Source organism: Cannabis sativa, chromosome 5 (assembly GCF_029168945.1).
Source record: "Cannabis sativa cultivar Pink pepper isolate KNU-18-1 chromosome 5, ASM2916894v1, whole genome shotgun sequence".
NCBI lineage: Eukaryota > Viridiplantae > Streptophyta > Magnoliopsida > Rosales > Cannabaceae > Cannabis > Cannabis sativa.
This window is the reverse complement of record NC_083605.1, coordinates 69,082,073-69,154,161: the sequence shown is the minus strand read 5'-3', so window position 1 is coordinate 69,154,161 and position 72,089 is coordinate 69,082,073. Positions and strand designations below refer to the sequence as shown.

General features: G+C 32.6%; 3 protein-coding genes across 3 annotated transcripts; all 3 read left to right on the top strand.

The window, feature by feature from the left end:
- The first annotated feature begins 23,123 nt into the window (after positions 1 to 23,123).
- On the top strand, positions 23,124 to 25,596 carry LOC115716369 (transcription factor MYBS3). Its single transcript, XM_030645151.2, has 3 exons — positions 23,124 to 23,703; positions 24,331 to 24,539; positions 24,639 to 25,596. Exons 1-3 carry the CDS (start codon positions 23,415 to 23,417, stop codon positions 25,149 to 25,151), a joined length of 1,011 nt encoding a protein of 336 aa, XP_030501011.1. The 5' UTR covers positions 23,124 to 23,414; the 3' UTR covers positions 25,152 to 25,596.
- Positions 25,597 to 27,275: 1,679 nt separating this feature from the next.
- On the top strand, positions 27,276 to 29,379 carry LOC115717138 (O-fucosyltransferase 30). Its single transcript, XM_030646088.2, has 2 exons — positions 27,276 to 27,758; positions 28,006 to 29,379. Exons 1-2 carry the CDS (start codon positions 27,316 to 27,318, stop codon positions 29,057 to 29,059), a joined length of 1,497 nt encoding a protein of 498 aa, XP_030501948.1. The 5' UTR covers positions 27,276 to 27,315; the 3' UTR covers positions 29,060 to 29,379.
- Positions 29,380 to 43,241: 13,862 nt separating this feature from the next.
- Positions 43,242 to 50,449, top strand: LOC115715988 (peroxisomal acyl-coenzyme A oxidase 1). The gene is made up of 14 exons (XM_030644674.2): positions 43,242 to 43,674; positions 43,936 to 44,044; positions 44,155 to 44,216; positions 44,696 to 44,905; positions 45,022 to 45,109; positions 45,194 to 45,356; positions 45,932 to 46,130; positions 47,148 to 47,345; positions 47,749 to 47,880; positions 48,530 to 48,650; positions 48,869 to 48,979; positions 49,252 to 49,321; positions 49,753 to 49,936; positions 50,061 to 50,449. The coding sequence occupies exons 1-14, from the start codon at positions 43,537 to 43,539 to the stop codon at positions 50,268 to 50,270; spliced, it is 1,995 nt and encodes a 664-aa protein (XP_030500534.1). The 5' UTR covers positions 43,242 to 43,536; the 3' UTR covers positions 50,271 to 50,449.
- Positions 50,450 to 72,089: the final 21,640 nt, after the last annotated feature.

Genomic DNA, 72,089 nt, shown 5'->3' with positions numbered 1-72,089 from the left:
GATGAATCACTGTCAATGAGTAGTGCGGAAAAATCTCGTTTTGAGAAATTTTTGCTTTTTGGGAGTTTTGAAAAAAAAGCAACCTTTTAGTTGTTTTTTTTTATGTGAATAAGATATGAATTGATTATTTTTTCATTAAAAAATTAATTTTAGAATTTTACACATATATAAATAATAAAATAACTATTTTAATATGTGAGAAAAATATATTTTTCAGTTTCCAAAAGAAGACGACTAATAGTAAAAGAAACTTTTTTTTATATATATTTTTAGGCTATATTATTATGTTATTTTATTGTTTAAAATACCTTTATGTTATTTTTTTTTAATGTAACTCATATGATGTTCAAAACCTATTAAAATACCTTTAGATTATTTTTTTTTTAATGTAACTCATAACATACTATTCAATTTATTTACAAATTATTTTATAAAACCTATTAAAATAGTTTTATTTGAAAATACATTTATTTTATTTAATCTTGTAATATCTAAATATAAAAATAAAAAATATATATATTTTTTAGTAACTTCTTAAATTGTTTGATACATTAAATTTTATTAAAATTTAAATACTGTTTATTAATGTATTAAAAAATATAAATAGAAAAACTAAAATATTATAAAAAAAAAATATGTATCAGAAAAAATATCATATTTTCAAAAAAAAAAAATGAGGAGAGAACTTTTAATATTATAATTGTCTTTTTTTAATAAATATTCAATATTTATTACATGTGTAAAGAAAAAAGAGTGAAAGAATTTGTTGCACAAGAAAAATAAGAGAACGTGATGTATTGAGAGAGATAAAAAAAAATAATTACTTCAAGAAATGGGACTATGGTATACCGCCTAATAAACAAGATAAAAAATCAACGTTAATCTAAATGCTAATTAGGGTTTTTATTCCTTAAACTTTAACATGTACTAAATCATGTTTATTGAACTTTTTTGGCTGTTAAAATTTTTTCCTGAACTATTGAGATTATTAGATTTAAGGACTTGTGTTTAATTTTATTCAATTTTACTATTTTAATGATTGTCTATGTACTAAACCATGCTCCCTAAACTTTGATATCTACCAAACATGCCCCTCGGACTTTGACATATACTAGATCATGCCCCCTGAACTTTCATTCATGTTAGACTTTTTTTACTAAAATTAGACAAAAGTCCTTAAATCCAACAATCTCAATAGTTCATGAGGCATTTTTAACGACCTTAAAAGTTAAGAAGGCATGATTTGATACATGTCAAAGTTCGGAAGTAAAAATCTTAATTAACCTAATCTAAATAATAAATTATATAACAATATTTTAGTAATAAAATTGAGATTGACGTGACTGCATGTAAATTTTTCTTTTTTTTTAAGTGGTTGAAAAAAAAATCCAAAGCTAAAACCTAATATTGTAGTAATGTACAACAAACTGGCCATAGGGAAGAGAAAAGCTCAATCGTCCATCACACACGACTATCGAAGCTCTAGCTACGACACGAGATACGTTTGACCTCTGACCTAAGCCAACCACATATTTTAGATCCCCGGGCACCACTTGCACAGATCTAGCTGATGACACCCAAGGAAATGGAGGAAAATTCCTAGTCTCTCGCGTTTAGTTGGAAGTAATGAAATGGAATGGAAAAGAAATAAAATAATTTTCATTCAATTCCTTTGTTTTGTTGCATATTAAAGTGTTGGAATGTCATACCAATCGAATGGTCTTTCTACCATTTTGGTGGAATGACAATTCCATTTTGAAATGGAAGGAAAAACCATTTCAATGCATTATGAGAAAAAATTTAATAATTTTTTTATTAATTTTTTTTGTATATTTTAAATTTTATTTTATTTCATTCCTATTCTCATTTCTATGTTTTCATTCCTCCCAACCAAACGACACTTAAAGGTGTATCGAGAGAGAGAGAAGAGAGAAAACCCCTATGCTATCCTGATGAAGAACTTTGCCACATTTTCTTTAAAGTATTGGCTGTTGAGTACATTCGGGCTCAACTTAAAGAATTCGATAATAAGAGTGATCATTATTCAATTATGTATAGTTTTTTTTTTCTTTTTTAATCTTGTCACGAGAAGCTGTTTGTAACGTAAAATGAATTATAATTTATATTGGATTAGTTGTAAACTATAACCATCTGAGATATGTTTATTTATTTAATATATAACATTCACAGAGTTAGCATATTTATTCATTTTTTTAGCGACATTTATTTGTTATTATATGTTTTTATTAGGATAAGATAAAAATTAGAATAATTTCTCAAAAGTTAAGATGCTTCAAATCTTGAAATCCTAACTCAAATAATTTCAACTTACATGATTAGCTATTAAACAAAACCTTACATGATTAGTTTATTAATTCCAAAATGAAAAAGAAAAAAACATAAAAGTGAAGTTGACATATTTAATTAGCAACTTGACAAGTTGGAGAGACTCTCAAAGTAAAGATTATGGAATAGTCCTCCCATATTTAAGAAGGAAAAGATCAATTAAAATAAAACCAAAAGAGCTTATTTGCATTCATGTCTTTTGGAAAGAGCTGTTAAATCAAGCTCTAGTTTAGGTGAAGAAAGTGTAACTGCTCTACTAATAATTGGAAGATGTTTCAGCTTATATTTCTACTAATGTAATTTTAATTATAGATGATAAATGCTAGAATCCACACCTTGTTATTAATGTGAGCATTTCGATCCGTAGTTCAAATTAAAGCCATGAAATAAGTAGTCGGAAAATTAAAAGTCTTCGCAGAATTAGAAGTCTTTGCATAATTTGCCTCTGATCTTGATAAAGTTACTCAGAATCAATTAGCAAGAGGTCAACGATTACGTGAATTACTCAAAAAATCTCAATCGGCCCATCTTTCGATAAAAGAACATATTATCACTATTTATACGGAACGAACGATTATCTTGATTCATTAGAAATCAGTGAGGAAATTTCTGCTTGAGTTACAAAATTATTTGAAAACGAATAAACCTCAATTCCAAAAAATCATATAAAAAATTATTAGTGTCTAATATTTTGAGATAGTGTTTTACAAATAGTAGTAACTTTTTGGAGAAATTTACACAAAATATTATTTTTGGTAAAAAGGAATCGCACTTTTACGTTCAAATATTTTTTTAAATATATATTTTTACAGTGTTTTATAAAAATAATACGAAAACAATAAAAAAAAACTACATGAAAAATAATAGAAAAACATCAAATAATATAAAAATAAAAAAAAAATCAACAACAAAATAATAAGACTACAATAAAAAAAAATAACATAAAAACATAGAAAGACAGTATTTTCTTTAAATAAGATTTTAAAAATTGTAAAAATATTTAAAATTATATATAATTATATTTTTATGATTTTTTTTTTATGTATTTTTAAAATAATTCTATTTTCGTTATATAATAATTATTAAATAAATTTTTTACAATATATTATAGTAGTATACACAAACAAAAGGAATTGCATTTATTATTATGTTTGGTGAGAAAAGATAAAATAAACCTTGAAAGAGTAGCTTTATAGTTTATAGGGCGGATGAATAGATAAATATGGAGAATGCTGATCTCTCAACTATCTTTAAAACTTATCCATTCCATCTACTATTGATTGACACATTAGCTCAAGCTCTATCTTAAATCATCATTTTTAATGCACCTAATTTATGCAAAGCAAATTATTTCTCAAATAATTTATGCAAAGCAAATAGATAAAGTGAACAAAACTAATTAAACTAAATTCATAGTATATTTATATATATTATATATATATATTATATATATATATTATTTTTAGGTCAAAGCTACAATGTGATAGAGTAGTTTCTTTTTTCTTTTTTTTTTGAACCAAAGTTCGAATGTGATAGAGTACTTAATGAGTAGTAAAAGAGGCTTTTCCTTTTTCCAATAAGGTAAGAAGCAAAGTCACAAGCAATCAATGAAGCAAATAGCGATGCTCTAAAAGCTATTATATTAAATTATATGGGACCCTTAAAGAATATCATAATTGGAAATGCTCTAAAAGATGCTTAAAATGTCCACATAATCTCAAAATATATTTTATTTTCTCTTTCATCCCGTATCATTTTTAGCAACCTTTATTTTAAAATATTCTAATCGTAAGCATTTCTAAAAATTATTAAAAAAATATTATAATTTTAATTGTTATTCGCGTTTTCGCCAAGGGATACGTGGAATCCAGGTCAGCATCAAAGGCCCACAAGTGGGTTCCAAAGAAGATAATTTAGGCTAAGCCCAAGTTATATAGGACCTTCCAAGAACGTACCTTGGGTCTGTGATCAGAGGATCTATTGTCGGTGACAGCTCGTATCTAGAAGGAGCTCTACTATCGTGAGTTTGGAAGAGTTAGAGCTCTTGGAAGACAAGTCCAGTTTCTCTTTTTATTCCCGCGCATAAATAAGAAAATAAATACTTCCCAAATCTTGACAGAAGATTGTATCAAGCTAAAAGGAAAAACTTCTTGAACAAAGATTAAACAATTAATTCATGATTAATTGCCACAATTATATGACATAATTTTGACTAATTCAATCATATCTAATTTGCCTAGTCAGCATATCCTCTCATTCGTGGGCTGGACTTCACAAGACAGCCTAAGTTATGTAATTTAGTGTGAATTCCCAACAGAAGGAAAATGGAAACTAAGTGTAATTCTCTAAATACTAAAAATACCCAATGAATCCTTCACATGAAGGGTTGAACTCTCTTACAATATTTGCTTATGCAAACTTGAGAATTTATGCTCACTGTATTCTCAAAGGCTTTTCTAGCTTAAAGTTACATAATAACATCAACTCATGGACTAAGGTTTGTTAGCGCCCCAACCACGTAAAAATTGTTTATGTTGTTCATACTCTTTCTCTTTTAATTATTTATTTATTCAGTTCTAATTATTTATAATTCATTTTCTGAAAATCTTAGTAAATATTTTGGTACTTTTATTGAGAGCTGAAGAAAGCAGTGATACCATCTAGAGATTACGTTCAGTAATCATGGTACTCACTCATAACAAATTTGGTGTTCATTTTAATGATCCTAATGTCAAAGCAGGGGATAAAGAAGATCAGAATGAGGTAACTAGCCATCACAAAGATCAAGTTGGCAAAGATACATACCTAGACGCTCATGTATTTGAAGATGACGAATCAGAAGAGAATAATTTTGATGATGTTGAAGATGATCTACAAGCCAACTCAAAGGATGATCCTCAAGATGCAACGGGGGATGATCGCCAGGACAAGGCCACTAACAATGTTGTTGGAGGAAAAGACAAACCTGATGAGACAGATCCCATGGTTATCATGGCCCAAAAGTTCCAACTAACTAAAAATAGACTATCTCGGCAAGTCAGTTCAATGAGATACTACTCGGAAAGATGACAAGAATAGAGACTGTGATGACAGCCGTGTTGGAAATTATTTTACCAGGATCTTAGATCTACTCACAAGTATGTTTATTAACATCCTAAATATGAACTTTCTAAAACGATAAAATAAACACATATAAAGTTAAGAAAACCTTACATTGATGCATCGGAATAAATGTCTCCTTCCACTCAGATCTCTAACCCTTGATTCCTTTCTGTAGCAGAGTATAATCAAGATCTGAGCCCGAATCTCCTTCTTCTTCAAGCTTTGATCCTTCACAGTCTTCCAATCTATGATTGAGTTACTGCTTGCTGTGTGTGGGCACTTACTCTTTCACTAGGGTCACGAAAAAGATGAAGGGAAAAGAGAGAGAGGTATTTCGGCCAAGGTAGAGAGTGAGGAAGGCTCAGTTTTCTGAAGAGAGAAATTTCTGTCAGAAAGCTAATCTGAAAACTTGTTGTGAGAGTGAGCCATCACTTTCTATTTATAGGCAACTACTAGGTTTAGGTTAGGATTTATTTGGCATTAAAATAATGAAAATATTAATTTGAAAAAGCCTTTTAAGTGGCCGGCCATATGGTGTTAATGGGCCTCACTTAATTTTGCAATTTTATCAAATTTTATCTCTATTTTCTCAAAAATGCCAATTTTCCAATTCTAACCTTTTAAATGCCAAAACTAATTATTTAATAACTAAAATAGATTATTAAATAATATTGTCATTTAATTTAATTATTAATTAGACATATAAAGTCCATTAATAAATAAATAAACCTAGAAAACTCTTTTCCTTACAATTTCACCCCTAATTAGTGAAAATTCATAAAATAATACATAGTCTAACTTTAGAATTATAATTGATCAATCACGAATCAATTAATGAGTCTTACAAGCAGAATGTTCTCAACTAGAATGGGGACCATGGATCTATATGCTGAGCTTCCAATAAGTGAACCAAATTTACCAAGTAAATTCCTACTTATTAATTCTTCGTTGAATCCACTCTTAGAACTTAGAATTGCACTCTCAGACTTATATAGAGCATATTGTATGTTTCACGATACCAATATACTATCTCATTTAACCATTGTTATAATCTTATTGTGATTTAAAGATCCTCTATATAGATGATTTACATCGAGATGGGATTTCTTTACCGTTCTCACCCCTCAATGTATTTTGCCCCTTAAAACACTTAGCTACCTGTAAATGGTGTTTAGTGATCTAATAATTAGTCAGTTAAACAAGAGCTCATCCATTTACTTCTATTTGCTAAGCTCGAAGGGAATCATCACTTAACTTCTATACACCAAGTAGAAGGCTTATAGATTCCATATTTATGTTCAGCACTCCCACTCAATCATACTATCATGTTCCCAAAATATACGTATCACCCTGACCCAAAAGTAGGCTTAACTAATAAATCAAAGAACATGAATAGCACTCCTGAGTTGAGCCCAAGCATATCAGGATTTAGATTCTTTTTAATCTTAAGATCAACTACTGATAGTGACTTGGAAAGATATGTATAACGGTAAGTTTGTAATATCTTAACTTAGTTACAATATCGGTCCAGTCCAATGTATACTCCATACATTCGAAACTAGTATACTTTACTAATGTCCTGGAAAGAACATAACACTTACTCCAAGTGTAAGTACACATCATCGCTGATTATCACATTAGTGTAAATCCAATAACACTGATGAAACAGGGACCAAAACTTTTGATTCATATGATCACAATCACATTCCACTGTGTTGACGATACTGTAATTGTGAATAAACATATGATCTGGATTTAACTGATTTTGTGTGTATGAACATATTAAACATGTTAAACATATTAAACCATTAGCATGTAAAATTCATGCAAACATCAATCACTTCAAATTTCTTATATTGATAACTAATGAGATTGTAAAGAGTTTTATTTAGGGCATAAAACCCAACAAACTCTCACTTGCACTAATATAAAACAAACTGTGCAAATAGGTCAATCTGATGTCTTGATCTTCAGATCAAGTGTAGTATATTTGAATCCACCCAAACTTTTGGAAACTAGTTCATAAATACACTTATGAAACATCCTTTACTATATGCTTTACTCATCAAGGGATACTGAAATCTTTACTGTTTTAAATGTACATCTGAATTAACAGAAGACATATCTCTCATATTTTAAAATATGTAATTGAGATAATACAGTGTAGACTTTTCTTCAGTGATATAACTTTCTGGTATTTTCGAATAGACCAAGTTATAATTCTTCTCTGGTAGAGCTTGAATTATTATACAATAATTCCTCCACCCCCAAAGTAAGCACCATCACATAGAAATCGAAATTAGATGGTGAGATACAAGGATAACTGATACACAGTTCCTTAATATCTGACATATAGATCACTTTCATAAATCTTTCTTGAATATCTTCTAATGTTCCCTATTTGATTACATCTCAGATAGCTCTCTCTCAATAGCAGATGTCTGGTTAAATAATACTTTTAACCTCTGATTGTTTGGAGAGTTACCTAGTTGTGACTTTTGTATTAGTCTGATACTTTAAGTCAAGACTAAGTCATCAACATAGCAGACTAGTATTTTGAAGTGAAAAATACATGCCAGAGATAAAGTAATCAAAATTAAGATACCATCAAATTTTATGAGGATTAAGAATTCTTGGTTCAAGTCATTCGAATGGACTGAACTAGAGTTCTTTATCTTATTCTCATAATTCTGATAAGCTATACCTATCCATGTGAATGGTTAGATTTGCTTTTCAGTAGTGTTCTTAAGTACCTATCACAAGTATCAACCTAATGAAGATGGGTATAGAACTTTAAAATTCTCCCACTCAATTAAGGTAGTGTGAAACTTTAACAAAGAACTTTCAAAGGTATCAAACTTTTACTTACAACAGTAAAATCGAAATGGAACATACAATCAAGATCAAGAATTTATATTGATAATAGCTGACTCATTATATTACTTCTATGTTTAAACAAGATATGTGTTTCATAGGGAATTGTGGAATAGACTCCACCCCTAAGAATATACATATAGGGTACTATGGATAACTTCCACCCCTAAGTATATAGAGATTATGATCCACCCCTAAAGGTTGTAAAGATCATGATTATCTAAGTGTGATAGAGTTTATGTGGAGTTGAATACTATCCAGAGTTCATTAGATATTAAAGATCGTTGAACTGCATAGTTTTCTTAACTTTTCTCCACCCCTATCAGATTATAAGATCCTTTTATTAAACAAATTCTTAATAATTGTATGAGAATTAACAATTATTGATAAACATAGAAATAATTTCTAATGTTTATATAATATAACTCTATAAAGAGTTGTAAATATTATAGAATTTGCATCAATAATAAAAACACTTACACATTCAAACATATAAATATAATGTGGTAATAATTGATGAAGATAAAATAAATGAAGCTCAATCTCATAAATTGCAATAGGGAATTTCGAAAATAAAACTTTATTAAAAATAAAAAAAATGTATTGCAACAATATGAGAGAAACAGGGATAAATATCCCTAACTAAAATTTGAAATCCAAATTGTCTCTAAACTAAAACAATTAATTCAAAAATTGAAGAGCTTCATCTTCATCTGGACGATTTCACCCTTTGGTCCAGCTTTCTGATCCAACTCAATTGAGTTCAAGTAGCTTGGCCTATAAGAAGAAGAAAAAAAATAAACAAAGTTAGTTCAGAATCATAAATCCAATTGGATAATAATTCACTAAAACTCTTAAAGTTTATAAATGAAAATACCTTGTTTCTTTGCAAGAAGTTTAGGACACTGGGGTTTCCAATGACCTTTTTCATTGCAGTGGAAACACTTTCCTTTAAGTGTAGCATCACCAGAAGGAGCAGCCTTTTTCATGGCTTTTGCTCGCTTCTTGGTGTTCTTCCACTTCTTCTTCAATTTGGGCTTTGAAGCAGAGGCAACATTTGCTTCAGGTTTCATCGTCCCATTACCATTACCAGGATTGTGAGGTTTACTCCCTTTCTTCTTGGGTCCTCCAATCAAATTTTCATAAGTTTGAAGGTCATTGACTAATTCATGAAAGTCAATTTCCTTCTTATTCATGACATAATTTGATGTGTATGGTAGAAATGCTGGAGTCAGGCTATTCAAGATAAGACTAACTTGAGTAGCACTTGTCCATTTCAAAGACCATGATCCTAGGCTTCTTGGAAATAACTGGACATGAGGAGAACATGATCACGCACGTTTTGATGAGGTTCCATCCGTGCGTTAATGTACTTCTTAGTCGCGTCAAAGCGTGACTGAAGCGATGCCTTACCGAATAGCTCATTTAACTTCGTCATAACTTCAGCAGCCTTCTCAGTTTTAGAAAACCGAGTTTTGAGGGTGTCAACCATGCTAGAAAGCATAAAGTATAGAGCTTTGTCATTTGCTTTCTGCCAACACTCATACTTTTCTTTCACAGCTTTGGATGCATTATCCCTGTGCACTTCGTGTGACGGCTCGCTTAAAACAAACAAGGCACTTTCTCCTATGAGAGCAATATTAATGTTCTCATTCCATTTATTAAAGTTAGATCCATTCGGCTTATTTTCGAGTAACAACGGTGATAACATGGGATTCATTTTGACAAAACAGGATACTACAAAATAATAGAAATCAACAAATAGAAATTAAATAATGGTTTAACACAAAATCTATTCAGAAATTATAAGCACATAGCAAGTAGGAATGATATGAGAAAATACTTAAAAATTCAATCCTAAATAATTTCCAAGGTTTTCAACAAACTGATATCAGTGTCCCGTTTAGGCGAGAGTCAAAGCTATCATCCATTGAATAGAGTTGTCAGCTCATCTAAAATGTTAAACATTCTAGCAACCTTTTATTCGATCAAGATCATAATCCAGCGTTGTCCCGTTTAGGCGAGAGTCAAGGCTATTCTATCTTATGAGCTTCTACCATTGTTTCGCAATTTGCAAGTCAAATATGGTCGCCACCATTAGGGTGATCTATACCATATAAAACACTTACAAACCACTTATCATGCGAGATTAAACGGTGCGAAATTGCTAATGAACGTTCCTCCATTAGGGAGGATTACTCACTAAAACAAACGCGGTGTAAAACCCACAATGGAGATCGAATATCTTAATAATAATAAAGCTCATTGTTTAAAATGTATTTTCTTTATTATTCTAATAAATAAATCTCATTAAATTCTAAATTAAGAATTAAAATTCAAAAATAAGAATTTAATATAATATTTATAAAATTATACTTAGATGGTGATTGAAATAAAATAAATTATTTCCATCTTAGTAATAATCTTAAATATAAATATTAAGGAAATTTATTTAAGTTGAATTAAATAAATAATTAGCAACTTAAAAATTTCCTTTGAGAATATATTTATTGGGTTCGAAAATTTAAAGTATATAAAAAATATACAATTTTTGAAAAATAATAAAAAATAGAAAAGAAATACTTCAAGCAAAAATATCACCTATCTAGATATTCTTTTGACTAGTTAATTCAATTTCTAATAATATATATATATATATTTTAAATTCATTTATTTTAAATTAATCAATTAAATGAAAAAAATCATTGATTGTAGTTGGTCCAAGAATTAATTAAAATAAATAATTAATTTACAACTCAATCTATTTTTCAAAAATTCGAAAATATTGCATAAATAAAATGCAAATTTCGAAATCGATTAATAAAATAAAGAAAAATATATATATATTGAAAATTATTTAAATTTAAGTTGAAAAATTAAATTTCAACCTAAAAATAATTTTCTATTTAATTAAGTGTCATGAAAAATCAATAAATATTTAAGTATCATGATGAAAATCAACTTAGATATTTAGATTTTTCAACTTAATTAAATGTATTAAATTCAAGAAATAATAATTAAGTGTAGAGAAGGCTTAATTATTAATTTCTATTTAATACTAGGAAAAATATACTTAATAAAATTGTACCAAAATTAATTATTTAAATAATTAATTTCACAAAGTATGATTTTCCTATTTAAATATTAGAAATAATAAGTAGTCTAGAAATTACTATCTAGAAAATATCTTATTTGACTAAGTATCTTTTCAAAATTTGAAAAATATCTAATTTAAGTTATATAGAAAAAATCTAAAAATTAAATAATTTCAAATCTAGATTTAATTAAATATCACAAATTAAGTTGTAACCACTTAATTTGAAGATATCTTTTTAAAGTTAATATTTGAGAAGATATTAACCAAAAAATATCTAAAATATTCCATTTCAAGTTAATATTTGAAAAGATATTAACTTAAAAAATATCTTAAGAATCTTTAATAACTAATGCCTAAGATTCCTCAACTTGATTTAAAATTTAAATCAAATATTCAAATTTAAGTTAGATAAGAAAAATCAGTTGATACAACTAATTTATAACTTAAATAGGAATATTTAATTAAATAAGCTTCAGAAAGAATCTTAGTTAGTTAAAATTCTATATTTAATTAAATACAAGAAAAATACAAATAGTTTATCTAGAAATAATATCTAAACTAAAAGTGTTTTTCTTAAAATTAACTTTAAAATATTAAAATGAAAATAAATTTCATATATTTTAAAAGTTAATTATGTTGCTAATTCAATTTTATTAGGTCAAACTAATATAATTAACCTAGTACAGTTATTCAAATCAGGCAAATGGGCCTTCACAATTGGGGTAGTTCATGTGAGGGGGTGCTGGGTTCAGTATGTCGTACCCACTTCTATGGCTCCCAACTCTCACACGAGGCCCAAAAGAGAGGAATTTAACCTTAAAATGAATAACTGTTATTAATTGAATAGGTCCAATAACTAAATGGACCTAAATAAAATCTATCATGGTGTGACATTTTATTTAGCAACAACCTATATGCATCTATATAATAAAATAAACATATAGGCTCACACAGGCACACTTTGGATGGATCCTATCATGTTGCTAGGTCATACACAGATGAAAGAAGATTGTAAAATTTACCTGTTACAAATTATTAACTTGACCAAGGGAGCCATCAGATTATTAGATCTCGCAAAAAGTAACCATGGCTATTTGCAATCAAGTAATAATAGGTTTTTTAAAACTTACACACAAGCTAAAAACACATATTCCTGCAACAAGGTTAGCTGGATAGTTGGAAGTAGGATTTATTTAATTTTAAATAAATAATTTCGAAAAATAAATAATTAAATAATAAAAAAATATTTTAATTAATTTCGAAAAAAAATAAAATTTAAAAAAATTTAATTAATTTCGAAAATAAAATAAATAAAATAAATTTAAACTTCGAATTTATTAAAAAATAAATATTTAAAATTAAACCTACTATTTTGAAAAATTAGGTTTCAACCAACCTAAATATCATTTCAAAAATAGACTAACTACTTTTAAATATTAAATGTTATTTTAAAAATAAAAAATTAAATAAAAAATAGAAAAGATAAAAGAAATATCTTTTCAGATTTTAAATTTAATTTGAATAAATAAAATAACAAAATTTAAAAGTTAGTAAAATATCTTATATCTATTTAAAATTACATGATTATAAATATCTTATTTAAATTTAAATAAGGTCAAAATATCTAAAAAGATTTGATTTTTAAAAAAAAAAATCTTAAAAGATAAGATATTATTAAAAAAATATCTTAAAAGATAAGATATTTTAAAATATCTTAAAAGATATTATAAATATCTTATAAAATCTGACCTTAAATTTAAAAAAAATATAATCAAATTTAAAAATAAGATAGATTTTTAAGCAAAAAGATAAATACTAATTCTATTTAAATTCAAATTACACTAATATCTTGAATTAAATTAAAAGAATTAAATTAATTCAAAATGATAATTAGAATTGAATTAGGAATAGTAATAGTATATATACAAAACCATACAAAAAATTGGAAGTTAATTCCATGAAAAAGTATGAAAAATTGAAGAAAAAAGAAAAAATTCGAAACTGTACGGACAGTTCTGCGATCGCAGGAAAATATCGATTTTGTCAAATCTTCAAAAAATCATAACTAATTCAAATAAAATCCAAATTGAGTTCTGTAAAAGGCTAACTTGCTTAATTTTTTCCATACTATCCAATAAAAATAATTCCAGAAACGAAATCAAAATTATTTTTCACGAAAATTTCACAAACATCAATCAATCATCAAATAACACTCAATACAACATGATACCATCCAAAGAACATACAAACAATCGTTTTAAAGTCCAAATTACATGTAAGTAAATCAATTACCATGGCTCTGAGGCCAGTTGTTGGGAATTATTTTACCAGGATCTTAGATCTACTCACAAGTATGTTTATTAACATCCTAAATATGAACTTTCTAAAACGATAAAATAAACACATATAAAGTTAAGAAAACCTTACATTGATGCAGCGGAATAAATGTCTCCTTCCACTCAGATCTCTAACCCTTGATTCCTTTCTGTAGCAGAGTATAATCAAGATCTGAGCCCGAATCTCCTTCTTCTTCAAGCTTTGATCCTTCACAGTCTTCCAATCTATGATTGAGTTACTGCTTGCTGTGTGTGGGCACTTACTCTTTCACTAGGGTCACGAAAAAGATGAAGGGAAAAGAGAGAGAGGTATTTCGGCCAAGGTAGAGAGTGAGGAAGGCTCAGTTTTCTGAAGAGAGAAATTTCTGTCAGAAAGCTAATCTGAAAACTTGTTGTGAGAGTGAGCCATCACTTTCTATTTATAGGCAACTACTAGGTTTAGGTTAGGATTTATTTGGCATTAAAATAATGAAAATATTAATTTGAAAAAGCCTTTTAAGTGGCCGGGCCATATGGTGTTAATGGGCCTCACTTAATTTTGCAATTTTATCAAATTTTATCTCTATTTTCTCAAAAATGCCAATTTTCCAATTCTAACCTTTTAAATGCCAAAACTAATTATTTAATAACTAAAATAGATTATTAAATAATATTGTCATTTAATTTAATTATTAATTAGACATATAAAGTCCATTAATAAATAAATAAACCTAGAAAACTCTTTTCCTTACAATTTCACCCCTAATTAGTGAAAATTCATAAAATTAGACATAGTCTAACTTTAGAATTATAATTGATCAATCACGAATCAATTAATGAGTCTTACAAGCAGAATGTTCTCAACTAGAATGGGGACCATGGATCTATATGCTGAGCTTCCAATAAGTGAACCAAATTTACCAAGTAAATTCCTACTTATTAATTCTTCGTTGAATCCACTCTTAGAACTTAGAATTGCACTCTCAGACTTATATAGAGCATATTGTATGTTTCACGATACCAATATACTATCTCATTTAACCATTGTTATAATCTTATTGTGATTTAAAGATCCTCTATATAGATGATTTACATCGAGATGGGATTTCTTTACCGTTCTCACCCCTCAATGTATTTTGCCCCTTAAAACACTTAGCTACCTGTAAATGGTGTTTAGTGATCTAATAATTAGTCAGTTAAACAAGAGCTCATCCATTTACTTCTATTTGCTAAGCTCGAAGGGAATCATCACTTAACTTCTATACACCAGTAGAAGCTATAGATTCCATATTTATGTTCAGCACTCCCACTCAATCATACTATCATGTTTCCAAAATATACGTATCACCCTGACCCAAAAGTAGGCTTGACTAATAAATCAAAGAACATGAATAACACTCCTGAGTTGAGCCCAAGCATATCAGGATTTAGATTCTTTTAATCTTAAGATCAACTACTGATATTGACTTGGAAAGATATGTATAACGGTAAGTTTGTAATATCTTAACTTAGTTGCAATATCGGTCCAGTCCAATGTATACTCCATACATTCGAAACTAGTATACTTTACTAATGTCCTGGAAAGAACATAACACTTACTCCAAGTGTAAGTACACATCATCGCTGATTATCACATTAGTGTAAATCCAATAACACTGATGAAACAGGGACCAAAACTTTTGATTCATATGATCACAATCACATTCCACTGTGTTGACGATACTGTAATTGTGAATAAACATATGATCTGGATTTAACTGATTTTGTGTGTATGAACATATTAAACATGTTAAACATATTAAACCATTAGCATGTAAAATTCATGCAAACATCAATCACTTCAAATTTCTTATATTGATAACTAATCAGATTGTAAAGAGTTTTATTTAGGGCATAAAACCCAACAAGCCCTAACCAAAGGAATCCCTAATGTGCAAACACCTCCAACAACTGATGATCCCAGAAGAGTGGATCCAAATGATCCTAGAACCTCAAACCCTTACAAGAATAAAGGGAAAGAAATAATGGGTGACACTTCGCAGAAGACTCCCACGACTAAGCAACAAAAGAAGTCTAAAACTGTTGACCAACCTCAACAAAAAATGAAAGGGAACCATGCTCTAGGGTAGGGTGACTAGATTAATTCTAGAGGCAGAGTCGTACAAAAAGATAAGGCTGATGCCGGAGTCAAGAAGTTTGCTTCCAGGAAGGACAAGCATCATCAAAATAACTCTACAAGTCAAAGCAAGGATGTTGATGAGGTGTATCCATCTCAGACGGCAACAGTGGAAGTCTCTCCACGATTGATCTTTGAAGAAGACTAAACAAGAAAAAAGAGAAAGCAAGAATGGAAAAAGCCAGACCCCGCATGGACGATTTGAGAAACCACATCAATGATCCTGTTCATGGAAGAGAATCTTCGAGTGACAAAACTCAACGCTTAGAGAAAAAAGTCAAAGAGTTTATGAAGCTACAGAGAAGATCTCCAGAAAACAAAATACTGTATCAAATTTTGACGAAGAAGACATAGAGCCATGTGTGGAAAGAATCATAGATGCACCACTATCGGAGCGCTCTAGAATGCCACAAATGAAATTATATGGAGGTAGGACAGATTCCAGAGACCAATTGTCCAAGTATAATTGCATGATGCAAGTCTCCAAGGCAATTGATAATGCAAAATACCTTTGCTTTCATTAAATTTAAGCAAGTCTGCGGAAGACTCGTGGTAGAGATTGTTTTCGAGATCGGTCCACAACTAGAAGGATCTACAAGCAATGTTCAGAAAATAGTTTGTAGCGAATGACTTTGATCTGGAAGCCAGTTCTCTGACTAGTGTCAAACATTAACCAGAGGAAAGTTTGAAGAAATAAATTCAATGCATGATGGATGTTTTTGCTAAAAGTAAGGTTACTGATGATATGAAAATGGTGGCTTTGACATCAGGATTAACCATAGGATCCTTGCTATGGGGAGATCTCCAACGCAAAATGGCATATACTTTAACTGATTTCTTGACGAGAGCTCAAGGATTCATAAACTTAGAAGAAGCTTATGCTCAAGCTTATGGAGTACTTCCAACACCTTCCACAAACATAGCAGTAGCCCAAACTTTACAGATGACTACTCCATCAATTTTTCTTCCAGCAACTGCCTTTAACACTCCTACCGTTTACAGACTAAGTGCTTCCACTCAGCCAACTTCATAGGCTAGTTTTTCTAGATTTGGAGCAATACAAACTACATTTAGTACTGCTCCCAGACAAATGAACCAAAAAGTGGAAACTCTAGAGTCCAATGTAAGCCAGTCACAGAGCAAGAGGATTTCCAAGGCTCCAAGTCAAAACGATTCTGCGAAGAAAAGAAAGACTCAAGAGTATAGATATTTTGGGTATGCATGCCTTGTAGATACTCGAGAGAATGTTTATAAGGCAACTTGTAATATGGTCTATTGCAAGAAAGCTCCGCCGATGTACAAGGGTGAAAGACAAAAGAGAGATTCAAACAAGAGGTGCGACTACCACATTGATATAGGGCACACCACCAGTGAGTGTGACTATCTGAAGGATGAAATCTAAGGATTGGTACGAAATAGGCATTTGTCTAATTGGGTAAGAATTCCAGTCATTTATCCTAGGTAGGAGGTTGCACATGAACAACTTTTTATTTCTGGACAACATGGAGCCATTAATCCTCCTCAGGGAGTAGTCCATCCACAGGCTCCTGGAATTCAAGCTCCTAATGCACAAACCCTTCAAGGGACACAAAATGCTCCAACAGAGAGAATTGATGTAGCTCCTAGTCTTGGAAACCCAATCCTCCTTGAGCAGCCTAGCCTGCATTACATGGTCAAGTGGCAACCATTTTTGGTGGACCACACATTGCCAGAAGCATCTAAAATGCACAGAAGAGGTACTTGAATGAGTTGGATCAAGATGAGACTTGCAATTTGGTACAATCACCTACTCAACATCCTCAAATGATGAATTTACCAATGACTTTTATAGAAGATGACGCCAAGCATATGCATTTTCCCTATAATGACCATTGGTGATAGAAGCTCACATAGCGAATAAAAGAGTTTCCAAGATTCTTGTAGATGATGCAAGCTCTATCAATATTAAACCTAGGACGAAGTCTCTCTGTCATCTCTGCTCTATTTAAGATGTTAGGAAAAGGCTCGTCCCACTTATCGTAATTAGCAAACTCGACACTACGCTTGGTAGAAATATTGATGGCAAATTTTGTCATCTCATCATACTCGCTGCCACGCCTTTTCAGATAAAATTGCTCAATGGCCTCCATGTGCGCCCTTGCTTCTTCTAACAGTGACATAGGCCTGATTGGAAGGTTGAAGTGCGGAGGAGGTAATGGAGGCAAGGTCGTCTTTTCCCTAAACAGTTGTGTGGTAGTGGCAGGAATGCGTTTGGGTGTTAGGGGTGGTAGAGGCGCATCTTGATTGTCCTTGGTTGTGCGAGTGCTCCTTCTGATTGGCTTTCCACCCTCGGAGACATCAGATCCCTTTCAGAAGTGAGATTTAGTAGCTTCTCTCCTTGTGGCAGCCAACTGTTGGACTTTTTCTTTAGTCTCCACCCTTGCCTTTTTATTGGCCCCTCCATCTGTAGTACTGGACTACTTCTTGAGAACCAAGACTTGTCCGTCACAATTCGAGCTGTCTTCCTCAATGTTCCCTATAGGAACTTGTTGCAATGCTGCCATATTAAGAACAACTTTTATCAGGTCAATGACAGAAGTAGACAAGTCTTTCGAGGCTAAAGCCTTTGGAGTAGCCTCCTGGCTCGATGCCGAAGGTATTGGCTTATGAGATCCACTCCTAGAGGTTTGTCTCTTCTTGTCTTTACTTTTGCCTTCCTTGGTCACCTCACAGACTTCATCAGATCTAGAGTTGATAGCATCTAGGATGTTGTTGAGCAGACTCATTTAGAATATAGCAGGTTACTCTGTAAGGAACAAATAAAAATACACATCATGTTAAATTATATCAAATATAATTACAACTACAAGCTATTAGATAATATTCCAGATGGATCCAAACCGTTTATCTTAGTATAATTGACTTTCCCTCTACCAAAAAGGGCATATCCTCTCGGTCTAAGTTAGTCTTGTGCTGGAAGAATCCTAGGAAGTAAATTTTACTAAATTCGCCCACCCTAACGTGATGATGCACTGGTGGAACGAAATGGTTGAGACTCCTTATAATGCAATCTACTTTATTTATGAAATCATTGCAAGAATATCTATTTTGATCAAAATTTAAAAAATATAGGTCAAAGCCCCCTTGGTCAGTATTATCTAAGTTTGTTAAGGAAGGAGCCCTAATTATATGAAAGGGTGTCTCACCACTACCGGAATTACTTGCTCCCGGTGCACCCTCATTTGGGACTACGTCCGTGAAGCGAATAGTGAGCTCTTCAACCTCGCTTAAATCTTCTAAAAATATTTACTCCTCTAGTCAGCTAGCTAGTATTCATCATCCTTCGCAGCTTTTAAGGCCTCTTCAGCAGTAATGACTGCAACAACCTCCTTCACCACCTCTGGATCCCCTTTGAGGACTCCTAAACGGTTTCCTTCACCAAAATGTGGTTAAATTTTTGATGAGGCGCAATAAGTCCCACCTTCTAGAGATTCTCAGTAGTCACAAGCTAGCCCACTTGTAATTCCTTAGGTAGTAAAGACTTGTAAAAATATATTTTTCCTCCAGTTCCAAAGTCAAGGGCAATTGGGGAAGGAAATCTAGAAGAAACAGAACAATCATTAAAAAATAAAAATAAAAGGAAGAAAACAGGAAGTGAAATTAAGGAAAAGAAAAAACACTTAATGGTTGTGTTAAAGTCCAGGCTGAGTGTAGGGACTCTCTTCAGTGGGAAGCCAGAGGTATAGAACTAGTAGTCCCAGCAATTAGGGTTGTACATAAATTTTTGTAAACTGTCCAACCTAAATATCTTGCCTAAACCAAACCGAGATAACCCACTAAACAATACAAATCGAAAAACCTAACCAAAATATAACCCACCCAATCTTTATATTGGGCGGGTTGAAAATAATACCAACTAGTCTAATCAACCCGAACTAACTCGACCAACTCGATTAAGAGGGGTTTTTTTTTATATATATTTATATGTTTTTATAATATATTTTTATATATCACATAATTTATATGACTATTTAAAAAATATAAAGTTGAAACTAATGTATTTTTTATGGTGATTGATTTGAACTTTAAATTCAATCTATATATATTTGTCTCATTATAACAAGTAACTAAAATATAACAATTGAATGTAAAAATAAAAAAAATTTAAAAACAAATATTAGTGGTCAGTTTGGACGGGTTAACCTGACCAAACTGACCAATTTCATTGGGCAAGTTACTATTTTTTTTTCTTAATTGGGCATGTTGCACTTAAATTTTTGTAACCCGATCTTTATATTGGGTTGAAAAAATTATAGCATAAACCGACCGACATACACCCCTACCAAAAATCATGAGTGTACTTCATGGAACTCACGGGACAAGCTATAATCTTAGAATGGCGTTCCAATCGATGGAAGCTCACTTTTTCCTTGTGACCCCTAATGGGTTGGGATTTAATCTTCTAAAAATACAAGATCTCCTCCAATGTTGGCGTAGTTTTGTTGTGATGAGCACAAAGGATATACTATCCTGACAAGAGTTCATATACCTAGAGGATGAACTGGAAGGGCACCACTCTGACTACAACGCATAAATTAGCAAAATAGCACTTTAAAATAAGGTGCGCACCCGTTTTCACGTGAGCCTAACTCCAAATGTCGAAGCCCCTATCTGTGCGCTTACTAGGCTTCTCTCCATGAATAGAAAGCTTATTCCATAATAATCCCAAAACACTTTGAAGACCTCGATGGGTCTCGTACTTCCTTAAATTATTATATATTTTGAATTTATTTACGTGTTGGTCCATCTCCCATAGTCTATCATTCAAAACCAATCTCGGAGCATCCTTCTGCTCCAGAATCTCCTCTGCCATCTCAACCTCATCTTGTTGAATCTTCTTAGGCATAATTTCTATGAAAAGAAGAAAAACCAAACAGTTAGCTACCCAAACTACCTAATATAGAAAGGGAGAAGTTAACCAATTAATACATTACAAATTTACAAACCTAATAATCGTGGTCCAAGTATAAGCAAAAATATAATTGCTATATAAAACATAAGAGAATGTCTAGTAAGAGCTAGGGTTGAACATTTAGGCTCAAAATCTCGGCCCACACCCAGTGCACCCACCTAGCTTGAACTCGTTAAACTCGGTACTAAAAAAATAATTAAAACAATTAGGTTCGGGTGCCACTCGAATGATATTCCAGGCGGGTATTGGATTGGCATTTTTAAATATTGAGTTTCAGGTGAAACCTTCACCCGATACATTATGTTTTTTCTTATTATATATATAAGTTAAACTAAATCCAACCCTAAATGTAACACTCACGATCCACGACATCCCGTTCCCCCTTCCTCTCCTCACGCAACTTCTTCTTCTTATTCTTCTCTTATGCATCTTCTTTTTCTATTTTGCTTCTTCTTCTTCCCTTCTCTTCTGTATCTTCTTCTTCTCTTCTGCTTCTTCTTACAGTGTATGTATCGTATATATATTATATGTTGTGTATATATTTATATATATATGAGGGAGAGAGGGGAGGTTAGATCTATTTTTTTTTTGTCTGATGATGGGAGTGAGTGCTGAGGAGATTAGATCTAAATTTATAATTATTTTAAAAAAATATATATTTTTTTAAAAAAATTTAGGTATATTGGGTAGAACCTACTAAACCCGATCGAAACCCAAAAAATTCAAAACCCGACCTACCTGCTCAATGTGCAACCCTAGTAAAGCATTGGTGATGCATTGCTAAAATATAATTTATTTTGTAAAAATTATGCTCCAATAATGTGTCAAATATTGTACTTGTGTCAAATTTGATACATAATTTAACATAATTCAAAAATTACATCACAATACACAGTTTACTTTTATATTTAGTTTTATGTCATTTTTATTATGCTATAATTATTTAGCTATAATATAAAATAATAAACTTTTTATATTTATAAAAAAAAAAGCATTATTATTTTATATTTTCAATAAAATATTTAAAGAGTATCAATCAAATATTAATTTTTGTATAATTTTATAATTGTGCATTGAAGTAAAATGCTAAATATTGTTGTAAATATATTAGGAATTTTTACACCACTGAAATTTCAAACTTTTTTTACTTTTTTTAATATGGGGCAGAATTTTTTTAAAAAAATACTGTGTAAGTTTTATACTGTGTACTACATTAAGTTTACACTGTTGTTCTTCGATTATTTTTTAGTTGTTTCACTTTTTAATTGTTCTTTTTTGTTGTTTTACGATTGTTTTATAAAAAAACAATATTTTGTAAAAAATTCCGTGTGACAGTAAAATTGTAAATTTTTACTCAAAATTTAATATTTTTATAAAAACTTTAATATATAATAAAATTATTTTTTATATCAAATACAACACAATGAATATATCTCCCATTGATGATAGTCTAAAGGAGTTATTTTATGATTTACCAACATCTTATACTAGATTTTTCTAAAAAAAAAATAAATAAATTATATTATTATATATTATAGCTATTTAGAATTTTTTTTTAAGTAATTAAAAATAATCTATTATATCAAAAATATGTATTTTCTTAAAGCAAGTCGAAAACATGTATTAAATAGTGTGCATTACACATATACAATTTTACAAGCTTGAAATATAATTTAATTTTTTTTTATAATATAAGTTCATTAGAATTTTTTAAAATTTCATAGCATATTCAATATAAGTACAATATACACTATGCAAAATAAATTAAATTAATAATATATGGAAAATAAGTATTAATATAGATCTATATATTTTTTGCCCACTTGTTTTATTTTTTGAAAAGTTCATAAACTCTTCTATATATACTTAGATATTACTTGAAACTTTATTTTAAAAAATTATAAATTATTGATAAAATTTATGTATCTCGAGTACTAATAATTTGATAATGAAAAACAAATAAAAAAAGCATATATATATTAGGGTAAATATAATTTATGAATTGGAAAAAAGACATCATTATTAATAAAAAAAAAAATAATGTCTTAAAAACCAAAAAAAAAAAAAAAAAAAAGCGATTTTGTCTTAATGGAAAGGTAAACGATTTATTAGGATAATGTTTGGAAAATGACAAAAACAATTGCGTAGTCGTCGAGAAAGACTTTATAATTAAACGTGTCAGAATACTGAACGGTGATGATTGAAGGGTCCACTATTGGAAACGGTGAAATGAGATGTAGCGAATCATTTTCCCTTTATCCTTATATGGATATAGAGTTTCATCTTCCATTTCTTCTTTCTCTTCCCAACTGCGAAAGCTGAGGAGATCGACAATCATACTTTAGCTAAAGCCCTAACCCGAATAATCGTATCGGATCACGTGAATTCGGATATTTGGATCCGGATCCGAATTGTTTCCATAACCTAGAAAGAAAGATTTGTAGGAGGAAAAAAGAAAGCCTGACCAGACCAAACCAAACCAAACCAAACCCTAACATTTGCCGATCTGAATCTTGAATTTGTTGGTGGAACTCTGATTTGAGTTCCCAAGCCATGACTCGACGGTGCTCCTATTGCTGCCACAATGGACACAACTCGAGGACGTGCCCGAATCGTGGAGTTAAGCTTTTCGGAGTCCGATTGACTGACGGGTCGATCCGAAAGAGTGCTAGTATGGGAAATCTCAGCCACTATGCTGGGTCGGGTTCGGGTGCTTTACAGGGTGGACCTAATGTTCCGGGTTCTCCCGGTGACACACCGGACCACGGTGCTGCTGCTGATGGTTACGCTTCCGAGGATTTCGTTCCCGGGTCGTCTTCCAGTTGTCGTGAAAGGAAAAAAGGTTCGGTTCATATGTATTTACACACACTCACACGCTTACAGGCTGAAATTATTGTTTTTTCAGTAAAGTTGTTTAGTTGAGATTTTCATTTTGGAAATTTTGACTATGTGTTGGTACATCTTTGGAACTTAGAGTAGAAGCAACCAAGTTAATATTTTTTTTTAACTAGTTTTAATCGGATTTTGTTTGTCATATCATAAATCCTGGGATTTTGTTGTTATTTTCTTATGAATAATTTGACTGGAACAGTAAATTTGTTTATGAACAGTTTTCTTTGGATAATACAAGTTGAAGTTAAATGTAGAGTTTCAAGTGCTTTGAGTTGTGATTTTAAATGTATATATTGTCTCTTTAGTGAAGTGGATTTTTTTTACTGGAAGTACAAGATGTCCTTGAGCTTTGGCTGGTGTGATAACTGGGTAAAAGTAAGCATGGAAGAAGATTTTGTCTTGTATAAATGTCTTATGTTGTGCTTCTTGTAGCTGTAGTATAATATTGTTTTATTTTTTTGCCAAGAAATTTCAAGATAAGGATTATAACAGGAGATAAAGCTAATAATTACTTTTGTTGGCTGTACCATACACGTCAATTTGTCTTTGGAATATCTATTAATTTCTAAGTTTGCAGGTGTTCCTTGGACTGAGGAGGAACATAGGATGTTTCTACTTGGATTGCAGAAGCTTGGGAAAGGTGATTGGCGTGGAATTGCCCGGAACTATGTTATCTCAAGGACACCTACCCAAGTGGCAAGCCATGCCCAGAAATATTTCATTAGGCAAACTAATGTCTCCAGGAGAAAAAGACGATCGAGCTTGTTTGATATTATAGCAGATGAAGTCAGTACCTTCTTTCATGTCATTTTTTCTTATGTCTAATTTTTTAGTTGATCTTCAAAGATGACGTATATTAATATGCTATCATTGCCCTTTTTACAGGCAGCTGATGCTTCGATGGTGCCTCGAGACTTCTTGTCTGTTAACCATCCACAACAAGAAGTTCAAAGCGATAACACCTTGCCTGATCCCCCTGCTCTTGATGAAGAATGTGAATCAATGGATTCAACCAACTCAAATGATGGAGAACCTGCACCTCCAAAGCTTGATAATAGCCCTCAGTCTTGCTATCCGGTGATATATCCTGCATATATTTCTCCATTTTTTCCATATCCAGTTCCAGTTTGGTCACATTATGATAACGACACAGACGTAAACAAAGAGACTCACGAGGTGCTGAAGCCAACAGCAGTTCATTCAAAGAGCCCAATCAATGTTGATGAGCTTGTAGGCATGTCCAAACTGAGTTTAGGAGAGTCTATCGGTGATGATGGTCCCTCACCTCTCTCTCTGAAGCTGCTTGATGGCTCTTCTAGGCAGTCAGCATTCCATGCAAATCCTGGCTCTAGCAGTTCAAACATGAATTCTAGTGGCAGCCCAATCCATGCACTTTAAATGGAAATGATCCCTAAAACTAGGATTGTAGATCAGCCAAGTGGTGATAAGCACTACAGGTTACTGTTAATACAAGACTAATAATATGTGCAGTCTGGTTTGGCTTTCCATCTTAATTTTTCTTTGTGGGATCGAACTAATAAATCTAGCTTCTTTTTCTTATTTTTAAACTTTGTTTAGGTGTTGGGCTTTAGGCTATGTAGTATAGTTATATATCCTGAAAAGAAAGAAGAAAAAGGGTATTTGAATCTGTCCTTGGCGTCTGCTCCTTCAGTTATTTGTTTATAGTTCTTCATTCAGATTTCAGACCCATAAGTGTTTGCTTATGTAGGGTGATAGTAGGCCATTCACTTGGTTATATTTCCCTATTTCACATTCTCCATGAACTCGTGTATATTTTCCTATCTTATATACAACAAGTAGTACTAAGGGCAGTCGCAATCAATTTTGTCTGTTGAGTGAGTTTTTTGAGTTATGTTATTATGAAGTTTTGTTTATCTTAAGGAATTCATATTGAAATTGAGTTATATATGGAAACGTTTTTTGTTGTTTTTTTTCATATGTGGTCGTGTTTTTTCTCAACTGCAATTTTCTTTCCCCCCTTTTGCTCGAATGAAAATTTTTGTTTTGAGTTTTCATTTATTTGTTCTTATTACATCTGGAAACATGTTTTTAAGTGTTTAAATCTTTATATTTTCTATTAAAAAAATATGTACATTTTTGCATGAGTAATTTTAATCGTAAAAGAAATGGATGTGAAAAAAAGAAAGAAAATAAAAACGTTTGACCACATGTAATGAAATTGGGGGCCATATGAATTTGAGAATGGAGGTTCGATTAATAATAAAAACATGTGATTTTCGTAAGAGAAACAAATTCAATAATTTTTTTTCCCTCTTCTAATGTTTCTTGAATGGATTATCATAATTTAAAAATGCTAACTAATAGCAATAGCTAGGTGCTTTTTTTTTTTTTTTTTTTTTTTAAATACAATGCTACTTTTTTAATTAAAAGATTCATAATACAAAGACATTGGAGAAGGTGTAAATTCCTCCAACCATATATATTCAGTGTCCAAAGAAAAAAGATATTTAGCTAATTAGCAACAATATTCATATAAATTAATAAACATGAACGATCATTTGACTACCATAAAAGAATTGTATTGAACTTGACACTAAAATATGAACAACAATATTCACATATGACTAAAATATGAACACTCCTGAAAAACTTGACACTAAAAGAGAAATGTCTGCTGAAAAACAATAAAAATCAGAAACATTAATTTGAGTAGATTGCAATTCTATAACCACCATAAAAAAATTAATCTCTATAAAGTGAACCGAAGTATAAAATATAAAAATTATTTGACTATTACAAACCATACTTTTAAATCATTGTCTACATCATTTCCAATTTTAAGCATCTCTCAAAAAAAAATTGATATATCAACAACAATCTCACCTTTAAAATTTCTTAATGTAGCACCAAAAACATATAGATGAATCACAGTATTAACTTCTAAATATATATTAAACTATATCGAATTAACATCATATAATTAATATTGTAACAAAAATATTTTTAAAAAAAGAGTTTAAGAGGGTTTTTTTTTTTTTTTGAACAATCAAGAGGGTTATAATTTGGAAAAAAGAAATCCTATTTGTTCTAATTTGTATGTATTAATGGTAAATATATATTAAAATCTAATGAAAAAAAAAACATTTCATCAAATATAAGTGAGAAATACAAGTGTTGTATTGTGTATAATAACTTGGTAGCCTACTCTACATTATCTCATCAATTAGTTGTGTAAACTAATACTTGAGGGTGCATTATGATTGTGTTTTTTTGAAATAAGGTGCATTATGAACTTGTTTGATTGAATTTGTTTCATTTTTTTTTACATTTTTTTATAAATATTTAATTTTAATTTATTATAAATAAATACTTAAATTTAATTTTTAACAGTAATAATACCTTAATTATAATTTTAAAACTTTTATAAATATCTGATTAGTACAAGTTATTAAATTTTTATTTTTTTAAAAAAATAAATTTAAATATACCAATCAAAAAATAACATATAGTTATTATTTAATTTAAATAAAATAAAATAAGTTGGTAGCCTAATTGGGTAAGAGAGCAATGAAAGAGAAAAATGAGAGCGATGATGAATGTTTTGAACCCAAACAGAGCTATGGCCACCAGACCATCACCATGGCCATCCAACTCCAAGAGACCTTCTTCACTCAGATCCCCACTACTCTCCCTCACCTTTCTCTTCTGCCTCTTCCTCTTCTTTCTTTCTTACTACTTTCTCACCCCTAAATCCCTTCTCTCCAAATCTTCTTCCCCTTGCAACTCATTCCATGGACAAAAGTTCCTCTGGTACGCCCCCCACAGTGGTTTCAGCAACCAGCTCTCCGAGTTCAAGAACGCCCTTCTAATCTCTGCCATTTTGAACAGAACCTTACTTATTCCTCCCATTTTGGATCACCATGCCGTTGCTCTCGGTAGTTGCCCCAAGTTCAGAGTTTTGGAACCGAATCAGATTCGCTTCACGGTTTGGGATCATGTCGTTGACCTTATTCGCACCAAGAGGTATGTCATTTCGATTTGAACCTTTGTTTGTTGAGATTAGGGTGACAGTTCAATTGGGTTTTGTTTAATTTTTCATGTTTATAACACCAATGCGAGAAATTCACTTAACCCCTTGTTCGGTCGGATTGATTTCTGTGATCGAAATCGAATTTAATGGTGTTAGGATCCTTTTTTTAAATTGCTTGTTTGTGGTGATTGTGATTTATATAAATGTTATTCGTAATCATGTATCTCCCTTTTCTTGTAGGTATGTCTCCATGGCTGACATCATTGACATTTCATCTTTAGTTTCTTCATCCTTAGTTAGAGTCATAGATTTTAGGATCTTTGCTTCATTGTGGTGCAATTTGGATATAGATAGTACTTGTTTCCATGAATTGGATTGGCAATATTCTTTGTTTGATAGCCTAAAACAATGTGGATCTTTTTTATCTGGGCTTGATGGTAGTGTAGCTAAGTGTTTATATGCTGTGGATGAAGACTGCAGAACTACAGTTTGGACATATCAAAATGGAAATGAGGATGGAGCATTGGATTCTTTTCAACCTGATGATCAGCTCAAAAGGAAAAAGAAAATTTCCTATGTTAGGAGACGGCGAGATGTGTATAAGCATCTCGGACCTGGTTCTGAAGCTGACTCTGCCACTGTGTTGGCTTTTGGTAGTCTTTTTACTGCTCCTTACAAAGGTTCAGAGTCATACATTGATATACATGAATCCCCAAGAGATCAAAGAGTACAAAATCTGATTGATAAGATTGAATTTCTCCCATTTGTCCCTGAAATTGTAAGTGCAGGAAAGAAGTTTGCTCGTGAGACCATTCAAGCTCCTTTCCTTTGTGCACAGCTTAGATTACTAGATGGACAGTTCAAGAACCATTGGAAGACTACTTTTATGGGATTAAAACAGAAAATAGAATCTCTTGGAGAGAGTCTTCATCCTATTCATATTTTTGTGATGACTGATCTTCCTGAAGCTAATTGGACTGGAAGTTACTTGGGTGATTTGGCTGAAGATTCACGCCGGTTTAAACTGTTTTTTCTCAAAGAGAGTGATCAGTTGGTTGTACAAACATCAAAAAGACTTGTGGAAGGAAATCACGGGATGAGTTATGGGTTTCTTCCAGAAATTCGTGATGTTGATAGTAAGGTGACCAAGCATTGTGGCCCTTCAAACTTACCCGATGTGCTTCTATACGTGGAGGAAACCATTTGCAGCTGTGCTTCGCTTGGATTTGTTGGAACTTCAGGTTCAACTATTGCAGAGAGCATAGAGTTGATGAGAAAGTTTGGGGTATGTTAAACTCCAACTGGGACCGCTTTGGGAAAACTGGCCTTTGATTCCTAAATTCTTGTTGAGATTGTATTTATCAGACCCTCCAAAACAAAATTGGATTGGTTAGACAGGTTTACTGAATGCTGATCAAAAGAGCAAATTTCAACCCTGTAAAACAGTTTGCCAAGATCATATGGTCAGTTATCCTCACTTGAGTTTCTCTCCAATAATCTTGAAGTGGAACTGGTTAAACCTGTTTTTATATACAATTTTGATGATGCTATCAGCATATTCATGTATACTCATTCATCACTTATAAACAGTTATTCAATAGAAAACTTTTTCTATCTTGGTTGGTACTGAAATATTTCAGATCACTGTCTTTTACTTTTAAACTGTTTCCTTTCTCGTACGAATTTGATTACCAAGTCTTGGATTGTGGAGAAGTTACAGTAGAAAAATCTCATTACATAGTCTATAAGCATCGTTAAGCTATTAGGTACCAGTGGTGCTAACACCACTTAGAGGCGGCATTTTGTGATTGATTAGCTATGTTCCATAAAAATTATTGTATTAAATTGTATGAGATCCATACTTAATTGCACAAATAACAATTTGACACTTTGGAGGGTGTTAGACACCACTAGTGCTTTTAGCATTTTATTGCTTAATGGAGGAAGGTGGCGTTCGCGATAGATTGCTTAGTCGTTGTCCAGGCTATTTGCAGTCAACTTTTATTGACTTAACACATACAAGTTTAAAGAAAAGTGGTGTTTCCAGTGGCAGACGGATGAGTAACACGTAAGAACCTGCCCTTGGGAGGGAAACAATAGCTGGAAACAACTACTAATACCCTGTAAAGAGCGATGATCGATAGTTGGTTTGAGAGGATGATCAGCCACACTGGGACTGAGACACGACCTAGACTCTTACGGGAAGCAGCAGTAGCAATTTTTCGCAATGGGAGAAAGCTTGACGGAGCAATGCTATGTGGAGGTAGAAGGCCTACGGGTCATGAACTTTTTTTCCCGGGGAAGAAGCAATGACGGTACATGGGGAATAAGCATCAACTAACTTTGTGCCAATAGCCGTGATAATACAAAGGATGCAAGCGTTATTTAAAATGATTGGGCGTAAAGTGTCTGTAGGTGGCTTTTCAAGTCTGCCGTCAAATCCCAAGGCTCAACCCTAGATAGGCGGTGGAAACTACCAAGCTAGAGTACGGTAGGGGCATAAGGAATTTCTGGTGGAGCAGTGAAATGCGTAAAGATCGAAAAGAAAACCAACGACAGTAGTATTTTTAGGTACTATTGCATGTAATGTATGTTTAACGGTTTTAGAACCATCAATGATTAGTGATCCTGCAGATCCATTTGCAACTTCTTAGAGATATTGCTTTAATGGTATTTTTTTTTTCTCGTATTTCAAATACTTAATAAAGTACTAAATAAATTATTGGGTGTTTTTTTAATAGTTTCAGTACATGTGGAATTATTAACAATACATTCCTTCACAATCATTAATAACGCATTTTTGTTTTCCAAAAATAAAATTTTTAAAAACAAAAATCTTACGTTTATTTTCTGATTAAAAAATTAGAAAACAAAAGTGTTCCTAAAATGCACCTATTTATTTTACTAGAAAAAAAAAACCCCAATTCATATAACACTAAATTCTTATTTCCTTCACCATCTACCTTTAGCCTCCCTTACCCTTTTTCTCTTCGCCATCTCTACCATTCTAGTTCGACAACCACCCACCAGCCACCATTGATGGAGACAAGACTCACTCCTTATCACCAACCATCACGACTACAGAACCCCCTCCTCTCTTGACTCACCCGCGACTCAAACTGAGTCTATTCGCTTTATGCCAAGCTCGGTCTAAAACCCTCGACTCGCCATCTGATATCTGACTGGTGGAAGTGGCCTGGCTCCGTTACACTCTCCTTCTCTTTGAAATTCTCTCCACCCCCACCCTAAGAAATCCACCCCGATTGAGAGAATGAGAATGGTTCCAGGCCGTGAGCTTTGGCGGAAAAGGGGTTGGGAACGACCGAAGTTGGATCGGGCTATGGCTTTGGCGGGAAAAGGGTCAGGGACGATGGAAAAAGGGTCCTAGATTTGATCTGTTGGATCTAATATTTTTTTTCTTTTGGATTTGATTTTGGTTTTTGTTTGATTTTGTGAGATTTAGATTTGATATGGTGACATGTGTGGTGTGTATAAAATTATGTGGCATTTGGTAGTATTTTTTTTTTAAAATCTTCCTATTTTTAAAATTGAAAAAGTGAAAATATTTTTCAAAAACATGTTTTATAAAACTGTTTTCATTTTTCAATTTTTTAATTAAGACGATTTTTTTTTTTTTTAAAAAAAAAAAATCACTTTCAATATTTTAAACAATTTTTTTTAATCAATATTTTGGACTCTGACCAGACCTGGACCCTAATCCCCTCACGACCCGGACCTAGACTCGACTTAAATAAAATAATAAAAAAAAAAAAGAACTTTACAGAACACACTTTTATTTTCTGTTTTTAAAATTAAAAAACAAAAGTTATTTTGGACTCTGACCAGACCCGGACCCTAATCCCCCCACGACCCGGTCCTAGACTCGACTTAAATAAAATAAAAAAAAAAAGAACTTTACAGAACACACTTTTATTTTCTATTTTTAAAATTAAAAAACAAAAGTGGTTACAAAACACATTTTTATTTTTCAAAAACAAAAATTTTGTGATTAAAAAATTAAAAAATAAAAGTGTTACCAAACGTCACTTTAGTTTTTAACTTTTCAAATTTGGTTTGTGATGTTTTTTTTTTTTTTTGGTTTATTTGTTTTGTATTTTAACAGTATTGATTTGGATTTAAAAAATTATAACAGTAGTAGTGGTTGTTGCAGTGGTTGGGATGGTGGTGGTGTGGTTGCGGTGAGGGTGGTTTCAGTGTTGGTGGTATAATGGTGGTTGTGTAATGGTGGGGTTGTTTCAGTGGTGGAATGGTGGTCATTAAGTTAAGGGTTTCAAAAAGAAAGAAGAAAGAAAAAGGGAAAATTAAAAAAAGAAAACAAAATAAGAAAACAAAATGTTTTTATATTTTAAAATAATTTATAATTTTGTTTTAAATTAATTTATTTTTAATCTTTAATTTTATTTTTAAATATTTATTTACGTGAGCTAATAATATTGTGTCATATGTTCATTGTGTTCACGTAGACAATACTCTATGTATATATAGACAACCAAGATGATAGTTAAATGTCAAAAATAGATGGAACTGACTAAATGCTAACTGAATGTGGGTTTCGAGGGGTTTTATCGATAAAATTTGAATTTTGTGAGTTAATTGCTAGTGAAGTGAAAATATTTGGTGTTATGCTATAATTTATTCTTAATTATAATGATTTATAAAGAAAAGATATATTAATTCTTGTTTTTGGGGGGTGGGGAGAGAAAATGGGAATTTTTATGAAAAATCAAAGAAAGTCCATTACATGAAGATATGGCTCATAGAACAAAATCAACAATAATAGACATACCAAGCCGTTTACAATAATCTAGAAGAAAATTTTAACATCAATCTCAACTAAGGATCCAATAAGTCACCATCAATCAAACATAAAACATTATGTGAAGAATATTAAGTCTTCAAACTAAATGAATATTTGATGAAATTCACCTACCAATGGATATCTTCCAATGACTTCCAATAAAAATTAGGATATAACAATTATATTATTTAGATCATAAATAAGAAAAATAAACAAATGGCAACTATGATTTGGCATTCAACCAAAAAGAACATGAAGTACCACAAAACACAACGTCAATAGTCAGATCTGAAAAACTATGAGAGAAAGAAATAAGGACATCCCAGAAAATAATCGACAAAAACCCGACTATCCAAAAGAAAACAAATTCCTCTCTAATTTTCAGAATAATAACAATCCATGCTAATCTAGTTAGGTGGTGAAAAATACCATTATTAAAACAAAGGCAAAATAAATCAAAGACAAGTATCAAAGAACCACCACCATTAAACCACTATTTTCCTTATGAGGTCAACCACATAATTCTGTACCAAAGTGATCGTCTCTCGACAACCCATCCCGCAGCAATCCATAAAATGTTGAATACCACACGTGACAATAATTATGCGGTTCTATCTCGAAACTAATTAATTAGTGATGAGTGGAGTAGCACATGTTCTAATACATGACTCAGTATTTTTATATTTAATCCAAGTGAGACAATATTCTCCAATATCTCTTCTCAAAATAGTGGATATTTTTTCTCACCAATCTTGAATCACCTTATCACAAGGTGTGTTATTTGCTCGCTTTATTTTTTTTTAGATCTCAAGCGTCTTTGCACCATTTAAATCTCGTAGGATTGGCTAACCATCTGGTTAGGCATGGATCGAAAGCCCGTTGGAGATATGGCTATGATACCACGACAATAATCATGCGATTTCATCTCAAAACAAATTGGTGATGAGTGGAGTAGCCTAAGGGGTGAGCAACGGTCGGTTTGGTCAGTTTTTACACAAAAAAAAATCTAAAATTCGATTTTCATGGTTATAATCCGAAAACCGACTGACCATTATACAAATCTAAAATAACTGACCTTTTTAATCTACGGTTTGGTCGGTTTCAACTGACCAAACCGAACTTCGTTTTTAAATTTTTTATAATTATTTGAAAACTAAAAAAAAATTAGAGTATTGTATCAAATATCATATAATTTAAGAATAAATCTTTCTTACTTAAATAAATAATGTAAAATAATTTTTTTTAAATTTGTTCAAATTATTTGTGCTACTAATATGGTAATGAGTTATATTAAAAAATTTGTATTATTTTATAAATGTGTGTATATAATACGTAAATGCATCAAATTATAATAAAATAAAGTAATTAATAATTGAGACTTTAAATAAAAAAAATATGAGTAAAACTAGTTTAATAAAATTGCATATTAAATATGTACAAAAATAATATATTATATATAATATATATGTTCGGTCGGTTCTCGGTTTAGTCGATCGGTTTGCCATTGACACTAAAACTGACCATGTTAAGGCGGTTTTAACCGAAGGCGGTTTTTTCGGTGTCGGTTTTTTTGGTGTTCGGACGGTCGGTGTATTCAGTTTGGTCGGTTTCTTGAATTTTTTGCTCACCCCTAGAGTAGCCCATGTTCTTATATATGACTCAATATTTTTTACATTTAATCCATGTGAGACAATATTCTCCAATAACCTCTAACCCAAACTCCTGCCTGCAACCCACCACTATTTCTTCGAGTTGTAGTGACCGGAGGCCACCCCATTGACATTTGAAACGAAAATCACCACACACCATCTCAGAATAAGCAATGACATGTCGCGCCTCTGCCACTAACCACCAAACCAGTCAAGTGGGATTCATTAAACAACACCCATGACCGTCCCAAAAGAGATCAAACAAAAAAGGAAAAGGAAAGGTACTTCAATAGAAACTCACATAGGATACCGAGTCTGACTGAGATCCCCATGCCATAACAATTACTCCCGACCAAAGCCCTACCCAAGTCCATAGAAGAGTCGGCCAGATTGACCAGATGCAATCAAGGTTCTCTGACGGCTAGGTTATAAAGAGAGGAAAATCCTACCACGGATTAATTCTAATATATACTTCTACACAAGGCCAGCCGTAGGCATAGGCGGATTCGGGGGCCCAAAATAAAAATAATAAATTTCATTAGGCTTTTATTAAAGTAAAATTAAGTGTACTATAAATAATAAATATTCATAACTTAGTTGGTTGAGGTGTATGACATATTATAGAATGTTAAGGGTTTGAATCCCATAATATTTTTTTACAATATTTTTTGGGGCTCCATATTTAATTCATCTTGGACACATATATTCATAGGACCGGTCCTACTTCAACATATATAAATATTTGTATGTATAGATATATTTCTTTTTTAACTTCTAAGATTTATTTATTTATTTTTATTTTGAAATAGCTTATAAAATTACAAATATAAGTTTTAAAATGTTTTTTAGCAAATTTAAAATTATCAAAATTTAAATATTAATATTAATTTAAAATAAGGACATTACTAATTCAAAATTAATTATTTTATATTTGAACTAATAATTACGAAAACTACTAGGAAATGAGTAATATATATTTTACAATTACATATATTTTTTCAAAATAAATAATAAATATAAAATATATTTCTCCAATAATTTTGTAATTACATATTTATCCAAACATTAACTTTTATAATTAGTAAATATACCTTTACATTTTTACATGTTCTATTATTTTCACTTTACATTTCCTTAGTTAAAGCTGAGGTTGAGGTTAGGTACCTTCTTAAATTTGTCGGTTAACAAACAAAAGAGTAAGAATATTTATAATGTATTAGCATTAAACCCCAAAATTGATTTGACAGCAACCTTGTTGTTGGTTCATATTTTTTTTTTTTAGAAAAAGCGTTTATATTATAAATTCAAATAGTTATACCTCGTGGTCGTTACACAATATATTATTAGGTAAAACCGAAATCGGGATAGACTTAAACACTTGATGAGCAAACACCCATTTAACTACATTATGAGCGACAAAGTTACAAGTTCTACTTATATAAGTAAAATTACAATATATTGTTAGGTTGTCGTTGGTTCACATAAATAAATATGCTATTGGATTTTGGAAGTAATAAATACGATCTGATAATGAATAAATGATGATTGATGAGTCCACTATCTTCATGACCCACCTACACTACACTAACACTACTCAGTGCATTTCATCTCATGGGTCGGTGTATTTTTATTTTATTTTTGACCCTCAATTAAAACATTCATAAAATAAAGCTAATAATAACAAAATTATAGTTTTTTTAATGTTAAACGATGCGTATAATAGCATAAGTTTAGCTTATTTAATAGAATGTTATTTTTATTATTTTTTTTTTGAACTCAATTATTTTTTCTTTATATTTTAAAGAATGAGCTATAATAACTCAAATTTAATTACTTATTTGATGAAAAATTTAACTCCTTTGATAGGAATGCTCACCATCCATGATGTCAGCCATTGGAATATGTAAAATTTGTGATACATTTGAATCAATTTTTTTTTTTTTAAAAAAGAATACTATATTTAGCACCTTCTTTTATAATTGTGATAAAAAAAATTAACTTCAAGAAATCTACAAAATAGAGTCATTAAATTTTATTAATTTTATTTTGAATGGAAACTTTTTATTAATTAAAAAATTATATATAAAGTTATTTTTTAACTTTATATATATAAAGTTATTTAAATAACTAAATAAAAGGTAAAAAAAAATTAATTATAAAATACATTAATTGATAACAAATAATTAAATAATTAAACCGAAAACAAATAATTAAATAAAAAATGTGAAATATATTGTGTAAATTTGTTCTGCATACTAGTTTTCAAGTTGGCAGGGATTTAGGAATAAAAAAAATATCATTTTTACTCTGTGTTTTGCAAAAGTTACCAATTAAAATTTGTTTTTTGTTAAATAATAAAATGGACCTTGTATTTCTAAAATGGCATAAATAGGACCATGAACTGATTTTTTGTCAGACTAAAATTTAATAAAAATCCGATCTAAATGTGTTATGACAAAATTGTTTACATTTTTTTTTTTGTATATGTTTGAGTTATGAATTGTCTTCAAGTTAGTTATATTAAAAAAAAATTGTTGAAAATTAAGCTTAGGGTTCTATTTTTACCATTTTAGAAAATATATGGTCCATTAAATATCATTTAACAAAAAATAATACATATATTCATATATAGTAGAACCTCTATTTAAGAATACTCTATTCAAGAATAACCTTTATAAATAAGAATAACCTCTAAATTGTAATTAGTTATATATTTTTTAAGTTCTGTATTAACAAAGTATACCTCTATATAAGAATAATTATATCTTAATAAAATATATACATGTATTTTGTAAATTTATTTATGTAAAATTAATAATTTTATTTTAAATTATAATACATGTATGAAATTATATTTACTCTAAAATATTTCTATTATGATATAGTATTAATGATTATTTATTGTTATTATTGTTACATTGATATTTTTTGGTTTTTTATTTTTTTTTTCTAGTGTAACTCTATTTAGTTATAACCTCCCAATTAGAATATAATTTACTTGGTCCCAAGTTTATTCTTGGATAGAGATTCTACTGTGTATATATATATACATATGCAGTAATTTACCTCCAACGAGACTGCATTTGTTGCACCATGCATATATCCGTGTACTGTAGTCACGACATATATATTTTTTTTTGTATTTAATTAATATTTATATATATTTATATTAGTGTATTTATAAAATTAAGAAATTTAGAAAAATTTAACACGTTGAAAATAATGCACTTCTTTAAAAGTGGCACACTGATATACTCCTACATGTTTCGACATTCGAGAGACTTGTTTAGTCTCTTTTTTTTTCATGGTCGTGTACATTATAGTTATTTAAAACATTCTATAAAATTTAAAAAAATTTAACACGCCGAAAATAAAATTCAAACTTTCTGTCGCGTGAATCTTTTATTTAGAGGAGTGCATTGTAAAAGTACATTATAATATTTTTTATGTAAATTTAAATATGAATACTATAAATTATTTTTATTTTTAATATTATGATTTAAGTAAAAATTTATTATGTATTTTTTAAAAAAATTACACAGTAAAAATAATACAAATTTAAACACACATTAAAATTAAAATTAGACGCACTAGATATCATATTCTTATTTACCAAGAGTACGCATGCTTTATATTACACAATAGAACATTATAAAATTAAAGCATAGTCAATGCTACATAATAAAAGTATTACAAACTTAAACATACATTTAAAAATTAAAATTAAACACACCAAACACATTAAATGAAAAAAATAATAACATAGATATGAACCTTCAAAGATAAAATAAGATACAACAATTCAATAATGTGGAAGACTATTTCCTGATCTATCGAGATAGTCATAATATGGACTATAAACTTGTGAGTCATTTTTAGTTCTTTCACCTTGATCTTGAGGTCGTTGGCCTTCATCTTCAATGTCGTGTCTCGAATATTGAGATGCTCAATATTGTGATCCTTGATATTGTGACCCCTGATATTGTGATCCCTGATATTGAGATCCCTAACATTGTGATCCCTGATATTGAGATCCCTGGTATAGATATCCCTGATATTGAGATCCCTCATATTGAGATCCTTCTCATTGTTCTCCAACTTCGGATATTTGTGCTCTTTCATGTAAATTCATCTTTTTTTTTACTTTGAATGTACTGACGAACCTCTAGATCGGATATAGAATTCAAATCCGTGAATAAAATTTTTTGGTCAGCCTTTTTTCTATGACGTTCATTTATATTCTTCTTACTCTTTTCAAAAACTTGAGTGAGTTCTTTATTTTGTTCCATTAGTTTGTTGAATTAACCATTACCTAATTGTTTTTCCTTTAATTTTTTCACACCACATGGTCTTTTGTTGGATAAGTATTGATTTCCTCATTGTTCATGTTTGGATCAAATGAACTCATATTGGTGGATGTCGATGTTGGAGACTCAAAATTGTGAGATGATAATTTGGATGAAGTGAAATTAGGACCTTCGTGTTAGAATCTACGTGGTGCATTGATGTTGTCATCATTGAGAACTTTTGAATACCTTTGATGATGTGTCACAAATGATCAAATTTAAAACTTTTGTCGTGTTTTTTATCTTGGGTTAATAACATTTTTGCTTGAATTAACTGTTACAATATAAATTAAATAATAGCGTCAATAAAAGGTAAAAGAATAAGATAATAACAATTACTAAATTATAATCACAAACACTTACAATGTCTCTTGCTGAAGCACCACTTGGATTTTTATTTTCAATTTGGTTGGTACATCTCCTTAATTTTGCATCTGCACTATTAATAGTAGACATTTGAGTTTGCAAAGATCTTACTGGTTGAGGTTTATTACTAAATTTTCTATCTTTGTGGTACTCTGATTCATCTCTTGCTAAAAAATTATTACCTGTTTGGTTTCTTCCTATAATTGGTTCTTGAGAAATGTTAACATAGACACGACGCAAGTGCACATCTTCCTCTACTGAGTAAGAAGAACCACGAATGATTTTTTTTTTTTTTTGAAGAAAATGTAGCTATTTAGAATATGTTGAAGAGATCTGATCAAATGGAATGAGAAGTGTGAGATTATATAGGGAAGGAAAATACACTGTAACAGTTGAGATCGTGGTCAAATAATTTCAGCGGCCAAGATTAAACCGCGAGATTTCTTATCTTCTAATTTTAGATTCAGAAGATAAGGATGTGATGTGACAACACACTACAACAGTTGAGATCGTGGTAAAATAATTTCAGCAACCAAGATTAAACTGCTAGATTTCTTATCTTTTAATTTTGAATTCAAAAGATAAGGATGTGATGTGACAATATACTGTAATAGTTGATATCGTGGTCAAATAATTTAAGTGGCCAAGATGGAGACGAAGGACAGAGAGAGACAAGCAAACTTTTGCCATTCAACAATTCGTTTAGGAATTTTGATATAGGTCTAAAGTGATTCGAGTAAGACTTTGAGAGAAATCATGGGTTTTTTTTAATTAATATCTTAACCAAAGTGTGTCGGCCCTGATCCAAAATTAAAAGTACTAGGGCGGGTGGAGTGGGGCAGCGACCCAAATAAAACACATTTATTGTGGGTTAGGGGTTGCCCTGTCGGGTCAGAGCCCCATCTTGAACCGCAAAATAAACCCACCTTGCCATCCCAATATGGCAAAATTAAAGGGAGAAGGTTGAATATGATTACAAGAAGCAGTTTAAACATTATTAAGAGAACAAACAAAAATAGGGTTGAAAGACTTGTATTGAGATTGTGAACCAGTAGTTGTGGGGGACTGCAACTGAGTTGGTTGAATGACATTAAGACCACGATTACGATGATCTTCTATTATAATAGCCTTGGAGTCTCGATCCTTAACGAAATAGTGGTTAGGATAGAACTCAATATAGGCATTATTATCAAAGAAAAATTCAGAGACACTAATCAAATTTTTGGTAATTTGAGGAACATATACCATATTGTTAAGAGTAAGGGATTCGGAAGAAAAAGGAATGTGAAAGACTTTCTTACCAATATTGTGGATAGATAGACCTGCACCATCACCCATGTGAAGTTATTCATGACCAAAATATGGTTCTTTATGAGTGAAAGTAGACTCATCAACAGTGCAATGACTAATAACACCAGAATAAGGGTACCAAGAAGCATCAAGCACAATATCTGTTGTGGCTATGTTATGTTGGCAACACCAACACCAACACCAAGAAATTCCATAAATCATTAGTAACATCGAGTAGCAAGATGACCTGGTTTGGAGCACAACTGACAAACAGGTCGAGATCTAGAAGGATTTGATGTTGATGGTGGAGAAGAACTTGATATAATACCTTGACCAATTGAAGAAGTGGAATTATTGGAGAAAGATCCACCTTGAGGGAGAAAAACATAAGGGTTCCAGCTAGTATGACCTCTACCAAAGGGCATGCCATTTAGATTGAAGGAAGATCTAGAATCATTCAAAGAAGGATATTACAATTCCTAACAATATTAGCATAATTAAGATCTTAAATTGTAATTTCCTCATTTTAAGCCTCCATTGGGCCTTTACACCTATGGAATGATGGCTCTTATGCACGAGTACGTCACTTTGGATGCTTCATAGAATGACGACTCACCCTACAAACCAACACGAGTGTTTCCAGTGTGCTTGACCTGGGGTAATTTCATGATGGGTGACCTCCTGGGAAGTTTTCCCAAGAAGTGTGCGATTGAGGACAAAGCATGCTGGAAACACTTGTGTTGGTTTGTAGGGTCAGTCATCATTCCATGAAGCAGTCAAAGTGACGTACTCGTGTATAAAAGCCATCATTCTGTGGGTGTAAGGGACTAATGGAGGCTTGAAACGGGGACGTTACAAATGGTATCAGAGGTTTGACCCAGTCGGAAGTGTGGTCGACGAGGACGTCAGACCCTATAAGGGGGGTGATTGTGACAGTTAGTAGTCCTGTGATCCGTAAGGAGAAATACCAGGTAAGCTGTGCAATCCCATACTACCTGGGGAATGTCAAGTGGAATGATTCTGAGACTGTGTAGGTATGGGACTACACAGTTGAAGAGGGCTTAAATGGATTGATTGGTACTACCTATATCAACAAGATGCATCTTCTTTTCTGCTAGCCCATCATGAAAGAACTCTACAGTTAAGCGTGCTTAGCTCGGGGTAATTTCAGGATGGGTGATCTAGTGGGAAGTTTCCCAAGAAGCGGGCGAGTGAGGATAAAGCACGCTGGAAAGACTTGTGTTGGTATGTAGGGCCAGTCATCAGTCCAGGAAGCAGCCAGAGTGATGTGTTCTTTAACTATAACATGGTGACAAATCGATCCAAGGTGATCAATAAGAGATTTAATGTGTGAAAGATATTCATTGATAAACATAGTTCCTTTCTTGATGTTTTGTAGTTGATTAGTAAATTGATCAACCTTAGCACTAGTCTAAGTTGCAAAATATTCCTCAAGAGTGTGCCAAACCTGAGCTGAAGTGTCATTGCCAACCACGTGAGTGAGAACTCCTTTAAGCATAGAAGAAAGAAGCCAATAATATAGGAGTTGATCTTGCTGCTCCCATTGATGAAATAAAGGATTAATCCGATTCGCAACATGATCTTTATCAAAAATAAATTTTTAAGGCTGATTGACTTGATCAGCGATGTAATCATGGAGATTGTGACCTCAAATTGCAAAAACCACTTGAGGATGCTAGAGAAGGAAGTTATTATTACCGAGATTCACAAAGAGCTTATGTGAGAAAACAACGAGATGAAACGAATGAGTTGGAGCTACAAGGAATTTACAGTCGCTATATGGATGGACAAGATCAAAAATTATTTGATGAAGAACAGAAGCACATAATCGAGGAAGAGAAAAACAATCTTGGAGAGAAAAAGAATTGGCTACTCTGATACCATGATAAGATTCAAGAAACAGATTTACAAAATGATTCTCTTTATTGATAAAATGAGCTCTAGCTCAGTATTTATACAATGCTCAAATCATAACTAACAACCTCGGTTAACAGCTGTAACTATTGAATTACAATCTTTTAACATCCAACATTGTTTATTATAGGCTAAATAACCCATAAGTATTTAAATTTTTAAGTTTGTAAGCAACATAAACTCAATAATTTTTTTAAGGGTAAATACCATTTTGGACCCTCTGTTTTACAAAAGTTACCAATTCGACCTGTGTTTTGTTAAATGACAAAATGGACCCTGTATTTTCTAAAATAGTACAAATAGGACCCTGAATTGATTTTTTGTCAAAAAAAAGTTTAATTATAATCCGATCTAAAATTTCTATGACAAAACTGTTTACATTTTTTGTATCTGTTCGTATTAAGCATTGTCTTCAAGTTAGTTGTATTAAAAAAAAAGTTGTCAAAAATTAAGCTCAGGGTCCTATTTTTACTATTTTAGAAATTACAGGGTCCATTTTGTTATTTAACAAAACACAGGGTCCAATCTGTAACTTTTGCAAAACACAGGGTCCAAAATGATATTTACCCTTTTTTTTAATAAAGATTTCGTTTTGAATTTATTAAAAAAATTTAAAAGTAACTGATATTATATATTTTCGTCAAAACTCAAAATTATTGAATTTATGTCCCTTACAAACTCAAAATTTCAAATCCTTTTATTATTATGTTGCTATTTACTTTTTATAGTATAATTTTTTAATATATTATTCAATTATCTACGTGGGTAGATTAGATATTCAATTATCTAATACTTAATAAAAAAAGCAATTATGTCCAAAAATAAAGAAAAGTGGAATCATACGTAAAACGAAGAATTACAACCGAAGAAGATACCAAAACAGACTTGAATTCCAACTAGTCATAGTCAAACTCAAATCTCATCCGAATTAAAAAAAACGTTTTTTTTTTTGTAATTTGTTTTTTTAAAACGGAGAAAACAAAGAAAAACCAAAATGATATGATATGGTAACAAATTTTCCACGTGAGAAATTGATATTATAATTAGAAAAAAAAAAAAAAGCGTTAGAACAAAGTTATTGGGAAGCGGAACACGGATGGCAATCAATAATAAAAATATAAATAATATAATAATAATATATAATATTATATCCAATCTTTTCCTGTTCTGACTTTCCAGAAAAAAAAAAAATCTGTTTTTGACTTCTTTGCTGCTATAAATATCGACCACTGTGAAATCAGCTTTCTTCGTTCATCCCTTTCTTCTTCCTCTCTCCCACTCAGCCATTGTCGGTTCAGCCTTCTTTCGATTTCGCTTCTGAATTTCGTTTCGTATTTGGGGGTTTTGTTTCTGTGAATTGTTGGGAATGGAGGGCGTAGATCATCTGGCGCATGAGAGGAGCAAGGCTCAGTTTGATGTTGATGAATTAAAGATCGTCTGGGCTGGTTCTCGCCATGAATTCGAAGTCTCCGATCGGATTGCTCGCCTCGTCGCTTCTGATCCGGTGATTTTTCGTTTGATTTACTATTATTATTATTTTTTATTTTCTGTAAATTTTCGTACCTGTTCTAATTGGTTCATCGATGATATACGATATTTGTTACTCTTCCTTCCTGTATATTTTTGGGTCTAAAACTTTTTTTTTTTAACTATTTGTTTTGTTCGGGGGAATGTAGTCGGTAAACCCTGTTGTTCGAGGGGGAAAGGAATAGGCCAGATTTGTTTTTCTTTTTAATAATTGGTTGTTGTTTTGTATTCTCGATAGGTCTTTCGGAAGGATAATAGAACCATGTTAGCTAGGAAAGACTTGTTCAAAAATACATTGAGGAAAGCGGCTCATGCATGGAAGCGGATTATTGAGCTTCGACTCACTGGTATGTCTTAATCATGTTGTTTTTAAACAAAAAAAGTGCCTTTAGTCGAAAAAGATGCTCTATCATGTTATAGTAATGACCATTTTTTTTTAAATGTAATTGTGTTACAGAGGAAGAGGCAAAAAAGTTGAGGTTTTTCGTGGACGAGCCTGCTTATACTGATCTTCATTGGGTAGGTTTTCCTCTATCATAAAAATTGTTCATATTTGAGGAGGTGATATGCATCTCTCGTTCAAGTCGATTCTTGTTTAGTTACATGAATTCAATGTGAAAAAGACTGTTTTTTTATATATTATTTTTTTTTGCTTGAATTGATGAAAGATTGATGCCTAGGCTTTAGCTTTGATAGATAAAAGAAACACTGAAGAAAGATGGCTAGGCCTTACGAACTTTTTCACACCTAGTTTCGTACAGCCTCAAGCTCAGCTCTTTATATAGAGCTATCGACATTCTCACTTAGAAAAAATCCCAACGTGTAAACATGCACACCATCTTATTATCTTTCTGGGTACTAATTAAATAAGCCATTACCCCGCTACTCAAGTATCACTGTAAATACCTCATAATATAATAATAATTAAAAACATTATTTCATTAAATAAATTTTCTCATAAAGCTTTTTACATGAAGTAACATATGAATAAAATTCAGGGAATGTTTGTACCTGCTATTCAAGGACAAGGCACTGACGAGCAGCAGGCTAAATGGTTACCTTTGGCATATAAGATGCAAATAATTGGTTGTTATGCTCAGACTGAACTTGGTCACGGTTCTAATGTTCAAGGACTTGAAACTACTGCCACTTTTGATCCCCAAGCGGATGAGTTCATTATCAATAGTCCAACACTTACTTCAAGCAAGGTGAGTAATAAGATTCATAATAAACTTTATAATATTCGTTTTGTAAGAACAAAAATTGAAAAACTATGATGAACTCAAACTTTATATTTTCTTTCTCCCTTGATTGTGATGTGTAGTGGTGGCCTGGAGGATTGGGCAAAATATCTACACATGCTGTTGTTTATGCACGTCTTATTACTGATGGTCAGGACCATGGAGTGCATGGTAAGAACTGAGTTAATTAGTTGAATCTTGTTGCAGGAGGAATGCTTTACTTGATATTAATTGTTTAATGCTTCCATTTTGTAGGTTTCATTGTCCAACTTAGAAGTTTGGAAGATCATTTGCCTCTTCCAGGCATAACTGTTGGTGATATTGGAATGAAATTTGGTAGTGGAGCATACAATAGTATGGATAATGGGGTATTGAGATTTGATCATGTGCGCATCCCAAGGGATCAAATGTTGATGAGGTTTGTGCTTCTCTAGCTCGGATCTCCTCTTTGTATTTATGTCTATACAATGTGAATAGTTTTGTTTACCCTGTAATAGCTAGTACATACATAAGTAGTCACATGCTCTTTGTCAGGTTTACTTTCATTTCTTATTAATCATCATTTTCTTTTCCATTTTATTATGCTTCTCACTGAGTGCTATATTGTCTAACTAACTTGATTTGAAATCTTGTAACATTTTGAATTGTCTTTGGGCTGTCCTGTTGTACAATTTATGCAAATTGGATGCAATTTCTTTTTTTCTTTTTTTTTTCCTTTTTCTGGGACAAACTAGATTATCCATACTTTTTTTTTTATATAGAAATAATTGGTCCAATGACATGCCCTTAAATTTGTTTTAGATGAATTATGAACACGTATCTGCAGTGGATTAAAATATCCCGAGTTAATTTCATCTGGTTTGTGAAAGAAAAGGGAACCTTTTGGAGATTTTTTAAGAATTAACATTCCAATTCAGATGTCCATATATATGTTGTCAAGGATACTTAACTAGGATCAGCAGACTAAAATTCATTCAATTTCAAATGTTTCAGGGTTTCACAGGTGACAAGAGAAGGGAAATATATGCAATCCAATGTTCCGCGGCAGCTAGTTTATGGTACTATGGTATTTGTGCGGAAAGCTATTGTACTTGATGCTTCATGTGCTCTGTCACGGGCAGTTTGTATAGCTACAAGATACAGTGCTGTTCGTAGACAATTTGGCTCACAAAAGGATGGTGTTGAGACCCAGGTATGTTTTTAAATGTTTTATTTTGTTTGAGACTGTTATGCCATTTCTACTCTAATAAAGAGAGAGAGAGACGTCACATAAACTGTTGTATGTTGAGTTATTATTTTGGGTAAAAAGTTGTCAGTAGATGTTCGGGGAGATTGATTATTATTTTAATATTATAATTGCTCAATTTTAGTCTAGTCAGCTCAAACTCACCAAAGAGAAGCAAATTTTGCCAAATTTTAGGATTGCCTTGAAGAGTTTTCAAGTAGATATGATTTTGTAGAATTTGAAACATAGGTCATAAAAATGTATGAATGGTTTGAGTGGATCGTATAAAATGTTTGTAGGATAGTGCATAAATAATTCCACTCAAATTATTAAGGCTCCAATTGTAAAGACTTTTCTCTTCCTCTTGGCAATTCTAAGCATACTTTCCTTGTAATTGCTATCCTTTGAAGATTGATATTACTCCTAGGATAATCTTGCTCAAGGTGCGATGACATATTTGTATCAACTAGGACTGTAACATCAAATCAGATTATTTTGGATCAGATATAGAAACTGACATAGGACTTCTGTAATGGAGATGTTACATATGGTGTAATCATTCCAAAAATAGGACTGTAGCTTTTGTATATTGTATGTATGTGGTTCATTGTGTGGCCATATAGGTCAGATAGCTTGAGCGCGAGCAAGAAGAGAGATAAGGAAGTGGTATATTTCTCTGTAAACTTTGTCTGGGGAGCTATATGGGTTTCCCAGCAAACAAGGATTGAGAGAGCAAGAGTTGGCTTGGGTTTTTGGGGAAGTGAAAACTATTACAAAAAAAATGTTAGTGAAAGCTTTCTTGTGCTCTACCATTGGCATAATATTGGTTTTGCACAATGTTAAATTATTGTATTCTTTATGTTCTTCTAAAGTCTTGTTCTTGTGTGTTTTCAACAATATGTTTAAGGACGTTATTAACTACCAATCTTTTGGTTCTCTCTCTCTCTCTCTCTCTCTCTCTCTCTCTCTCTCTCTCTCCTATAGGTGATTGATTACAAAACACAGCAACATAGGCTCTTCCCTCTATTGGCCTCTGCTTATGCTTTCAGATTTGTTGGTGAATGGTTAAGCTGGCTATATACGGACGTGACCCAAAGGTTGCAAGCCAAAGATTTCTCTACATTGCCTGAGGCTCATGCATGCACTGCGGGGTTGAAGTCATTGACTACTTCTGCCACTGCTGTAAGTGGTCCCATCAGAAATTCCTAATGTGTATCTTTTGTTCACTTTAAAGTTGATTAGATCTCTTGTATATGGTCTGAAAGAAATGTTTGCTGAGAGATTATCTTGCACTTGTTTGTTTACCCATGCTTGTGTATCCCGATATTCTTTTTAGCTCTATAAGCTATGCATCAGTGTTTTTATCACGTTCATGTTTTAAAATGTTTTTTGAAGTGGCGAAGCTAGTAATTGTTTCAAATATCAAAGGCTTACAGTTGATTTAAATATTGACATCCTTTGGCATGTGCTGGGATTGTGTGATTCATGAGTAGCTTTGATGTTTTTCTTGTATTTCATTCCAGGCCCTAAATAAACAAACATCTGACTCAAGGGTTTCTTATTTTGACTGTATGTTTGTTTTCAGGATGGTATTGAAGAATGCAGAAAATTATGTGGTGGCCATGGTTACCTGTCTAGCAGTGGGCTTCCTGAGCTATTTGCAGTTTATGTTCCTGCCTGTACATACGAAGGAGACAATGTTGTGCTACTTCTACAGGTTTGTATATGTTGATAATTTAATCAACATACATATATTTAACATGATTTTATTGATTTATCTATTCATTTATTTTAAAAAACTAGTCTAAAGTAGTGAAACTTAAGTCAACAGAAAATATGTTTTAATTCAGATAAATTGATGAAAGAGGGCCAGCTGAATCTTTGAAATTCTTAAGTTTCTTTTATGTCTTGTATATTGGGTCATTACTCAATAATTACTTCATTATTAACTTATATATGGTTACATAGGATTCTCTCCATGTACGAAAATACGTATATTTGTGGATAGAGAGGGCACTAGAATGCATCTGATATTGTCCATTCAAGTCCTGAGTACCATTACTTACAGTAAGGCTAGGCCAACTGAAATGGTAGTTTAAGGAAATTTGACTGATGTTGGATGGGATGATTGCATACCATTCAATATCTCTTCATGTTCTTTAGAACCATATTCATTTAGGGGACTGTGAAAATGTCAAAGTTGCAGGCACTACCACAAGGCACTAGTTTCAGGATTTTTATAATAATCAATTCTGTAATTACTTGTATATGGTGACAAATCTTCTTCTTCTTTTTTTTCCTCCATTTACTGGCATGAGCTAAAAAAACTGTAAGTACTTAGCCTTCACTATACATTTAATCTTCAGGTTGCAAGGTTTCTCATGAAGACTGTTTCTCAGTTGGTGTCTGGTAAAAAGCCTGTTGGTACCACATCATATTTGGGGCGTGTTGAACATCTCATGCAATCTCAACCAAATGTGCATAAAGGCTAGTTTTTCCACTCCCTCTAAAATTTCATGGAAAGTAGATAATTTACATATTTTAAAATTATGACATTGGTTTCAGTTTGGTCTGTGTCTGAAGAATTGGAATTTAATGGTAACCATGCAGGACAATAATGAGTAGAGAACCTATATATGATTTAAGATTGCATCATTAAATATTCTTAAATTAATGAAATTGTAACATTCTTTCTGATTCTACAGCTGAGGATTGGTTACAGCCTAGTGTCATGGTGGAGGTATTTGAAGCAAGAGCCACCAGAATGTCCGTTGCCTGTGCTCAGAACCTTAGAAAGTTTCCAAATCAGGAAGATGGTATGTAAATTACTACAGTTGTTTACTTTTGTCCTTTTCTGGATCAAATATCTAAGTGGTGATATTCATGGGGATGATAGGACATTATCCCAATTTAAGTTTCAGATGTTTAATATTTTGCACGTCTAATATATTGTGAACATCTACACTTCACTGAGTCGAAAACATGGTTGATGGGTCGTACTTGTATTTGATGCTATGTGCAAAAATCGATGATGATTTCTCCCCCAGACTGTTTATTTATGTGTCACTTATGTTTCCTCTTACCCCAGGCTTTGCAGAACTCTCAGCTGATTTAATTGAGGCAGCAGTTGCTCATTGTCAATTAATTGTCGTTTCTAAGTAAGCTTTTCTCTTATCTTTATGTCTAAAATATAGTCTCCAAGTTTCTTAATCATAGTATTGGTTAGTTTTCCCTTGTGAACCATCTCTTTTTATTCAGTCTAATGCAATTGCAAAGTATAGTTGCATTACAATCAAGTATGTGCTAAGCATTATTCTCTTAGTGGAATTAAAAGATAAATATACAAAAATTAAAGTGTATTATCTTTTCTGCTCAAAAGTTTATATTGGTGATTTTTAGGGACTGGTCTCATAATCTAAAGTAATTTCCTTGGAACTTTGGAGGGGTTTTATCTTCATAATTTAGCCTAGACTTTAAAAATTCTTTTAGTTTTCTGTAAAAGAAAAGGTTATTGCAGCAAAGTTGCCTACCCTACCAGCCGGTGTTGATTACTTATTTGTTGGTCTCATCTCTTATTCTCTTACATCAGGTTCATTGAGAAATTACAACAAGACATTCCTGGAAAAGGAGTGAAGGAACAGATGCAGAGTCTTTGTTACATTTATGCTCTGTCCCTTATCCACAAACATCTCGGCGATTTTGTTGCCACTGGCTGCATTACACCCAAGCAAGCCTCGCTCGCAAATGAACAACTTCGTTCTTTATATACCAAGGTTTGTACCATATATCTCACTTTCATCATGATCCTTTATTTCCTCCTGAATTTTTTTAGTACTTTGACCACTTTGCTCATCTTTAATACTAAAATTACGAGTTACCTGGATCATCATCCACCAGGTCCGCCCCAATGCGGTTGCCCTTGTTGATGCATTCAATTACACCGACCACTATCTTAGCTCGGTGCTTGGCCGCTACGACGGTAACGTGTATCAGAACCTGTATGATGAGGCATGGAAGGATCCTCTGAATGAATCAGTTGTGCCTGATGGCTACCAGGAATACGTAAGACCCCTTCTGAAGCAGCAGCTGCGCAATGCCAGACTCTAAAGATGATTGGCAAATAGGCCAGTTAGTTTGATAAATTTATCAAATAATTGTGATATGATATTGCAATGTTAATTATGAATTTAGCTGTTTTATTTATTTAAACAGAAAGAATATATAAATATATAAATATAAATATATATTATATTAAATGTGGTTATATAAATATTTATTTTCTTAAATATTGTAATTTAAATTTATATTTATTAATTATGACACTTTGTTGTTTAAATTAATGAATATATTTAAATTATATTTTATTTGATAATTATTAAATTAAAATTGGAATTTAAATAGTTTAGATTTAATTTAAGGAAAAATTTGAAAAAGACGAGTATTTTAATCAACGTTCGATTGAACAAAATGAAAAAAAAAAAAAAACCAAACAGTGGATTTCGGCTGTAGGGTTTTTATTAAGCCCATTTATCTTTTATTTGATTTAATCTAGTGAAAATTACATGGGTTTTTGAAAATATTTTACTTAAATATGGCAATTTTAACTTTGACCACATTATATGGCATTTTATTGTTTTAAAACTTTTATATGGTTTATATTGTGCCATATGTTTGATATATTTAATTTCAAAAACCATATCTGTAAAAAAAACTAAAATAGAAGAAGGGTCTCCTTCTCTATTCAACTCAACCGTATCCGCCTCCCTCCAACAGCAGCCCCGGCCATAGCTCCACCACCGTTCACACCTCTCTCTCTCTTTCTCTTCCTACTCGACGGCAAAGGGCATCAATTCTCTTCGTACAGATCTTGATAAGCAAGCAAAGCAAAGTAATGACAATGGAAGAAGAGACCTAACTAGTCAAACTTTGCATAGCTACAACTTATGAGAGCAAACACAACATAGATCAATGGCAGAAGCAGAAACGAACTCTCGAATGCCTGCCTTCTCACCTAGCCGAAGCTCTTCTTCACGTCTTCTCTCTCGTCGTCTCCTCTACCTTTCATCACTCAAGTATGAAGAACAAAATAGTCTTATTTTTCTCATCTTTTAATCAGATCTAGATGTGATTTTCTCTAAAGATTATATTTTGATATATTATCAAAGTTTAAAAGTATGATTTTTGATATAGGTTTCTGTTTTTTCACTCAGAATTTTCAAGAAAATTGTGGAGAAAGTTGATCTCAGAGATTAAAATTATGTTGATGGAGAATGGATGACTTGGAGCTTTTAAGTGTTTGAGTTCTTTGAAAATTGCAAATTGTACTAAGCTTAACAATTATGCTCTTTGGGCTATTTCAGGTATATATGTAATTAGATGTATTTTGATTCGTTTGTAAGGAAGTTGGTTTCATGAATTCATTTACTTTATTTTGTTGGAAGCTCTTGATGCTATGTTAGATGTTTCTCGGTATAAAGTTGAATATTTGGTTCTTGGGTTATTGATATCTTCTGTTTATTATCTGTTACTTCAGGCATCGTCTATTGTTATTGCAACATTGCATGTTTACTATATGTGTGGAATGTTGATACATAGGGTATTGTCTTTATAATTCTTTGGAAGATTAATCTGGTTTCTGATCAAGTACTTTTTTAGTATGTTAGGGTGGTGGTGGCTTGGGTTTATTAGTTTTAATGTTTGGTGGTATTCTAGTTTCGATTTGGACTACTTTCTAAGGGACTACTCATTTTAAGTGTTTATTTTGATCTCTCTCTGAATACTCTCGACTACTCATTTTCACATTCAGACGTATGTGTAGTATAGTAGTAGGTCTACTATTCTAATTTCTACTATCATGGACTCATTTAGATAAGAAACACTGTTTAAATGGTAAATTTATGCATAATATGAATAAAACTATATAGAAATAAAAAACAAAATGACACTATCTTAACATTGACTAATTACCACCAGCGGACCCAACATAAGATTAGTCATTTTGTTATGCTTTAATTTTGTAGATATTTTTATACTATTTTTGTTTTTTTAAGGGATGACTAGTTAAAAAACTAGTTGACATACCATGTATGTTACCCACATGATTCTATTTTTATCCTCGCTCTCTTTTGCTATGTTTTGAAGTTTCATATCTGATTATCGTAACTAGCTAGTTTATGTAACTGGTTTTTCAATGTCAGATTTTTTACTAGCTGATAATTGTAACTTGTTTCTCAATATCGGATTTTGTATATTAAATTTTCATTTGTTCACTTTACGAAACTAGTTTTTTTTTTTTTTTTGATGTAATAGGGTTGTTCCATTCTTTGTAGTATTTTGTCTCTTTTTTATTTTAAATTTGTCTTATTATTTTGTTATATGGCTGAAACTGGTTTTACAGGTTTTTGAGGGTTTTGTAATGAAATTGCTTCATTTTATGATTTTTTTTTATTTTAAGTTTCTTTATATTATTTTTTTTTTCTAAATTTAAAATTAGTTTTCACATTTATATTATGTTCTTAAATTGTTGTTATGAGTTATTTTTTATTATGTTCGTTAGGTTTTTTTTTTTTAAATTATTGTTCGAAACTGGTTTACATATTTTGAGAGTTCTGTAATGGGGTTGTTCTATTTTATGATGTTATTACAAATTTTTTATTTTAAGTTACATTTTTATTATTTTGTTTTTAGGTTCGAAACTTACACTTATATTTTGTTTTTAAATTATTGGTATGTATTGTGTGTTGTTTTGATTATATTCGTGATTCGTATTTTCTTTTTTTGTTGTTTTGTGTGTTTTTATTTTTTTTATTTTTCATTTGATTGTCTAATGAAACTGGTTTCAGTTAACTTTATTATTTAACATTTATTATTTTTTATGATTTTTTATAGCGTCAAAATTGGTTTCACAGAGTTGAAATTGGTTTCACAAAGTCGAAACTGGTTTCACAGATTTTAATGTTTTGTAATGGGGTTGCTCCATTTTTATGATGTTATTGTATATTTTTTAGTTTGTATAAAATTAGTTTTATTATTGTATGATATTTGAACAACAATTTTTGTTTTTTTTGTTTTGTTTTGTTTTTTTATTTTTTTTTTATATTTTCAGTTTCTGATACACATTATTTTATTATTTTTATAACTAGTTTTTTAAGTAACTTGTTTTCATAGCTGGTTTTTTTTATTGTTGTTCATAATTGAGTTTTAAGTTTCAATTTTTTTATTTGATTATTTCAGGAAACTGGTTTTTATTTGTTTGTTTTTATTTTGATTGTTTTACTAACTGGTTTCTCACATTCCACTATTTTTTTTATTATTCTTTTATAGTTTTTATTGTATTTTGGTCTCTTTATTTTTATTTTTTTCTTTTTTTTTCTCTTTGATTTTAATTTCTGATTCTCTTTGTTATATTTGCTGCATATTATATGATTAAATCAACTCTAGTTTTTGAGCAAGCAATAAAAAATTAAATGCCAAAATAAAGAATGAAATTAAAAATTTGGTTATTACGTATTGATATAAAATTTATATGTTCGAAACTGGTTTTTAAATTTAGTATCGTTTGTAAAAGTTTAGTTATGAGACATTGTGTATTTTCCATTATGTTATTGATGAAATTGTTTTTTTTTTTTGCTTCTTTTAATTAAATAATTAGTTTCTTTTAAAGTTAATGAAACTGGTTTTTAAAGTTAATTAGTATCATTTTTATATTATAATTTTTTTTTCATTATCTTGTTGATGAAACTATTTTTTTATTCTTTTAATGAAATTATTAATTTTTTTCAATGTTGATGAAACTGATTTTTAAAGTTTGTATTATTGTTATATTGTAATTTTTTATATTATTTTTTTTCCAGGATGATGTTGAAGAAACTGGATTTTTTTTTCTACTGCTTGTAATGAAATAATTAGTTTTTTTTTTTTTTTTTAAAAAAAAACAGTAGTTTAAATAAAAAACAAGTTTAATTTCTGAAAAAAAAAAATACATCTACAGTTGTGATCTTTTTTATTTATTTTAGTGTTTTATTTTTTAAAAAAGGAAAAAAAAAATGAAAAGAAACACAAATTTAAAGTTTTTTTATGGCATTCCTCATGACTTTTTCCCATATTTGTAAGTTTATTTTAAAAAATGCCATATTTAGTATAATTAAGTATTTATGCCATATATATCAAAACTTATCTTTATTTTTCCATATTTTTGTAAATAGCCCTTTAATCTAAACCTAATGAGGGTAGTATTTAAGGAAAGAATGAGTGCCTATATCAAATAAGTGATTCAAGATAAAACTTAATAAGAAAAAGCTCTTTCTAGGAGGTGTTCGCGGTGCAGGTGGTTCGGTTTTTGACTATTTTTTCAAATCAATCTGCACATGTAGTTTTTTTAATTTTCTAAACTGCACCTGCACTGCGAAACTAAAAAATCGCAAAAAATGGTGCAGTGCGGTTTATGCAGTTTGGACTATCACTAAATAATTAAACTATCACAAATACAAAAAAGCTTGAACAACACTTGTCAAAAATACTATAAGTCTTGAAAATAAATATGAATAAAAAGTCTTAAGTTTCAACAATATAATAATTAGTGGGTTTAGGTTGGGCCTTCACGTATTGGGATGAAGACACGTGGCAAAGGAATGTCTAAGGTCTCACAATCCAACAGTTACTAATAATCACGTCTGCACAGACTCCGAAGAGTTTTGATGACGTGGCACCTCAAATGCATTAAAAGTAATAATTACAACCGTCTTTTTGAAAATCTCAATAAAACCAAAAGTCACCATCTCATGACAATCTCTCACCTGCCTCTCGCTTATAGTTTCCCTCATGACATAGCTGTCAATCGCGAAACTAGGGCATGTGTTATAGTGTGAATTTTTCACCTAGAAACTCGAGACCAGGCTCCCATAAAGATGACACGTGGACTCACTCTCCTCGAGGAGTGTTGAGCTGTTAGAAGGAGACCTCTTGAGTATAAACCTCGCCTGAACCAGACTCAGCAAGATGATGTGATCCTGACAGAGTCTAGTCGCATTATTACGCCTCGCACAATGTAGGACCGAAGGCCGGGTTTAAGATTCGCATATACCAAGATATATGCGATGTCCATAAAGGTTTTCATGCAAGGTAGTAAAGATTGATTCTTTACTCACCGAGCTGGTCCGGATGACCTACCGCACTTGATAATCCGATAAGGACTCGCATGTCCTAAGTTATTGACATTTTGCAGGATATCTGAATACGCAACTCAACTAGGATGCCGATATCTTAAACACATAAGACTCGATTAGTCTTGTACGCATCTTAAGCCTGCGAGCTTATGTGAGAATATGAACAGACAACTCGCACCACTAGGGTCACATACGTTGCTGTAGTTAGTGAACTGGGTCGAAACTGTTCTTCATTTATTATATTTACGTTTTTATTGATTTAATGTTGATATTCAATGTAAAAACGGATTGATGATTAATCAAGTTCTGTATAATCAAATAACACTTGCTTTGTATATAAATGAGTGATCCAATATGAAATAAACAAGACAGAAATCCTTGCAACAGTGGACTAAGCAGACCGTGATCTGACTGAACCACTATACTTTCCTTGTGTTATTTATATTTTCCAGTACGTCTAAGTGTCTATTCTTTGAATACTCACCGTTTTAGGTTGAGTACTCGCGTTATTTGCATTAAATAATTATACTCTTATCTTTATTAGGTGTTGTCAAAATTCCTCCAATTACGATCAATTTTATGAAAACCTTGCATCATCACTATCAATTGTCTTGATAAGATCATTCGCCCATTGTTTAGTTTGGTAAATAATTATTCGATAGCAAGAATAAAAAGAGAGGAGCATGAAAGGTATATGAATTGATCCATATTTTATGTTATTTAGTTCAATATTAAATACTTTAGGTAGAAATTAATATTCATCTTTTTATCAAAAAAAGGAAAATCTTTTCCTGTGGTAGAAGATAGTAGCTTTATGAATATTAATTGGGATCTATGTTATTAATTCCATGTTTCTTTTATTGGCTGCATCCATTGTGTGAGAAGGTATAAAGCAAGAGAAGGATGGTGAAGTTTATCATTTTTATCCCAACTTCTAATTAGTCATGTATATATATTTTTCTCTCAACTTTTAATTGTTAAGTTACATGTTATTCTCATATTAAATTGGTTGCTCCTCCTTTGAATTGCTATGATTTTGGTATATAAGTTATTGTTTGGTATTTTTTTAATTATTGTAAGAATAAGCAAGGCATGATATTGTTTGCAAACTCACTTGTGATGAAGTTAGAATCTCTTCACCTTACCTTGTCATTAATATGATTTAATGTGTATACTAATAATATAAATTATGATTATTGGTGACTAATAATTATTTTTATTGTCTTTAAATATATATATTTTTTTTTTTGAAATTCTATGATTATGTTGAATTATCATTGAAACTAAACGTTTTGTTTAATATTGCATATAAAGTTTGTGGTTGTTTCAAGTTAACCTTCAATAATTACTACACAATCTAATGGGTTTTATTATTATTAATTTAGTACTATTTGATGTATTACTTCAATACCTAGAAATTCTGTAATAATTAATATACCAATTTAATTACACTCTATATAATAATTTTCTTACAACGTTTTGTTAACATATAGAATTTCTAACTATCATCCATGAATCTAAAAAAAGTCAGTGAAAGCTCTTAAAATATTGGGTATTTGTTAATACACTCAAATGTTTAGCTTTCCCACAAAACTTGAATATATATGAATAGTGAGTTACTAGAAGTCACATAATATATACTAGATTATTGTTATTGGGTACTAATAGTACCTAGATATATCGCCTTGCATTTGGCTAGGGATACTCGCTAAAAATTATTACATTAAATTATATGGGACACAATATTTAATTAGACCAATAGCGATAATAACACATAAAAAAGTGCTATACACCACTAATACTTTTTATCATTTCTCTTTTAACACATGTTAGCTATTAGTTATTACTAAGTGTCATTATTAGTTTTATTTTTATATAAAAAAAGTAATTAATATTTAAATGAGAATAAATACAAGACAAATATCATCGTTAGATCATACTTAATTGGGTGTGATGATTCTACTTTTTATGAATAATTTTAAGTTATATATAAAGCCTTCAATAATTACACAATGACAATTTTGTTTTATAAATGTTTTGGAGATAAGGTGACTTGCCAAGCTTCTTCCATCCTAAACTTTATTTATATATATATATATATATATATTCAATTTTCTTTTTATTCATTTTCAATTTATAAGTTAGATGAATTTTAAAAATTTATCTAAAATAAAAATGGTTACAAGGATATAAAATATATACTATGAAATTTGTGATATACATTATGTACTTAATAAACATATATGGCTCGTTTGGTACGCCGTATAAGGGTCCTATTGTATTAAATAATAAATAACACTATCTTTGAATAAAGTAATGTATTGTATTAATTATTACGACTAAAATTTTTAATACAATGTATGTTGTATTATTTAATACATAATAAATGCTCTGTATTAGCTTGTATTATAATATTTACAAAGAACTCGGGGTCAGCACCAATTTCCAATCTGGACTTGAGACCTAGACCCAAACCCCAAACCTAGACCCTAATCCCGAACCCGGACTCGGACCCGATCCCAGACCCCAAACCCGAACTCGAATTTGGACCCGGACCCAAATCCGGGACCCGAACCCGATCCCAAACCCCGAACCCGGACTTGGACCTGGACCCAAACCCGAACCCAAACCCGGACCCGAACTCGGACCCGGACATGGACCCGGAACCAGACCCCGACCCCGACCCCGACCCAGGACTCGAAACAGGACCCCGATCCCGACCCGGACCCGATCCCAGACCCCAGATCCGAATTCGAACCCGGACCCAAACTTAGACCCAGACCCGGGCCCAGACCCTGATTAAATAATACTAATACAATATATTAATACAAGTCAATACCAAACATAGTATTGTATTAAATAATACTAATACAATACAACACAATCCAACACAATACAATACAAATACAACGTACCAAACGAGCCCATAATGTATATAATAACAGCAACAAAAACATATAGATAATATAACTAATAAATAATGTTACCTGCCCCAATCAATTTATTATTTTTGATTGGAGGTTACATTAATCAATTCACTACATTTTATAATAATTAATAAATAATGTAGATTAGGTAAGTGAAATATGTTGGCCATGAAATTTATTTGATAAAAATTACTTGGTTTGCAAAGGTTATGGGCAGAGAGCTGCTTTGTAATGACACAAAGAATAAACGCAATGGCTAAAGAAGATTTCATTATCCTATTAGAAGTTTTTAATTACATGCTTTTGTTTTAAATATTCTCTCTGTGTTTTTCAGCGCTATTGATTCAAGTTCAATAACAAAAAAAGTTAACTCTAATTCGAAGATCTTATATGAAGATTTAAGAATACAATCATGTTCTTTACCAAGAAAAAAATATGGAATAAAATTATATTGAGTAGTAATTAAGATAAATAGCATGTGTACTGTAACACTTATCTTATTGTTTAATTAATTCACTATATATGTTTATTTAGTGTGATATAAAATAATGTTTATTTATATTATATCTTGTGTTAAATTTTCGCACAATAAAATCACGTGCTAAATTTATACCATTTTTATGCACTATTATTAAAGTTCAATAAGACTAAAATATACAAATGCAGCATATTTTTTTACACTTTAGAGTTGCTCTAGTTATGGCTCATAAATAAGCATTAACTTCTTATAGATTATGTTATAATAGGCTCATTAGTAAGTTGTTATTACTGTTCAGTTTAAAATTATGTAATCATTTGGACTAAAAGACAAAGAATGAAATGAGTGAGAATTACTAGTTTTTCTTATTAACGATTGGTAATCTCAATAAAAACACCAATCATGCAATCATGCAATCATGCAAAAGGCTAGAGTTTTTTGTTTTGGGAGTTTCATATTTCTATTCTACCAACTATTTTATATATAATATAAAAGATAAATATGTTGTTTGAAAGCTTTCAATTATGAAATGTATAGTTTATTAATATGTGGCCCGTTTTAACACCACAGAACGTGATTACATATATAGAGAAGACATATCAACTTTTTTTTTTGGCAAAAAAACATCAACTTTTTTTTAATAATGCAAAAAAAAAAAAAAAAAAAAAAAAGACATTAACTTTCTTTTTGAAAGAAAAAAGACATCAACTTTAATATGTACTTGTCCTGATTTTCTTAGTTCTAACTTCTTATATGTTTACAGCTAATAAATAATTAATAATGAGTAATATTTATTTGTCAAAATAATATTTATTTGTCAAAATAAAAAATAAGTATTTACATGTAGTTGTTTTAAAGATTATTTATTGCATAAATACTATATATTTTTAATTTGGTACACTTATATACTACATAAGTTAAATTTTTGTTAATTCCATTACTACCTATTTATTAAATATTAACTAGACTTATATTGCTACACATGTTAGTATATTATTAGTCTATCTCATATTAATATTATTTTAATAAATAAAAAATAAAATTCATATTATATATATTTAAAAAATATAAATTTTAATAAAATTAATAAAAAAAGTTATAAAAATAAATAAATTCCTAAATGCGATCATATCAGATCGAAGTAGATCAATCTTTCTTTTTTTTGGATGAAAACGATCAAAATGATCTCACCCACTCTCTCTTCGGCTTCTCACTCCGTCTCGCTTTCGTCTTTCGTGCGTCTTCCGCCCTAAACCACCACGACATTCTATCTTCCTTTCTCTTTTGTTTTCCCTCCTGTGAGTTCTTCATCGACGTTAATGGCGGACCGTAGTCTGCCTAGAATCAACACAACAATCTCTGACCTTCGTCTGTCGAAATGAGCACCACGAATGGTGGTTGTTCTCTCTCTAACCTCTCTCTCCACAAGTTTGTTACACTATAAAATAGTGTAAGGGCTTATTAGTAATTTGTAAATAGTGTGAAAGCTTGTAAATATGTAGTTGTGTAGCTATTATGGGATATAGAATGAGAAAATAGAACTTTGGTACAATTAGAGATTGGCACTGTCTCGAAAAATGTATTTTAGAGATTTGCCCTGTCTCGAATAGGACCCGTTACCTATCAATCGAAGACGTTCATCCATATATGTGAAATGGCGCTTAAGCATAAACGTCATCTTCTCAAATTGAGAATTCAAAGTCTGCTTGAAAAAAGACTCCATAAATTTGATCAGTTGAACAATCTCTTTATCTTCCATTGTTGAGAGTTATTACAGTGAATTTTTCACTATAAATTCTCTCAATAAAAGCACCAATTGATAGGTAACGGATCCTTTTCCAGATAGGACAAATCTTCGAAATGTACTCTTCAAGATAGTGCCAATCTCTAATTGAATCAAAGTTCTATTTTCTCATTCTATATCCCGTAATGGCTACACAATTACATATTTATAGGAAAATTTTATAAATAAATGATAACTTTATTTGATAATTAATTATAATTATTAAATAACTAATTTTGACATTTATAAGATTGAAATTAGAAAATATGACATTATTGAAAGAAAGATAAATGGTTGAAATAAAGTGACAAAATTGTAACTAGTGAGGCCCACTATGTATGTCCGACCACTAGCTTGAATTTTGCCCATTATTTTATCTTTTTTAATCCATATAATTAAATTCTAAACCCTAGTTAAAATACTATAAAAGGAACATGATGCTCTCATTCTCATCCAACTCAATCTCAACCAAACTACTAAACCTAGTTTTCTAACTCTATCAGACAACTAGTAGATGAGAGACTCCTTTATAGTGATTTCGAACTCCTCTTGTTGTTCTTCCATCAATATTCAAGCCTTTAGTGATAAACTGTCATGCCCACACATAGCAAGTTAAGTACTCAATCATAGTGCAAAAGACGGTGGTTAACCAAATCGAAGGAGAGAAGGAGATCCATGCTCAGATCTTATTATTACTCTGCGACAGAAAGGAACAAGGGTTAGAGATCTGAGCGGAAGGAGACATTATTTCCCTGCTATCAATGTAAAGTTTTCTAAACTTTATATGTGTTTATTTCATTGTTTTAGAAATCTCATATTTAGGGTGTTAATAAAACATACTGATGGTGAATGTAGATCCTGGTAAATAAGTTTCAGTAGTTATAACACCACAGTCTATATTTGTTAGATTAAAATAAAAATAAAAGGCAATAATTTCAAATTTAAAATAAAAAAGTCAATCTAAGAAATTCCAAACTATATTATATAATATATTATATACTTTTATTTTTAATGTATTATATATATAATAAAAAAAATATTAATTTTGGCTAGATTGGTGGGCAGGTTTGGGTTCAGCCTTAATTAAGAGGATTTAGTCACAAAAAACTCTAATTAAAATTATTATTTATATGATTGTGTATAACTATTATTGAAAAAAGAGATAAAAGAAATTAAAACTATAGAGTATTTAGCTCATCAATTGTAATAAAAATATAAAAATATGGAGTACGAATTTAAGCTCTTATATAAGAAAATATGGAGTACGAATTAATAGTAAAACTTTTGCTCCCATGGTGAGGTGTTGAGATATCAACTTTCTAAGATTTCTTAGTTCTACAGAGGCATCCGCGATATTGTTCGTGGTTAGTTCAGTTATTCCTTATGGAGAAGGGTGGCCAGAAAGTTAGAGGAATGTGTTCTGAGACGACAGAGAATCATCCTACGGGTGGTTCAAGGGAAGTGGAGATGACGGAACCGATCTTAATTAGATGGAGAGGTGGTGGCAAGCCCACTGATGGGGACTCACGAAGATACTCTTGACGGAGTGAATGAAGAAGATGCTGAGATGGAAGCTGTTCGACAACAGTTCTTGGATTCCATGTCCATGGAACTGGAAGCGGACTTCGAGCTTAGTGATGACATCGTGAAGAAAGGCGTGTTAGCAAAAATCTTTGGAAGAAGGAGCCTGTCCAAGAGCAAAGTTAAGAAATACTAGGGGGGATATGGCGGTTAAAAGGAAATTGGAAAATGAAGACTCTAAGTGCCCGTGATGGTATATGGGGTTTCTTCTTTGATAATGAGGAAGACAAAAGCTTTATCCTCAAGCAGAGACCGTGGCTGGTAAACGGGTTGCTTTTAAACATCAGAGATTGGCCAGCCAATGGTATATGGCAAGAAGTAAATATGGCGGAAGCAAGGTATTGGGTAGAAGCTCATGGACTTCCCACCCCTTATCTTACGTGGAAAAACAATGATGTAGTGGCAAGAAAGGTTGGCGTCTACATAGACTTTGACCGTGCTCCAAGAAGTACAATATTGAGGAGAGGGTTTCTCAAGTTCATGGTCGACTTAAGAATCGATCAAAAGCTAGTGGCCGGATTTTATTTGAACATTTCGAGGGATAGAAAGGAGTGGATACAATTCAAGTATCATAAGCTTCCGACCATTTGTTTTAACTGCGGAATGGTAGGCCATTTATTCAAATGTGAAAAACCTACAGAATTTGCTTTCCCTCCTATTGGCAAAGCAGTTCCGTTGTATGGGGCGTGGATAAAGGCAGGGGTTCCTATTCGCAGCTGTTTCGACTCAGCTTTACCACAGCTACGAAGAGGAAGACCGGAGATCAATAGACCGACGAGAGCTCCGATGAGTTCAAAGATGGACAAGGGCAAGAAAGTCATTTCGGCTAATGATAATGACCCTTCTATGGTTGCAGACCATGGTACAATGCAGCAGATTAACGTTGGGGAAGTGGGAAGCAATGAGGCAGCAGCAATCTTAGAAGGGAAAATTCTGAAGCTTAAGAAAGTTGGTGGAAACCAAAGTTTAGATGGTTGCTCCTATTTGAGAAATACTAGTACGATGCATGGAGAGAAAAGGGGACTCAGACCTTGGGCCCACCTCATGAACAGAATTAACAATGACAAAAGAGATGAAGGAGTGATCATGAGTTTTATGGCTGATATAGAGCCCACCAGAGACCAAATGGTAGAAATACCACATGAAGAGGTATGTAAGTCTAGAAAGCCCCATTCTTTTCCTGAGCCCACTTTAGTCGAATGGGCCATTAACAAAGGCCTTGTTGAGGTGGTAAATGAGATAATAGACCCTTCCAAGGGAGTAAATGCTTCGGCCCAACAGATTATCACCTGTAATGATATTACCTTGGCTTCTAATGGGCCTAGTCTAACGGGTCAAAAGAAGAGAAAGGCTGCTGAATGGGTTATTCCTATAGTCCAAAGCCCAACTAATGAGAAATCATCATGTTCTTTGCCTTCTTTGGAAGTCGCCTGTTACTCGGCTGGAAGCAAAGGGGGAGTAGATAGTGGTTCAACGTCGAAACAGAGGCAGAGCAAGAGAATTTGTGCTAGTAAAGGAAGAAAGAAAGCTACTGGGAGAACGAAAAATCAGTTGGGAAGCCCAGTGAAATTCGATTTAAGCCATGAGACAATCCGAAACGAAGGAAAACGGGAAGTGGAGAAAGACAGTCTGGTGGAGGTTGCGATTGAGGAGATTCAGAACTTTAAAATGGGCGAGGAGGCGGCCCTTATCAAGTCCCCACACTCGCCATGAGAATACTATCGTGGAATTGTCGGGGTTTACTTAGGGCCCCGGCATCCCAAGCTTTGTACGCTTGGATTCAAAGGTACAAACCTGAGTGTGTTTTCCTCATGGAAACGAAATGTGTTGAGGAAGGAATTAAGAAGATAGGTAATTCATTGGGTTTTAGAAACTGTAGTGTAAGCCCAGCAGTAGGAAATGCGGGAGGTTATGCTTTGTTGTGGAATGAGGAAATAAATTTATCTATAAAGATGGTGGAAGATGGAGTATTTTATGCTACTGTCAGGGATCCTGGGAAACAATTTGAATGGACCCTTATAGCTGCTTATGGTACTCCGTATGAGAACCAAAGGAGAGTTTTCTGGGAAATTATGGCTAGTGAAGTTGTGAATTTGAATCAGCCATGGCTATTGATGGGAGATCTTAATGTCCTTGCAAATCCTTACGAGAAGATGGGAGGGCGAAGGTTAGTGGATAAAGATACGAGGTACTTACGTGACTTTTTCAGGTCTACCGGGGGAATAGACCTTGGATGTAAGGGATGTAGATTTACTTGGCAGAATAATCGGTTTCATGGGATGCTGACTCGGGAAAGACTTGACCGTGCTATTGCTTCACACGTCTGGTTGTTGGAGTATCAATTTGCTGAAGTTACTAATCATCTGATTACTGTTTCGGATCATGGCTTTATTGTGTTGGATACAGGCAATGGTAGAAGGAAAAAATTCAAACCATTTTGGTATTTTGATGACTGGAGTAGAGAGGCGTCTTGTTATGAAGTCATTAAAGAAGCTTGGAAGTCTGATCTTGAAACAAGAAATGAGAGTCTCACGCAGCGTTGTCAACGAACTAGAAAAGCTCTCCAATCTTGGAAGATCACTACTTTTGGCAATTGCGATCGAAGAATCAAGGAGACTGAAAACAGGTTAGCTTGGATTCAGAATCAAACTATCTCTCCCAGGTTGTCTGCTGAGGAAGATTCACTGAGGAGAAACTTGAGTGAACTGTGGTTTAGGAAGGAGAGTATGTGGAAACAACAGTCGAAGGAAAATTGGCTGAAGTTGGGTGATCGTAACTCGAAGTTCTTCCACACCTCAACAATCATCCGACAAAGGCGAAACAAGATTCAAGAGATTCGAGACAAGCATGGGCATTGGGTGTATGATGAAAAGGAAGTGGCTGGGGTGTTCTTTCACTTCTACAAGGATTTGTTCACGTCCTCCAATCCACAAATAGATGAATCCTTCGAACAGCTTTTTGAAGCGAAAGTTACAGTGGAGGAGAACATGGATCTGAGGAAAGTCCCTGACTCTATGGAAATTGAGAATGCAATTGCTAATTTGCACCCTCTTAAGTCCCCTGGACCCGATGGTCTCCCAGGGTGTTTTTATAGAAGACATTGGCAGGTTGTTGGAGATTCAGTAATAAAGATGGTCCAACTGTTCTTCTCACGAGGGGTAATGGACAATACTTTGAATTTTACTCATATATGCTTGATTCCAAAAGTGGAGAAACCAGAATCGGTTGAGAAGTTTCGACCTATAAGTTTGTGCAACTTTGGGTACAAAATCATTTCCAAAATCCTAGCCACTAGATTGAGGGCGGTCATGGACAAGCTTGTTTCTCCAGTACTAGCGGCCTTCATCCCGGGAAGATGGATAGCGGAGTCTTCCATTCTTACTCAAGAGTTGGTCCAAACCATTCGGAAGAAGAAAGGGAAGGGAGGCTTGATGGCAATTAAGATAGATATGCACAAAGCATATGATAGATTGGAGTGGAACTTTATTCTCAAAGTTCTTCAGGCGAATGGTTTCGATGAACAAGTTTGTAAGCTGTTAATGAAATGTGTGAAATCTGTAACTTACTCCTTATTGATTAATGGATTTCCTCACAGGAAGATATACCCGAAAAGAGGGATCCGGCAAGGAGACCCCTTGTCGCCTTTCTTGTTCCTTCTCTGTCATGAGGTGCTGGCTAAGCTGTTGGCCAAAGCTCAAGGAGAAGGTAACCTTCACGGCATCAGGATTCTCGATCGGCCCCGGCAATCAGTCATCTCATGTTCGCGGATGATACGATATTGTTTGCAAGGGCTAATATGGAGAATGCTTTGACAATTATGAGATGTTTGGAGATGTACGAAACTTGGTCGGGGCAAAAGTGTAGTAAGCCTAAAACTAGTATCTTATTCTCCTCAAATATGGAGACTTCGAGGAAAGCAGCAATTCTGAAGGCTCTTCAAGTTCAAGAATGTTCGGGGAATGAGATGCATTTGGGGAACCCTTTTGTTTTCAAGAGACGGAAAAGGGAGAAGTACAAACGATTGAAAGAGAGTCTGATGAAGAGACTAGAGGGCTGGAAGCTCAAGCTTCTATCCTTTGCCAGTAGGGCCACCCTTATTCAATCAGTCGCTTTGAATCTTCCAATCTACACTATGAGTTCTTGCAAGGTACCTTTATCTACTTGCCGGGAACTAGACGCTTTGATTCGAAAGTATTGGTGGACAGGGGATGCTATGAAGGATAGATACCATGCTGTGATCAGTTGGGATAAGCTGTGCAAGCCGAAAGTGGATGGTGGTTTGTGGTTTAGAAGACTTGAAGACACGAACCAAGCCCTTATCTCCAAACTTGCTTGGCATGTGGCTAGCAATAGCAACAAGTTATGGGTCCAATGTCTAAAGGCTAAGTATTGCAAAGATCAATCCTTCTGGAGCATTGAACCACGAGGGAATGATTCTACAATATGGAAAGGCATTCTCCAGTCAAGAGGAATTTTGAGGTCGTCTTCAACATCAATCCCAGCAAAAGGGGAGTCAATTGATATATGGACCCAGCCGTGGATTCCATGGCTAACTTACAATGAATTTAGAGACTTGTTGGAGGGATGTCGGGATCGTTTTCCTACTTTACAAACAGTGGCTGATCTATCATTGAATGGGAATGAATGGAATTGCGATATCCTTCACCAGATTTTTGGCCAACAAATGGGGGATAGGATTTGTAAAATTACACGTCTCCCGTGTGACTACAACGATATGCTTATTTGGAAGAGTGCTCAAGATGGAAGATTTACCACAAAGAGGGCTTACTTAGAATTGGTAAAGCTCAACACAACTCAGAGAAGTGTCAAATGGGAGATGATTTGGAACAACAAACTACATCCAAGGGTCTCGATGATGCTTTGGAGAGTGCTGGCAGGTTGTATTCCAGTCAGGGCGAATATGAAGTTTCTCTCGGACAAAGGTTGTGTTTTGTGTGATGGAGAACTTGAGTCGACCAAACACTTATTCTGGGATTGTCCATTTGCTAGAGCATTATGGTTTTCGGGTCCTTTCCCTGTTGGAAGTATGAACTCGGGAGATCATGATCTAAGTCAAATTGTGGGTCATCTCGGGGATCAGTGCAAGGAAGAGGAGAGAGGGAAGTTCCTTACTTTCGTTGGGACTCTGTTTGATACAATCTGGTTCTCTAGGAATGCAGTCTTTTTTAGAGGAAATCAGGTGAATGTGCTGTCTGCGAGACACAAGATGCTCCACAAAATGGAGGAGTTCATCTCTGTGCAGGGTAATTTTCAGGATTGTAATGACTTACACCAATTCAGCAGGGAAAAAGTATGGTGTGTTCCGAACGCGGTTCATGGTTTCTTCGTCACGGACGCTTCTTGGAAAGAAGGTAGGGCTGGTATTGCAGTTGGGTGCCAAGATAGGCAGAGTGGTAAGTGGTTATGGTCTGCTAAAGCTATGGATGCTGACTCTGCTATGGAAGCCGAAGCTTTAGCAGTCTTTTGGGCACTGCAATTGGGATCAGAATGTGGTTTCAGCTCCATTGCAGTCGCGTCTGATGCCCTGCTTTTGGTTCAATCATTGACTGCTCGAAAACTTCCTCCTTGTTGGAAGTCAAGGGCTGTTGTTGCTAAGATATGGAGTTTGTTTGATGTCTTTACTAGTTGTGTTTTCATCCATTTGAATAGAATTGACAATGGTCAAGCTGATGCACTTGCAAAGCTTGCGCGAAACAATGAGTCTTTTCTGGAATTTAAGTTAAGGGAGGGATCCCCTTTTGTGATTCCCAACTATGTTTTCTTTAATTGAATGAACATCTTTTCTCTCAAAAAAAAAATATAAGAAAATAAGTTGGTCTATTTAAGAAAAACGGGTCGGTTTGAATAAAGCACGACATAAATTCGATCACAACACGACATTATTAAATTTGCAGGTCATGCAGAAACTATTCTATAAAATTATTGTACGGCACGACACGACTCATAATTTTATGACCCACTATAGTACGATCTATATTTTGATAGGCTCTAAAATTATGGGACTAGCACGACACGTATCGCAAGTTAGAGAAATATGGTTGTGGGATGTCTTTAGAAGGATCAGTTGAGGTTTAGAATGAGAAATTTGGTATATCAAGTTGGAAGAAGTTTTTTTTTCTTTTTCCCATGAAGATCTTCAATAGAGCCACCAATTCTAAATAACTGCAACAACTATCAATAAAACAAAACACACATTAAATTGTAACAAGTGGGGAATGAAAGAAAAGAAAAATCTGAAGTAAAGTGATAAACCAAACCAAGCAAATAATAAAATTAGTTTAATTGCAAGAAAAAAATAATAATAGTAAAATTTAGAAAATAAAAACAAAAAACAATCCACGTATATTAAACAAAACAACTGATTAAGACTCTGTATAAGGTGACATTTTTTTTTGGAAGAGTTCCTTTTTTTTTAAAAAAAAAAGAAATACAAAACTTAATAATTTTAGTTTGTTTTTATCTATTTTCAAAAGTTAGAGAGACCATTAAAAAAATGAAAGAGGATAAGTTTTTTGTCTATATTTTTTAACTTTAAATTTCATTCAATTGAATTAATTCAGCCTTAACAATATTAATAACATCAAAAAAGGAAGATTATACAATCTTTAACAACACACCACTAAAAATGAATAACAAAACATTCAAATTTCTGACAAGTTATAACACTTTTTTAAAAAAGTAAAAAAAAAAAATTAAGTTTTCTACATTTGTCAATACAGAACAAACTTTTTATATTTCTCTAATAATTACAATATGATTTTTAGAAAAGAAAAATAAGTTTAGTGTATAGAAATACTCTGTGATGCTTGTGATGCTTTCTTGACCCCTGTGGAGGACGTGGGCTCGGCGGTCGGTGCTTGTGATGCTTTCTTGACCCCTGTGGAGGAGAATGTTGTATCTCCTCCACAGGAGCCATGAGAGGGGTGGCTTGGAACTGTAGAGGGTTGGGGCAGACCTCTACAGTTCTGGAGTTGAAAGCCCTAATTCGGTCGTGCGATCCTGACTTCATATTCATTACCGAATTAAAAGTGGATGCTACAAATCTGGTACGTTCTCTTGAGTATTTCCATTTTTATCAGAATATTGTTTTTCCTGCTATGGGGCTTGCGGGGGGCTTAATTTTGGCCTGGAAGGAAGGATTTGTGTTCGAAAGCATATGTGTGTCGAAAAATCAGATCTCTGGAATAGTTTACTCTGACCCAGAAAGGAGTCCCTGGTTACTCTCTTGTGTTTATGGTCCGCCTTACTTTCACGAAAAGAGGGTTTTCTGGTCGTCCTTGATGGATTTAGGCTCTAGGTTTGGGGGGCCTTGGTTGATCATTGGTGATGTAAATTTTGTGTTAAGCAATGCTGAGAGAGCAGGGTCCAGGGGGAGGGATCAATTTCTCCCCTTTATCTCGAATCTTATCCATTCGAATGCCCTGGTTGACCTGCCTGTCAAAGGGGATTGTATGACTTGGGATAACCATAGAGATGGAGACAATCACGTCAAGTCCGCCCTGGACAAAGCTCTCGTGAATGAGGATTGGTTGAGAATCTTTCCGACGGTGGTGGTTCAATCCCTTACCACGCATGGCTACGATCATCGGCGCTTTGTTATTAGTGCCTTCACGGACTTCTAAGGCAAGGGCCCACTTTCGTTTTGAGGCTTGGTGGACTAGGGACCCCCGTAGCTCTTTCGTGGTGGAGCATGCGTGGGGATCGGTATCCCATGATTGGGCCCCTGCTAGAGTTTTTAAAAAAGTTGGTGCTTCCCGTTTGGCCCTTGCTAGATGGAATAGAGACCAGTTTGGTAAATTGGACACTTACATTTCCAAGCTTCTTACAAGCTATCCAAGGTATGCCTGTCGGTTCCAGACCGTGGAATCGGGAGGTGGAAGTTAGGAAAGAACTCAATGAGGCGATGAGACGAAAATCGATCTATTGGCAACAGAGATCTCGTAATTCTTGGATCCGAGATGGGGATAAATGCTCCAAGTTTTTCTTCCTTACTGCAACTATCCGCAACAGAAGAAACTCTGTGGAAAGTATTTTGAATAAGGATGGGGTTTGGATAACCGACAAAGAGGCAATTGGTAATGAGTTCACTAACTATATGAAGGATATCTTTAGTAACTCGGTCATGGGCCCTTTGGAAAGCTTAGACCATCTGATTTCAGACCATCTCTCCCCTTCGGAACAAGCAGAGCTGGAGGTTACTCCTAGCCAAGAGGAAATTAGAAAAACATTGTTCGCTATGGGTTCCATGAAGGCGCCGGGCCCTGACGGTATGTCTGTCCTTTTCTTCAGAAGCACTATCTTGGAATGTTGTGGGAAAAGACTTTTGTGATGCAGTGGATGACTTTTTCCAGACGGGAAATTTAAACAAAGGGTTTAATGTTACTAATGTAACCCTCAAATCCACTAAGTTGGTAAACCATAAATTGGTGTCCCAATTTAGGCCACGATTTCCACATGTGCAATGTTATCTATAAGGTAATCTCTAAAATTATTGCGATTAGAATTAAACCTGTGCTCCCGAGATTGATCTGCCCTACCCAAGCAGCGTTTGTTCCGGGAAGAAGTATACAGGATAATAATGTTTTAATACAAGAGATTATCCATTCATTTAAGAGAAAGAAAGGAAAAGAGGGCTTTTTTGCGATTAAAATTGACCTGGTAAAAGCTTATGACAAGCTAAGCTGGTCTTTTGTTGATCATGTGCTTTCAAGCTTCAAAGCACCGGAAAAATTCCGTATGTGGATCCGTCAGTGCCTCACTACGACTTCTTTCAATCTGCTCCTCAATGGTAGAAAGATTAGTAGTTTTGTCCCAGAATGTGGAATACGACAAGGAGACCCCCTGTCTCCTTACATTTTTATCTGGGCAGCTGATATTCTTTCGCGACTTCTCCAGAATGCCCTGAATGAGGGAATTATTAAAGGTATCAAGTTGAGCAGAGGAGGACCAAGTTTGTCTCATCTGTTCTTTGCAGACGATCTAATTTTGGTAGGAAGGGCGAGTTTAGATGAAGCTACAAGGATGTGGCAGTGTTTGGAAAGATTTTGTGATTGGTCTGGTCAAAGAATAAATAAGCTCAAAACATCCATCTTCTTCAGCGGTAACACGAGCAACGGGATGAAAAGGGCGATCAAGCGGACAGGGCCAGAAGTGTGCAGTGGGTAATATCAATTATCTGGGACTTCCGTTGTTTAGAACTCGCCAAAAAGATGCTGACTTCAATTTTATCCTTGATAACCTGGTTAAGAAATTGCATGGGTGGAAGTTGAAATCGTTATCTAAGGCAGGTCGTGCTACTTTGATCAAATCAGTAGGGCTTGCCTTACCTGTTTATACTATGCAGACGACCAAGCTTTCAAAAAAACTTGCCTTGCGAATTGATGGGATGGTTAGAGATTTTTGGTGGGGCCATGAGCAAGGAAATCGAGGTATACGCAGCAAGCACGGGATCGAGTTATGCCTTAGAAATCTCATGGTGGCACAGGGTTTAGGAAAACGTAGAGATGAACCAAGCCCTTTTGGCCAAATGGGTGGGATCTCCTCGATGAGAATCGGTCCACTTTGTTGTCGAGTGCTAAGTGCAAAATATATGAGGGGTAGAAAGTTCTTTGATTGTACGGGTAGGAGTTCGACTCACAGTTACGGAGAAATGTTGTGCGTACAAAGAAATCTTGAAAAAGGGGCTTGTAAACTAATTGCGGATGGGAGAGATACTAGCATTTGGAACGACCCTTGGATCACCCATGGGTGTACTTTATTCCGAGAAACCCAATCATAATCCCCAGGAGAGCACGAATTTGTGGTGAACTACTTTTACCGATGGGAGCTGGGACAGGAAAGCTCGATGATCTCTTTGACGGGGAAGCTTGTTGGTAGTATCTTAAAGGGTGGAAAACCAAATTGTCGGGGTAAGGATAGATGGGTTTGGACAAGAGATCCTAAGGGAGTGTTTTCAACTAAGTGTTGCCTACC

Coding starts and splice junctions, on each gene's coding strand:
- LOC115716369 (XM_030645151.2), top strand. CDS start 23,415: ATGACTCGACGGTGCTCCTATTGCTGCCACAATGGACACAACTCGAGG. Junction 23,704..24,330: donor TTGTCGTGAAAGGAAAAAAG/GTTCGGTTCATA, acceptor CTAAGTTTGCAG/GTGTTCCTTGGACTGAGGAG. Junction 24,540..24,638: donor TTGATATTATAGCAGATGAA/GTCAGTACCTTC, acceptor CCCTTTTTACAG/GCAGCTGATGCTTCGATGGT.
- LOC115717138 (XM_030646088.2), top strand. CDS start 27,316: ATGAGAGCGATGATGAATGTTTTGAACCCAAACAGAGCTATGGCCACC. Junction 27,759..28,005: donor GACCTTATTCGCACCAAGAG/GTATGTCATTTC, acceptor CTTTTCTTGTAG/GTATGTCTCCATGGCTGACA.
- LOC115715988 (XM_030644674.2), top strand. CDS start 43,537: ATGGAGGGCGTAGATCATCTGGCGCATGAGAGGAGCAAGGCTCAGTTT. Junction 44,217..44,695: donor CTTATACTGATCTTCATTGG/GTAGGTTTTCCT, acceptor AATAAAATTCAG/GGAATGTTTGTACCTGCTAT. Junction 44,906..45,021: donor CAACACTTACTTCAAGCAAG/GTGAGTAATAAG, acceptor TGTGATGTGTAG/TGGTGGCCTGGAGGATTGGG.